This window comes from Cupressus sempervirens, chromosome 2 (assembly GCF_028749045.1).
Source record: "Cupressus sempervirens isolate cs-2001-9-10 chromosome 2, ASM2874904v1, whole genome shotgun sequence".
Lineage (NCBI taxonomy): Eukaryota > Viridiplantae > Streptophyta > Pinopsida > Cupressales > Cupressaceae > Cupressus > Cupressus sempervirens.
In genome coordinates, this window is record NC_143119.1 from 480,974,865 (window position 1) to 481,046,953 (window position 72,089).

The window sequence follows — 72,089 nt, forward strand, 5'->3', positions numbered from 1 at the left end:
AAGTGGATGTTCAGGACAATAGGGGGCTTCATAAGGTTTTTCTTGGGGAACAGGGGGAGCAACTAGCTAAGGAAATACACTTCCCACACCTAGAGAGGGTTTCGACCCAGTAAGAGGATTCAATAATGATTGAAAAACAACCCCTTTTGGAAACAAAGGAAGATTTTTGTGCAACACCCAGGGAAGGAGATAAGACAGGGCAAGTAGATGAAGTTTTCAAAGATATCGAAATTTCCCCTAGCAGAAATTTAAGTGAATCCTTTGAGGAAGCTCTGGATAGCTACAGCGGTATGGATGGCAAGGAGAACCAAGATAGGGAGGAGCCTATGAATGATCTAGGCTTGTCAGAGTTACCAAGTATCTGGGCAGAGAGATCTCTTGAACAAACCAGCTCAAAAAAGAAGAAGCCTAGTGTGGGAAGCCAAAGGAAAAGAGGTCGTAAACCCATCAAAGTGAAGCTGCAAATAGCAGGAACATATGCAAATTAGTCCAAAATTTTGAGATTGGGAAAAGGCTTAGCCTTTTCCCGAGAGCCATGAAAATCTTATCATGGAATGTCAGGGGCAGCAATGCCCCTGACAAGATTTGATTGATCAAAAGGTGCCTTGATCAATAAAACCATATCTTGTTTTCCTTCAAGAGACCAAGATCAAAGAGGAAGATTTTGCTAGCTTTAAAAATAAATTCAGGAGATGGGAGTGTCTTTTGACTGGTGCTCAAAGAGCTTTTGGGGGCATGGCAATCTTATGGAAGCCTGAATCAGTTCACATTTTAGATTATGTTTTAAACTCTAATTGGCAATGGGCAAGAGTATATGTTAAACATCTTCATATTTCTTTCTCAATGATAAATGTCTATGGCCCCAACAACAATGCACTTAAAAGATTGCTTTGGAAGTCAATAGCTAAAAAAGTGCAGGATCTTCGAGAGGAAGTGACCATTGTGGGGGGGGATTTTAATGCTATTTTAAATCTGGAGGATAAGAAATGGGGAAAAGGGTGGCTCTCTGAATGCCAAAAAGATTTCAACAATTTTATTAATGAAAATGGATTGGTAAATATAAATTTCAAGAAAGGCGATTTCACATGGACAAATCGCAAAGAAGGTTTTGTGCACATAGCTGAAAAGATAGATAGGTTTTTAGTGGCAGGCAATTGGGCAAAAGCTAATTGGTCTTGTGAGGCTGAAATCCTCCCTCACACAGGTTCAGATCATTTTCCCATAAGTTTAAGGATATAGGATGAAAGGACTCCGGAAAGATGCCCCTTCAAATTCGAAGCAATGTGGATGAAAGCAGATGGTTTCTCTAAATTGATTGCTGACTGGTGGTACAACGCTCCGCTAAGGAAAGGTAATAAAGCTTTTATTTTCTTTAAAAAGTTGCAATTTTTAAAGGAGCAATTAAAAATTTGGAATAGAGATCACTTTGGGAACATCTTTGATATAAAAAAGGATCTTAAAGAAAAGCTAAAAACTCTCAGCCTCAAAGTAATAGAAAATGGAATGTTTGAGGAAGACTTCAAAATGGAGAAATCCCTGAGAAAGGATCTAGAAGACTATCTTAACAAAGAAGAGACTTACTGGAGGCAGAAATCTAGAGAAGTTTGGCTAAAAGACGGTGACAGAAACACTACTTTTTTTCATAACTCAGTTAAAGTTAGGCAGGCTGCGAATAAAATCTTTGAAATCCATAATATGGTAGGTGAACTCAAAACTGAAAAAGATGACATTAATGCAGAAGCCATAATTTTTTTCTCTCAAAATGGGCAGCAGGATGTTAGGGACAAAGCTGAGATAGCAGAGGTTCTAAACATTATTCTGAAAATGTTAACGGAAGCCCAAAATAAAGCTCTTATGGAACCAATCAAGGAAAAGGAAGTTGATCAAGCCTTAAAAAACCTAGGAGGGGACAAGGCTCCTAGGCCAGATGGGTTTCTTGCAATGTTTTTTCAAACATTGAGCTATATATTTTTGAAGGACCTATGGGAAGTAGTAGAGGAATCAAGGCAGGGTGGCTTTATTCTTAAAGATATCAATAACACTTTTATTGCTTTAGTGCCGAAGAAGGAAGAACAGCGAACTTTTGAAGATTTTAGGCCAATTTCTTTATGCAATACTGTTTACAAAATTATCTCAAAAGTAATGGCAAACAGACTCAAAAAGGTGCTGAATTTAATTATATCTCCATAACAGAGTGGTTTTATTCAAGGGAGATCGATCTTTGAAGGTGTCATTGTGGCTCACGAGGTAGTGCATTCCATCAGGGCGTCAAAATCCCAAAACATGATGGTTAAATTAGACATTAAACGAGCCTACGATGAAGTAGATAGGAGCTTTTTACTGGAGGTTCTAGCAAGATTTGGCTTTAGCAAGGAATGGATCCAGTGGGTGAAAAGTTGCATTTGCTCTCCATGTTTTTCAGTTCTGATTAATGGGAGCCCTCAAGGTTTCTTTGAACAAGAAAAAGGGATAAGACAAGGTGACCCTCTATCTCCTTTTCTCTTCATTATTATGGCAGCAGTTTTGGGTCGACTGATTCACAAATAGCGAGAGGATGGCCTTTGGAAGACGATTAAAATCACAGAAACAGTGGAGGCTCTTACTCATTTACAATTTGTGGATAATACTTTTTTAGCAGGGGTTGCCAGTATAGAGAAAGCAAAGGTGATGAAAAGAACATTAGACCTATATGGCAGGGTATCGAGTCAGTTTATCAATTGGAAGAAGTCTGAAATATTTTTCTTTAATACCCCACAGAGTGTGAAAAGTAGAATTTGTCGAATTCTGGATATAAAGATGGGGCTAATGCCAAACCAATATTTGGGTATCCCATTTTTTGAAGGAAGAAACAAAGTAGACCTATGGGATAAACTCATTGAAAAATGCCAAAAGAAAATGGAGGGTTGGAAAGGTAAATGGTTATCTTTGGCTGGTAGAATTCTGATGCTTCAAACAGTTGTTTCTGCTATACCAGTTTTTGCTATGATGTGTCTTGACATTCCAAAAAAAGTGACACATATTCTGGAATGTAAAATGAAAAAATTTTTGTGGAATGAAGCAAATGAAGACAACAAAATCCCTCTTCTAGCATGGGAGAATATATGTCATCCAAGGGCAGAAGGGGGAGCTGGATTAAGAGATTGGAATCTTATGAACAAAGCCTTAGGAGCAAAATTAATTTGGGCAATATATGAAAATCCACATTTATATTGGGTTAGAATTCTAAAAGGTAAATATCTAGATTCTGAAGAAGAGCAGAGAATTCTAACAATACGAGACCCTCCAAAAGGCTCAGCTGTATGGAACTTTTTATTATCATGTAGAGAGGTGATCACGAAACATATTTCATGGCAGATAGGTGATGGGAAGGAGGCAAAATTTTGGGATGATTCATGGAATGGGCTGGCAGTTTTAGGTGAAGCAAGAGAAAACTGTGAACTGAAATCTTATTTCAAAGATAAATGGGGAAGTTATGTAAGAGATTACATGATTGAAAAAGATGGTTTGTTTGGGAAAGAATGGAGTTGGAGGGATGTGCCCAGGGAAGAGTTACCAGTAGAGCAAATAGATAGGATGGTTAATATCTTCAAAGAAAGGAATGTGATGCTTAGTAATAGGAAGGATAAAGTCATTTGGTGCGGGTCCTTATCGAGTAATTATTTAGTCAAATTAGGATTTTTTTATTAACAGAATCAGATAAGGAAGTATTCCTTTCTAAGGATTTGTGTTGGGATAAGGATGTTCTACCCAAAGATGGAGCCTTTGTGTGGCTAGCCTATAAAGGAAGGATTCTGACTACAGAAAGATTAAGGAAAATAGGTATTGTAGGCCCATCTAAATGTTCTTTATGTGAAAGGCAAGAAGAAACCATAGATCATCGTTTAATCCAATGTTGTTATGCAAAGAAATGCTGGGATATAGTTCAATTTAAATTGGGATGGCAAGGCCCCCGAGCCCAAACACTACGGGAGGTGTTTGATGGTTGGCCAAGGACGAAAAAGAAGTCAACTTTATCAAGTATATGGATTATTGCACCTTTGATTATATGGGAGTTGTGGAAGGAAAGGAATAGGAGGATATTTAGGAGGGAAAAGGAATGTCTAAGGAGATGTTTATTCAAAATTATTAATCCCATAGAAGAAACAGTAAGTGTGGCGGCAACAAGAAAGCAAGCAATGAAGATCCCTTTCACAAAAGAAGATAGTTTAATGCAAATGTCCTGGCCAAGGATTCGTTTTAAATCTCCTTCAGGAGTGTTAGTAACGAACAATAGCAAAGGAAATGTTGGGGAGACAATTTGGGAAGTACCACAGGATGGATGGGTTAAAGTTAATTTTGATGGAGCTGCTAAAGGCAAATCCTGGGAACTCAAGTATCGGGATAGTTTTCAAAGATAGCAAAGGTCACATCTTCTTGGCAGGAGCAAAAAAACTCAATAAAGGAACGAACAATATAGCTGAATGCCAAGCTGCCTTGCTAGCAGTTTGATTGGCTAATAAGGAGGGGATTAAAAAGCTCCATTTAGAGGGGGATTCACTGATCACAGTGCAAGCTATAGAAAATTTGAGTATCAATGCATGGCAACTGCAACCAATTTTGAACCTCATTGAACAAGAACTATTGAAATTTGAAGATTTCAAAATTGCTCATATTAAGAGGGAGGGTAACGAAGAGGCAGACGTGTTATCGAAGTGGGCTTTATCGATGAATGATGACCAAGTCAGAACTGAAAAAGATGATCAACAAGGTGTACTCTTCAATTTATTAAACACAGATGCCAATAAGATTAACAAAGCCAATTAATATTTAATGGAAGAAAGGATGTGCGGCGATATGATTTACATTCTGGTGAAGCGTGTGTAATCTTCATAAAGTTGTGATCGTAGTTTTTAATCAATGTCATTGTAAGGCATGGCAATTATGTATGAATAAGTTGTAAGGCGGAGGTTTATTAAGGGGTAAATCGCCTTTAGTAGGGGTAGTTTAACCTTGGCTTTAACTAATAGCAGTAAGCGCAAATGGAGCTGACTTTCACATTCAAAACCCATAGACAGCAGAAAGCCCTTTTTGGCTGGGTAGCGGATCAGAGGCTAAAGAAAATGTTAATATGTCCATCGGATGCGGTGGTGGAAGCTCTGCAAGATACCTTAGGTCTGCTTTTCCATGAAGCCGAGCACAGATGGAAAACGCAGGTGGACATTGCTGCCATGACAATGGCGTGGGGCTTAAAGGTGGGAGAACATGAGCAAATCGTCGGTTGGGTGATGAAACAAATTTATGAGGAGGCGCTTATCCCAAATATGGAGACAATGCTGGAGTGGGCACACCCAAGTTGGGCATTTGACTTCAGTGAGGGCTATGAAGATGAAGCGGAAGGCAGAGAGAAGGGTGTTTTTCCGTTCATGAATTGGCCTCGAGGTTTTAAGGATCAAGAGGCTTATATCAATGACCGACGCGAAGCTTGGAATGCTCTTAAAGTAGCAATTTTGGATCACAACATGAAGAAACAGGGCGCAACTTTGAATATGATCATCCCCAGGAAGAAGTGCTCGGAGAGAAGAATGCGCAGAGGATGAGTAAGTCTTTTCTAGCTGGTTTTGCATTTTTGGTTTTGGTTGAGACTGGTGGCTAGGGGTTTTTGAAGACGAGTCTTATTTTTTGTTCTGAAGGGCCATTTTTGTTAAAATGGAGGGATCAGTTAGTATTAGTTAATCCAAATCGAGAAGGCTCTGTTCTATTTAAGGTTGACACGTTGTTTCATTTGAAAGCATTTTGAGTGTGATGTGAACGTTACGTTTATTATTGTAAAAGCAGTCTATGTTCATAGAGCATTGTGAAGGGCTATAGGTGTGTAGATATCATTTTAGTTGATGATGGATGTAAAAGCTAGGTGTATAGGGGGTCTCGAGGATACTGTTATTATATTATCTCTGCATATGTAACTCTCTTTCATTATTAATAAATATATCTTATTACCGATCAAAAAAAAAAAAAAACAATTACAAAACTATTCCTTAAAAAATATGATTTAAAAATCAATCAATACACACACACACATGTATGTATATGATTTCATATATATTTATTATTTCTTTGGTTTCTATTTAATTACTCATTTTTATTTTTTATTATATATTTATTTGTTAGTTTATGTTTTTACTCAATATGCTTATTCCTATCAAAGTTGTTGAAATCATCTGATTTTCCAATGAGGTCAAACATTGGGCAGAAAAGAATGGCATCGAAAAAAGAAGTTGGTTGTCTACAACAGTTTGTGGTAACTACAAGATTTTTTTCAAAAGCATCATTATCATTAGTTTTAATGTTGAACAGACATTTGCCTATGATTGGTTAATGGCTTTGGTTGTCACTAAATTTGTTGAGGGTCCTCTTCTATAATTCTTCTCCAAAAGAAATTCAAAAGTCTTGATGCGCAAGAGATATTCTACTAGGGTACGCCTCAATTCTGCACCACAAGTGACAAAAAAGGATTCAAAACATGAAATATAACAATAAATTTGCTTTAATAATATAAAGATTTAGAAGCAAATAAGATACAATTAATAATATATAAAAATATTTTAACCATTAAGGAGCACTCATACTAAATAAGCTTTCAAAAATTTCATATAGAATTTAAGTATAATCCTTTGTGACGAGGCAAGTTTCTATATTTTGGCGTATAGTTACACTGAAAAAATTTAAAAATGTTACCATGTAATACGGGTAGCATCATTTTTTGGTAGGCCTATTTTTACGATTTGTTTGGCTAAAGGTGTTCATGTATCATCATTCATGGGGCTACAAAGGAAAGTAACATTTCTTACCCTCAATCATAGTCAATCAAATAAAATATTTACAAATCTATATCAAGAAATTAAAAATCAATAATTGAATGATAAATTGAATAAAGTATTATGCGTTTTAAGAAATTAATCTGCTAGGATGTATAGTTCAAGAATTAAAATCTAAATTTTATTAGGATAGTAAAAAAAACATTAGATAATTTGAATTTAACTTTTTTAAGAATTAATATAGAATTATAATTGTTTCTAGATGGAAATTTAGATTTAGATTATTTCTATAGGTATCCAAATATCTTGAAATTTTCCCTCTTCCGTAGCTCTATAAATAGTCAACTAGAGTGAATTGGATATGATTTCTTAAAATTGTACCTACTTAATTAAACAAATTATGTTCATTTCAATGGTCATAATTGATCTTAAAGATCTATGAATCACACTGAGTTTTTTAACTAAGATATCAAACTTGATTGGCCTTTTCTCTTAAAATAAAGTTATAAGGGTAGGCTAGTTATCTTATTTATATTGTGAAAAGATAATGTATTTTTTAATTTAGAAATCATATACAATTTTTAAATAGGTTTTTATTATAGTTGAATATAATTAATTTTTAGTATAGATATAAATAATTTTCATAAGAATAATTACAATAGATAGTTTTACATTTTTTATTAGATTCACTCTATTAAATAGGAAACCTAATTATATGATGTATCAATATTTAGTTATATTTTGGAAGAGAAAAAAAAGTTAAGGAACTGATTGAAAAAAAAAATTACATATTTATTTTACATTTTTCATATTGTCGACAAATAATTAGAAACAAAAACAAATCAATAAGATGATCATTTAACTCTTTTTATGAGTGAATCAATATCTTACATAAACTTCAATAAAAAGACCCCTAGATACATTTTTTAAATGAAAATTCTATATATAGATTCTATTAGAAAACAAATGTGTAAAACTTTTCTCCATCAATGTTTCAAATTACACTCTAAAAAACATTTACACACTCATTTTTCAAAAGTTTCTAATTACTACGAAAAGTCTTTATTGATAGATCTTTTTGAAACATATCAATATTTAAGTATATTTATTTCAATATTAAATTAAAGATAATGTTGGTGCAAGTATTGAATTAAAATTGGCAAATGTTGATAGATTTAACTTAAATGGATCATAAACTTTGAAACGTGAAATTTATCTCATGAAAGGATGACTTTTTAGGTAAAAATTGGTTAATCGAGTGTGAAGCTGACAAGATGTGGTACAAAATTATTTATTATGTAGAATGTTCATAATAAGAACATAATTCATAGAGATCTTAGGGCTTCGCATGGCAATCCATGGAAAGAAGGGTTGGACTATATCATATCCTCAAATGCGGGAGAATGGATTCTCAAGAGAGCAAAAACTCTGAAACAAGTAATAAACAATATAGTAGAAATTGAAGCATTAATAGAAGGATTAAAATTGAGTTTAGGATTGCGGATTATAATTTTTGATAATTTCAAAAGACACTCAACTAATCTTAAATGCAATCCACACTAACTGGAAAATCAATTTAAAATTAGAATGTGCTCTCACTCTCTTAGATAAATTTGAGGAAACAAGTATACAACACATATATAGGGAAGGAAATAAATTAGTTGCCTCCCTAGCAGATTTGTGAGATGTGAAGAACGAGTAATTAGGAGAAATAATGAAAGGATTCCCCAACTCAAACTTATAAAGGTATACTTTCTAAGAACATCTATGTACAAGCAAATACTACCCTATAAGGGTAAAGGCTTGGAAATTTCAAATAAGGAGTTAATGCCCTACCTGAGGGTATAGGGGAATACAAAAACAAGAGGACCGCAAGAAACCAAAGACATTTTAAACCATTATTACCAAATTTTCAATCTTCTTGATATAACCACTGACTTTAATGACTAAGACGAATTAAAAATTGACTCCTTATAATAATTCAAAATAAAATGAGTTTAGAGTTCTTGATTAAAACATGATTTTAAGAACTATGGCAAGTTAGATCACAAAGGGAAGAGAAAAATGAAACATGCTAAGCGTGCCAAGATCCAATAAAGCTCAACATCAAATAGCATTCACAAATGTAATACCCTATAATCAAACATGTAAACTGGAATGTGCCCTTTTATTTTATGTAATAAAGAAGTGTCTTGAGCTAGACTACCAATGCCTAATTGAACAGAGATACTAAACTTCATTTTATTTTTACTCTTATATATAGAAGGCATTGGTCATTTACCAATCAAATAATAATAACTAGTAGAGATCTAATTCATAATAATATTAAAAATAAAATGTAGGTCACAAATTTAAATTGTTGATATTCTACCCTTTTGAAATCTAATTTGAGGTTGTGTCAGGTTATGAAACTTGCATAAGACTTCTTCATTGTCACATGTAAATGAATGCATTAAAAACTTGATAGATTACAATGATTAACACAATAAATAGGTAAGAGACTTTGTATAACAAATTTGTCTTCACCTTAGTACCAATGAGAAGGATTAAGAATATGTTAGGTACAAATATCATCACATTTGGAGGGGATTGTCAAATAGAGAGATGTGAATAGAATTAAGATGGATCGTGGCTAGAGGAGATAGTGAGAAATATGAGGAATAGAATTAGTTGCTAGAGTTGAATTAGATTAAGAGAGAATAAGGAAATGCACAATGGATTAGAAGTCATTTATGTGGTGTAATTATAAGGGAATAATGCTATATAGGGTAATTGTGGATTGAATAAACACTTACAATTACAAGGAAGTAATTGAATAAATAGGTAAGAGACTTTGTATAACAAATTTGTCTTCACCTTAGTACCAATGAGAAGGATTAAGAATATGTTAGGTACAAATATCATCAAATTTGGAGGGGATTGTCAAATAGAGAGATGTGAATAGAATTAAGATGGATCGTGGCTAGAGGAGATAGTGAGAAATATGAGGAATAGAATTAGTTGCTAGAGTTGAATTAGATTAAGAGAGAATAATGAAATGCACAATGGATTAGAAGTCATTTATGTGGTGTAATTATAAGGGAATAATGCTATATAGGGTAATTGTGGATTGAATAAACACTTACAATTACAAGGAAGTAATTGAATAAATAGGTAAGAGACTTTGTATGACAAATTTGTCTTCACCTTAGTACCAATGAGAAGGATTAAGAATATGTTAGGTACAAATATCATCAAATTTGGAGGGGATTGTCAAATAGAGAGATGTGAATAGAATTAAGATGGATCGTGGCTAGAGGAGATAGTGAGAAATATGAGGAATAGAATTAGTTGCTAGAGTTGAATTAGATTAAGAGAGAATAATGAAATGCACAATGGATTAGAAGTCATTTATGTGGTGTAATTATAAGGGAATAATGCTATATAGGGTAATTGTGGATTGAATAAACACTTACAATTACAAGGAAGTAATTGAACTCGAATGGGCTTGGATGGATTACATATTGACTATAATTACAAGGAAGTAATTGAACTCGAATGGGCTTGGATGGATTACATATTGACTATAATTACAAGGAAGTAATTGAACATGGTATGGCCTTTGATGGATTAAATATTTGACATTGTGTGGTAAGGTACATAAAGTGTGTTGTTCAGCTCCAATTTATTCATTTTCTTTGTTAACACATCTTAAACGCAAAATAAATCGGAATCCAGAAACTTGTCAACATTAACTCAAAACCACACAAGTTTCACTCAAAATATAATTGCATTCCTAAACATCCGGAAGAAAAACGATCGTAACGACAAGCATCCATCTTTGAGGGAAACCGACCACGTTGACATCTACCGACGACCGTACATTCTACCTGACCGTACATCAAAAGCTTTACTTCTACAGAAGTCCTCGCCGCTGATAACCTACCGCTCTATTGCGCTTCTATCAAATATTTCTAACATCAAATACCAAACTTAGATCGCATATCTTTTCCCTTGGATACTGGGTTAGCCTCAAACATGTTTAACGTATTAATCACAGTGATGAGTGCCCATCAGTTGCAACTACAGCAACTTTTGGATACACTACCTGTACTTATATACGACAACAAAACAGGTGACCACGCTCTAAATTGTGAAAGCAAACAAGCAAAGAAAGCCTTTTTTCCTAACACAAGGAGGTTCAAAACCAAACTTATGTAAACCATTTCTCAAATGATTGATCAAATTTTAACAGTTCTCTTAAAAGGACTTAGGGAAATGGGATAGCTCCTAAAGATTGCAAAAACCCCAAATAGGACAACGATAACCCAAAGAAAGACATGCTACTTGCTGACTTCCAGTTTAGGGTACTAATCATATCTAAAACCAGAGACTACAATCCTAGAAATGCAAGACGTATTGGTGCACAATAGCAACCTGGTAACAGACATGCTGGTTGTTTGTTTTCAACCTATGCTAGATTGAACGTGCTTCAGAGTATGTTACTGCATTAGCTCACGGTACTACCACTAATTCTAATTTCAAACAGAATATAATTAAACAAATAAAGGACATGCCTAATAGAGTTTGTACTATAAAATATAAAAGATAATCTCATCTCGAATTGATGTCCCAAACTACGAATGATGGGGAATAAAACCGGACTCAAACTCAAACTTCACCATCTGTAACAGGCTTAGTTTTAGCTTGCATATGGATGTCACCAGGCTTAACTAAGGTCTAACCTTGGGGCATCTTACGCCACTGCTTGCAGCTCTTTCGTTGATCAATATGCCCATCTTATGCAACAATGCAAGTTGGCACACAGCTGTAGACTGCAAATCTTTATTTAGCTCCTTGGTAGTATTTTGTGAACAAAACGCATCAAGCTCGAGTTCATAGAATCTGAGGCATCAAGGACAAGTATCAAGATATGACGATTCATGGTTCTAATTCTCCCAACACATTCCCCTGAGACGGATACCTTTCAAACACATTTCCAGGAATACAGGATTTGATACTATCTGATAACTCAGAATTTCTTGCACAACAATTGCACAACCCCAAACTTCTGATGTAGTTCTAAGCCTTAATCAAATAGGTCCAAAACCCTTTTCCTGAAAACAGACTTCCACTGAAATTAGAGAAGCTTCAAGACATCCCAGAGTTAACAGTGTCTTGTTTTGATCTGATAGATTTCACAACACAAAACATGATTGACTGCTTTTGGAAAATAGTATTTTTCAGATCTTTATATAGAACTGGAAAACTGCAGGCTTTGACCTTGGTTGTTTCAGTTTTAATCTCTTGCTGGCCAGCGTACATTTTATTCTTACTACTTTTTATGTTCAAGACAGAAACAACTCATGCACAACACCAATAAAGAGTTTTACGGGGCAAACATCCAGATCTGATCATCACAAGTAATTTTATTTTAAAGCTTGTGAAGTTATATAAGCTTGTGAAGTTATATATTGTAACACCATCACAGTAACTGCTTTGATAAATTTATCGTTAGGCAACCAACAGAGAGTTACTAGGAGTCACTGCTTCAGGAAAGGTTTAAAGTACGGCCTAACATAAGGCGCCTTAAACAACTGCCTGTATCCCTTTCGCTGATCATTCAGACCATTCCAAACTGGCCAACACGAATTGTAATCTGCCAGCAGCCTGCAATTTTATGCTCCTGAGAAAGCAAATACATCAAGAAGTTTTCTATTCACTTAACAGGGAGTAAAGGCTAAAGTAAACAATAAGTTGTTATAATCAATCATCTCCTTCTCATGATGTGTACGTATCATCAAGTTGACTTGCTTAGGTATAGGGAAATGGTATTACTGGAAATCGGAACTTCTTATGCAGGCATCACACAATCCCAACCTTATGGAGCAGCTCTCCCAGTCAGATTGGAAATTTTTTTTCTGGAAAACAAGGTCTGTCTCTGAAACTACAGACAGATATATCTCAAAGTTGCAGTAGCTTCTTTCAATCTGATGGATCTCAAACTGCAAAACATGGGAGATCTCGGAAATGGGTGTGGAAAAATTTGAAACTGTAATACAGACTGGAAGGCCTCAGGCTTCAACCTTGACTGTTTCAGTACTGAACTCTCAATGGTGGGTGTCAAGCTTAAAGTTTTTTATGTTATTGGATGGGTTAACTCATGCAGAAAACAAATCAACAGTTCTGCAGCAAGCATCCATCTCTGACCGTCACAAGTCATTTAATCCTCCACTTGTTAACTTGCAAATGGTGCCACGATCCGAAGGCATACCTGTCCTGATGGTTTACATTCTACTTTCTGAACGTCAACTTGTAGAGGGGCAAACATATTGAGTAATTCTGCTGATTAATCGGATTGAAGACAGTCTGGGTTGCTAAGTTTGATATGTTTGTAGACCTAGGCTGACTAGAGATCTCATTATAATACACCACTTGTTCTACAGTATTACTATTGTTAAGGCAATCTGATAACCAGAAACCTCTTGGGTTTTGTAGTCAATTTACCAATCTTGTCATTCACACTGATCTCACCAATTTTTTGAAGCAGGATACGAAACAGAAACCCATCAGGGGACCAAATCAGCAGAGTCAAGTTTAGTGTGAAAAAAATCAGATGTGCAAAAATTTACTGATCAGATATCAAGTATAGTGTCTCAAGCAGCAGCCAAGCCTCTACTGCAGCCTCTGTGACTTAGCACATAATACTTTCTGTTTTTTAAAGCTTAAGGATAATGTCTCATCTCAAACCAAACTGTTGCCAAACAAATTCAATAAACCACTAACATGTTGCTGATTTCTGCCATTTCTAATATTACAGGAAACTGTAAAAGCACTGCATAATATGACGATTATCATAGGCACTGTCAATCTCTCCTAAACAGAAATGCACTTTGAAACAAGTTGAGAACCATGCTCATGTGTGTTCTGTACCAACTTCTGCTGAAATAAAATCCTATCAACATGAAAACATCTGATCGTGATCATTTAGTACAACTGCAATATCTATCGTGGCCACAATCAATCACAGATCTTTCATTTGAAATAACTAAGTGACCTGCAAGTATCATTCATCAGTGAGATCCACAAAAACACATAAATACCATTCAGTCCTTAATAGCGATCATCATAAGCTGGACGTCCACGACTTGGGCGGTCATAAGGTGCTGGTCTTTCTCTGTAGCTTCCTTCATAACGTGCAGGGCCACCACTTACATAACGGTCACTTCCCCTACCAATAGGAGCATCACGATCATATCCCCGTTCCTTTCCATATCCACTCGGTGCATAACGATCACTCCCATATCGATCCCGACTGCCATATCTGTCCCTACTATCAGCACCACGGTCTCTTTCACCATATCGACCACCACTATAGCGGTCATCATAGCGGTCTCCATAACGATCCCCTCCAAGACGATCTCCACGACCTGCACCAGCATACCTGGAGCGTGATGAAAACCGACCGCCGCCACCACCACCCACAGTGCATTCTCTAGCCCAATGCCCAGGACGACCACACTTGAAGCAATCAGATCGTCCTGGTGCTTTGTCACCATAGTCCCCTCTTCCAGAATTGTAGCCAGAACCAAAACCATAATCAGAATCTGGCCCTGCCTTAGGTTGAGCTTTGTTAACAGAAATGTTCCTCCCATTTAATTCTCGTCCATGTAACTCTTCAATAGCATCGTCCATGGCTCGCAGATCAGAAAATGTTACAAAGCCAAAGCCACGAGGGCGACCAGTCTCTCTGTCTAACATCACCTGCAAATACCATAGACATTTTATCTATTATTATAGATGGATACAAATATTAAAAATAAATTAAATGTATACATTATAAATTTATTCACATTACAATTTATAGAAGAGGACATGAAGAGAGCTTGGGTCATATTGAAGCCATGATTTAAAAATTAAAACAGATGCATCTACAGCTTCAACACTCTTTTTTACCATTTCAAGCTTTAATAAAATGCCATTGTTGACCCGTTAGTCTCCTACATTGGAATTACAAGCAAGTCTCTTAAAATGAATGGTAAGAACTGAAAAGCAGAGTCTCAATTGAACAGAGACAGTCTCAATTGAGCAGCAAATTGAAGTTTAGGGATACAAACTACACAGCATTATCAATACATATATGGATGTATATTAACATAGAATAGCTCTAGGCCCTAAAATATATATTCTCTGTTAATAGTCCATGATGGTTTTCAAATAAAAGAACACTTTGCATCATTAGAGAGTACATAATAATGTCCCATTTAAATATTTTGTCAACGCCAGAGGAAATAATCAAATAAAAGGGGATAAACACTCAATACAGGGTATGAATTGAATGCTTCAAAGATGGACACACGTAGTATTATTAAATTTTTGAATTGTGGGGGAGAGGTAAATGTAAAAAAATAGCAACTAAAAAGCTATTACCCGTAAATATCAGAACATAGAATATAAAAATAATAAGCAGTGCACAGCAGAAAAAAAATCAGTAAACTAAAAATACATTAAAAGAATATACAATTAAATATTCTGTGTGCCAGGCCTGTTGAGACATCACAAGTCTGTAATTCAGTGGACTGAGTTACTAACCAGAAGTAAACTAGGCTAATTCTTGGTATAAAATGTCTATACAAGAAGAAAATTGAGCCTGTAAGTATTTCGATAAAGATAAATGTTAAATATATATCCTCTGTTAATAGTCCATGATGGTTTCCAAATAAAAGAACAATTGCATCATTAGAGAGTACATAATACTCGATAAAGGGTATGAATTGAATGCTTCAAAGATGGACACACATAGTATTATTAGTTTTTTGAATTGGGGGGGGGGGGTAAAACCGTAAATGTGAAAAAAATAGCAACTAAAAAGCTATTACCCATAAAAATAAGAACATATATATATAAATAATAAGCAGTGCACAGCAGAAAAAAAATCAGTAAACTAAAAATACATTAAAAGAATATACAGTTAAATATATTGTGTGCCAGGCCTGTTGAGACATCACAAGTCTGTAATTCAGTGGACTGAGTTACTAACCAGGAGTAAACTAGGCCAATTCTTGGTATAAAATGTCTATACAAGAAGAAAATTGAGCCTGTAAGTATTTTGATAAAGATAAATGTTATTATTTAATTGTATAAGAAAATATCTTATAATATTCATCCTAGGTCAGGAATATTTTAATACCAAGGCAATGTTTTAGTATTTTAAAAGAATCATGGCACAGAAGCTATGGGAGGTGTAGAGACCTTAGAGTCTGTATGATCTGGCTACCTTTTTTTATCCTTAAGAGTCTGTATGATCTGACTACTTTTTTTTAACTATAAAATTCAAAAACTACTTTTTATACAAATATAGAATCAAGAAAATAACATTCACTTATACTGAACCCGAAATTTCTCACGGATCATTCAAACATTTGACAGTGCTTACGAAGATTCACTAGAAGCTCCAAATTCTGAAGCTAATTTATTCATTGAAAACTGGCATAAATTCTCTTAACAGCAGCAATTGAGCTTACAGTTTGCAGAAAACTCAGTATTAAGCTTGAATGACAACAACAAAAGTGATGTGGGGGTTTCATCCCTTTATCCAAACAGTGATGATCCTTGGTGATTTTGTCCCTTCAGCCAGTGAGCAGAGGTGATATGCAGGCGTTTCATCCCTTCCCCCAGATGTGCTCAATATCAACAATAACATTCAACACCCGAAAAAATATTGAAGACTCTTCTATATATACCTACTCAAGGTCATTCGTAAAAAATCTGAATTTTGCCTGTTTCTAGAAGTTGGTAGAAGATGCAAAACATAAATAAAATAAAACAAAACAAAAACCTGATTCCCTGCAATAAGACAAATTTGCATAATTAGCAGCACTTTCATTTTTCTCTGATCTAATTTTCGTCTGATCTGTCTACAAGAAGAGAAAATTACACAATTAACAGCCAGCACTGCCATCCAGGCCAAGTGGCCTGAAGCATGCACAGTTACAGCCAGCACTGCCATCCAGGCCAGGTGTGATCAAATTCACGGTGCTCATCGCAGGAGGGCAACTTGGAATCACATTAAAGGAGTTCCAAGAAAACAGGTCATAGAGATCATAATGAAAGAAATGCAAGAACTCTCTCCCACTGTTCCACAATACAAAGGGAAGTTACAAGGAGGAGTTAAGCCTTCTCATCCTGAGTGTCCAAAATCATAGATAGCTTCTGAAAGTCTGTTCCCAGCCAAATGTAGTGTCAACACTTCCTTTTTATTGGACATGGCTATCCTGCAAACAAAATGCACCTTTGACCAAAATTCAGAGAATGAAAAACACAACATATTTTTCTGAAATTTTCAGCATTTGTTCTTCACGATCTGCTCTAAAACAGGAAAAAAATGGGAAAAAAAAAATCACTATATTCTCAGAGATCTGGAAAAAAAAAATGTTTTGACTTTTGGTGCATTCTGTCTGGATAATAGCCGGCGCCCTTTTTATCAAGCCTGCCTGAATTGGCAATAAAAAATTGCTGAAAAGTCTCTTGTCTGTCTCAATTGTACATTTTAAGTTTTGATAATGGTAAAGATCTTGTTGTTCTCTTAAGTTTTAACATTTCGCTAGTCAATAGATTTCCTCTGTTCATGCTCTTCAGTTTCAGTTCTAAAAGTGTCAATCAAGTTAATTTTCAAATGCTTGACATTAACAATTGGAGGAAAAAACGTTCTGCAACTTGGCGCAAGACCCTGGATTGCCTGTACTGAAGTGAACATGTGGTCCTGGTGGTGCAATCCCCAAAAAGTTCTCTTCTTTTGGGGGTTTGCACCAAGTGTTTCTATGTCCTTGGTGTTTCTCTAGTTCTCTTTCACTTTACAGTTGGATTGAATGCACTTGTGTACCCTCTCATTGTTCTTTATTCTATCCTCTCTTTTTTTTGTGGTTTTTCTTTGTTCTGCCCACCATCGTACTTGGCTTGTTTTAGTACGATTCCGGCCATTTAGGCCTTTTTCATTTATGTTAATCAAGTACGATGGCCTTGGATGACCCTGGAGGCACTCAGGAAGTTACAGTTGATGAGACAACCGCTACTAATACAAATAACACTGCCATAAATGGAAATAAATGTTTGGAATCACTTAGTGGGAAAGGTAAAAACGTTTCTTCAAATTCCTCCAACGGTTTGTCCACCCTCTGCAGAGTTTGATGGAAATTTTGTGGTGCCAGCAATGCAAGGCGGAGGAATATTGGGGGGAGCCTCCAAATGAAGTGGAGAACATGGCAGGGTCGCCACTGCAAACATTGGAGACAGAGGCGACAGTAAGATCCCTCCCTTAGTAATGAGAACAAGATTTAAAAATGTTGCTATTTTCTTCGCTGCTATTGACTCTGATTTTTTACCTTCAAGACGGTTTTTTGATAAATGGTTTAATAATGTTTACGGTTCAAAGTTAGGCATTGAAATTAGTTTTTGTGGAATGTTTCAGAAAGGATTCTTTGTTATATTTTTAAAAATCATGCCTATGCAGGAGAAAGTTTTGAAGAGTAACTTTTAAAATGTGGGTAAAACCACATTGAGGGCCTTACCCTAGTCCACTGATGGCAAACTTGAACAAGCCATGGCAAGGTCCCCTCCGCACAGTTAGAGATTATTAATCTCCAACCTGAACTCTAGCCCTTTTTACCTCATACACCTCAGAAATCAGGTCCATCTGCAAGTTGAGGAATCCAAGATTACCTTGCTGCACCTTAATGCTATGGTTCTCATAGCCTTGTCTCCTGAAGTGGACGTGCCTAAAAGGCTGGTATTAAAGCTTGACGAATGTGTTTGAATGGGAACTTAATCTTGTAGGCAATCTTAATGCTTGTTTTTTCTATAAGAAGAATGGGCATAGTAAGCAGAATTGCCCTAATCTCAATCCCTCTTCTGGCAACTCTAAGCCCTCCGTTGTAGTGCCATTGTTGTTGATCCTCCTGCTGAACCCTCCGGTAACCCTGTTCGTGTTGATGCTCTCCCTGGGAAACAGCCACCTTGTCAAAATAACCCTAATATACCTATCAATAATGCTTTTATTTCGCTTTCTAATCTTTTGTTTGAAGAAGACTATGAAGTCACTGCTCCATCCGATTCTGCTAATGCAGAGCCTAATACGCTGATTAATAACCAAGGGTTGATTCCCATGAATACCCCCAACAATTCAGGCAGGAAAAATGCCCAACAGTTGGCTTTGGAATCTATTAATGGCAGAGCAGAAGGAATGAATAAAGAAACAAAATCACCTTCTATACATAGCAATCTTTCTAAAGATCTAACTATTGAGAAAGGAAAGGATAATTTGAAGGAACCTATGGAAAATGTTACAATAGTTAATTCTCAAAACAATAGGGGTGATATTAAAATAGTACAGGTCCCCAAGAAGAATGTGATAACAATAGAGAGGAGGCTAATATTTCCAACATTGAACGTGACACTGAACTGGATAAGACTGAGGACTTAAATCTACACACAAATAATTCTAATGATGAAGGCTTTACCCTAGTTGGGGGGAAAAAAGAAAGAGAAGAAAAGAAAATTCTTGGATAGGAATTCAATATCCAAGAGCAATCGTATGAATAGCAGGGCTAAGAGACCCGAGATCCCTGTAATTTATTTAAGGGGTCTACAAATGCCTGACAGAAGGTATGTAGTTAGGGATTAGAGAAATAAATTACAGCACATTGATTTTGTGTTTTTACAAAAAATTAATATGGTAAATGTCAAGCCTATATTATTATGTAATTTATCTGGAATGAAGCCTAACATTTTTATTCTTCTCATGAGAGAGGTAAAGGAGGGTTAGGCATCCTATGCCACCCTTAACAGGAAGATCTCATTGTGGATCATGGAATCTCCCCTTGCAACAGAGCAATCTGGATAACTTTATCCCTGCAAAGCAAAATTGTTGGTATCTGCAATCTTTATGCTGCAAATGATTATAGAGATAAGAACAAAACTTTGGGATTGGATGGCAATGACCTTACCTAAGGCTCACTAGATAATTGCAGGGGATTTTAATATGGTGGAATATGGAGAGGACAAATCTGGAGGTGTTAAAAATACTTAGAAAGGTAAATGAGTCCTTCTTCTGGAACAAAGCAAAGAGGAGGCTCAATCTATCTGATCCTATTGGTAATAGGAAAAGCTTTCCCTTTGATATTTCCGATTTCGTATACTTGGACTAATAATCAGACTGACAGAAACAGAGTGTATTGTAGGCTTGATAACGTTTATGCAGATACCTCTCTCTTTTATTTCCCTTCTAACCTTGGAACTTCTCCGTTTCAAGTGTCTCCAACTTCTATTTCAGATCATTCCCTCATTTATTTTTACAGTTGAAACGGGAAAGTTTGACTAAGAATTCTGACATTAGTGCAAAGGGTTCCTTCAAATCAAGTATTTCTCTTCTTAATGATTCAGATACTACTGAAGCTATCCAAATGGCTACTCATATATCTAAATTGTGTAATGAGAACATTAGTTTCATTGATCAACGGAACTGCTCTATTAGCAATTGGATGAAATTATTCCAAGCTATAGGAAAAAGGAAGGCCAAGGGTAGAAATAAGAATCAACTCTCAAAAACAGGCTTAATAACTTAGAACTTAATCTCGAATATCAGAAGGAAGATTGCAGCATTACTCAGCAGCTTGCCAACCCAAAAATGGAACTCTGAAAAATCAGAATTATAGATTTCAAGGGCAAAAAAGCAGGGCCAGCACTGACTCGATTCATGAGGGTGATAGGGGATCCAAGTATTTTTTAACCTGATTAGATCCAAGTAAAAAAGAGACTCATTGAGAGCTTTGAAAGTGATATGGGCTATACTAGTGACCCCTCTGAGATTACTCAAGTTTTTATTAAATACTATCAAAACCTGTTTACCTCATAGTTTAATAGCAAGTAGGAGGAAGATCTTGCTAAATGCATGAAACTTATTCCAAATAAAGTTTCAGAGAAATGGAAAGAAGCTCTGAATAAAGTCATTACTATTGATGAGATTAAAGTAGCTATCAAGGAAATGGCCAATGATAAATCACATGGGGATGACAGCATTTGAGCTGAATTTTATAAGAACTTAGATTCGATTTCTTTGAAACTTTTCAATCTGTATAATAAAGCCTACTCTAAGGATTTTCGGTAAAGATATCAATAGAGGAGTCATTAAACTAATCCCCACGAAAAAAGACAAAACTCAAATTGCCAATTGGAGGCCTATTACACTCCTTAATCTAATCTTATACATCATTGCTAAACTGCATGCTAGAAGAATATCTGCACTTCAAAGAAGTGGTAACTGAGACTCAGACATTATTTATCAAAGGGAGTTGAAATCTTGAGAATTTGACAAGAAGTTGGGAAGCCTTGCATTGGGCTAAAGAGAGTGGACAAAAGGCTTTTATTGTTCTCTTGGATTTTGAAAAGGCTTGTGACAGACTTGAGTGGCCATTTGTGCTGAGGATGCTCACAGCTTTTGGTTTCCATGCATACTTTTGCAACGAAATTAAAGTTTGACATCAATGAAAACCTCTCTGAACCTATTACCCTACAAAGATCCATCAAACAAGGTTATTCCATTGCACCTTCAAATTATGTTCTGGCTACTGATGCACTTTTTTATATACTCAAATCATCTACTCTCGGACCTCCCCTTAAGGTATTAACCAAGATACTCTGCTTAATACCCAATTTGCAAACGATACAACACTTACATTATTATTAATGAAGGTTATAATATGGTTATCAGACTCCAATTCTTCTGTTCAGCTTCTAGTGCCAAGATTTCCTCCCATAAATCTACTGTCATGGGATGGAGTGACTCAAGTCCTATTTGGTTTGATCAAAAAGGCTGGTCTTGGGCTGGTCCAAATTGCATAGTTAGATACTTGGGTACCCCCTTCGCTGTCTCCCCTTCAACCAAAGATTTGTGGAATTGCATCTATGCTAAGATTGAAAAGATATACGAAAGGTGGCAATCTCATTTGCTATCATTAGCAGGAAGGGCACAGATTGTTCAAAAAGTACTGTCATCTCACTCATTATATTTTTGCTTCAGCCTGGCTTTTCAATGGTTATCAAGTTGAGAAACTGGATAGAATTCTGAAAGATTTTCTTTGGTCTGATGGTAAAGGATATAAGAAAAGACATGTTGTTATCTGGAAATGGTGTTGTATGCCTAGATCTTGGGGAGGTCTTGGGATGAGAGACCTTAAGAGTCTAAGACTCATGGCATAGCTCTTGCTTCTAAATGGATTCTTGAATCCATTTATGGAAATGAACCTTGGAAGGTGCTAGTTAGAAATAATACAGAGAGATATGTGATCCAAAAAGGTAAAAGATGGAATGACATCTCCTTTGCTGATATTATTCTTGGTAACTTTGAGCTAAAAATCTTTGGCTCTAATGTTTTGATTCCATTTGCAAAGCCTGGACACAAGTTAGAAGATTGCTATGTTTCAAAGGTGCAATGAGTGGTCCTCCTTGCTCCTCTGTTATCAATAGATCTATTTGGCAGAGTATTGAACTCAATGGGAAACCCTCCGCTCTGACTCGGAGTTGCTCTGCAAAAATTTGGTATGATAAAAGCATCAAAGTTATTGGTGATATTTCATAGATTGGGAATTTGGGAAGAACTTAAAGATAACTTTGATGTCTTGGCCACTCATAAAAGAACATATTCTATTCTTAAGAAAGTTGTAGGTGCTTTTTCTCCAGGCAAATTGATTGAAGTACTGAGGCTTATAAAGAGGTTAAATGGCAAGATGGCTCTGTTTTTTCGGATATCACTATCAAGAAGATTTACAATATGGTTAAAGAGGACCCATCTATTCTTGAAACACTAAATAAAAATTGGTCCATAAACTAGACAAAATCCAACTGGCATTTTATTCTTGATTTTTTTTGGCATCAAGCCACAGAACTAAAAGAAGTTTGTTTTCATTAGGATGTTGTTATTAAAAGACTTGCTATTGCTGATAATCTCAAACACTATAATGTCCCTTCTGTTAACTGTATGCTCTGCTCTGTCACAGAGACCTTTGAGCATGTTTTTTAGTGCAAATTTGCTATATGCTGATTTGGTCTTTCTTTTGGCAAACCTACCGATTGGAATAAGCCTTGCAACTTCTCTTGGATAGAAATCTCGGGTGGTTTTGTGAATTCTATTGATCTTAAACTCAATTAGTTTTGGTCTGTCTTTACTAATGAAGTCTTATGGTTCATTTGGAAGAGTAGGAACAAGGAAGTTTTTCAAGAATCTAAGAGCGACCTTACAGGGTTTTCTATAAAACTCACCTATCTTCTTATCATGTCTCAGGTCTCAGCTATCTTTGATTTTGCAGGTTCATGATTTTGCTACAAGAAGGTGCATTGCTGGTTTACATAGCAGATATCAAATATGCCCATTAATTCAATACCTATAATGAAATGTTGGATGAAAAGGAGTGCGAGGCACTGAAACAATTTGTGGCTAAAGAGAAGATTAAAGTTGCTGAGAAGAATAAAGAGATCCTTGCAAATTAACCTCCAGATGCACATGATTGGGAAGCTATTGTCACACAACCTCCCCTTGAACTACTAGTATAAGATGGAGATGCAAAATGCTGCAATAACATTATTGGAGCCTGGGATTGAAGATGATACTTGCTAGTTTCATATCAATTAACTTAAAACTTCGACAATTTTTTGTATTGTATAAGGAGACTTCTATAAGTTACTGTCTACTTGTAATTTATGATGCAACAGCACAAATACTTTCCGAGATCTTTTGCTGAACTTGAAGTTATACTGTAGTTTTTTTTCTCAATCTTTAATAAAAACAAAAAAGACATCAATCAAGTTGCATTTTTATTCCAGGTTTCATCTAATTTTCAATTTTGCTAATTCAGATTCCAGCATTTAGAGTGGCATGCACTTTGATATCTTTCATGTACCTTGCAGACTACAGCATTGAATTCAGATTTTTCCAGCTGCGGACATTGAAGGGGTTATATTTTTCAAGATAAGAGAAACTTCTCAATCAAACGTCCAGATATTCATAACAATATTCCATTCAAACAAAATCTCAAGAATCAACTTTTTCCTGACAAACCACCACTCGGCTTACCACTTTTACCAAAGCCTACACTCTATAAATAGAGGCCCAAAGATACCTTAACCGAAAAAGGTATCTTATCAAGTATAGGTGGCTACGTGAAGGTTGCCCTTATGGGATACGTGCAGATTCTCTCAAGTAAATTACAAAACAAATGGTTAAAGCATAATAGCTTATCCTCTAAATAACTGACCAAAGGTTTTGCACTACGTACAAGACAAATGGATCAAAAACATGATAAATAATATGAATATTAAAAAAAAATTAACATTTCCTTTCACATATGTACCTAAAATGACAAAATCAAAGAACATCTTTGAGCTCCCAGAAAAGAGCACATTTATCAGAGTGTCCCCTCAACAGAATGAACCCAATAACCAACACAAATGAGAAAACAATTCCATTTTCCCATCATTAGTAACTATAAATATGATTAGCTTCAAAGGAAAAATAAATAATAGCAAATAATCATAGGCAAAAGGAATGGTTGATGTTATTTACACACTGAAACTAGGCATTGTCATTAAAATTGTTATGTATTAAGCATTTGTTGAGAATCGTATATTGTGTGGCTAGCTAAGTTGTATAACACATAACACTTGATCCTAACCCAAAGACAACAAGTTTTATAATTAAGAAAAGGTAAAAAAGTGGCAAAAGGACACCTATACTAAAACCTTGGAAGCCAAAGTAGGCATTCTGGGCTTGGTGGCGGAAGCAAATGCTTGTGGAGGCCACCCGAATGCACCTCTCAGGCATCCACATGTGAGTGGAAGTAGGCTAGGAGGTGCTTCCGAGTGGGGCTTCCACAGGCATATGTTTCAACTATTTGGTTAAGATTTATATCCTGGTTAAGGCTTACACAAAAGAAAGAGTGCAGAATTGCCAAATTTGGAATTAACTAATATTAGTGATTCTGTGTATGGATGGCATTTGCAGAGCATTGTCTTGTGTTACAAGCAAAAAATGTGTCTATAAGTTTGTGGCGACAGATTTAAATCCAGAAATCAATTTTACTATGTTAATTATTCAATACTTAGTATCTTCCATCACAAATGTTAAGAAGATAACAGATAACACTAAACATGTGATCCTATCTAATTTTGCTTCCACTTTGGGAGATCTGTGGTTTTTGACTGAGGAATTTGGCAATATATGTGATTTTGTGATCCTAGAACAATCGATTTATTCAATATTTGAGGTTAATATAAGTGCATATCTTTGAGTATACATAATATACATACATCGAAGAACCAAAACTTGAAATCAGCTCGGAATTGGCAAGGACTACCCAAGTCGTGAATTGGCTATGAATCGCCCATGCATCAATCAACTATGAATCGGCAAAATGAAAAACCCTCAAAATTTAGAGATTTTAACGATTTGAAACTTATTTCATGCACCCTTTACTATATATAATTCAAACACACTATAACATCATCAAATAGAAGCTAATATACATAAACAAGGAACATATTGATAAATCCATCACATATGAAAAATATAAATTGCGGTTGAAGGAAATAGAAAACATAATCATTTGACATAGATATATAGAATTATAAATGTTGTCAAACCATAAATGTATGTAAAATCGATGAAAGTTTGAAACCAATGACCTCAACTCAGTGTTACAGGACTCGGACTCGCCTCTGACTCAGAAATTCAAAATTGGGCTCGGACTCAAACTCAATGATTGCACTAGGCAAGGACTTAGAAAATTGGAGAACTCATGAAATTCAAAAATTTCTATGAATTTAAAGATTTTGTAATGCCTACCCCTAGTTTACATTTTGTTATCATTGTCGAACTCTTTTAGGCCAATTTTATGCTTGAAGATTAGTTAGCATTATTTTTGAGATTATCAAATATTGTTTCATATTCAATTGATTTTATGATGAGACTACTTGGTACTTTATACTTCATGTATGCATGATGATTATTACAATGATTTCAGTTATTGATGATGATTAGTTAGATGGATTATCATGTGTTTTCTTATGGATACTTACCCCATACTACATGTGTATGGTATGCGTGTATATTTTCTTTATGAATGACGTTTCTAATGTGGTTAAGGAAGAGAGTCGTAGTCACCTGCTAGTCGAGATCTACACAATGCACCACTTCCTGCCATTGCCTATTTAGCTTAGTATATATGTGTGTTTGTACATGCATGAATTTTATGCAAATTGCAGCTACCAAGTATCGACTTCCCTGAATTGCCAAGATGAGCGTACCCTATCACATTATCTCAATGGTAAGAGAGGGGGGATAAATTTTTGAGTCCAAATCCTAACCTTTAAACCCATTTGTCCTAGAAAATTAAGACAAGTGACTGAGAGGTTTACCTTCCGAGTGTATCGTATGACGTAAATTCGTATTATAGCCCTTTAGTTCGATCTTGTATGTGTTTTTCTATGATGAGTTTTCGTATTTCACCCTATAGGTCTTTGGTGATATTTCTATTAATTAAGTCAGATTAAAAGAGTAAATTAATTATTTAATTCAAAGGAAATTATTATAATATTTTTAATATTTAATTAATTGGGAAATTAATTAAATAAAAAGAATTAAATTTAAAGATAAAATTATAAGTTTAATTTTAGAGCGTAATAATATTTATTTTATTTAATAATAATATATTTAGGAGATCATTTTTAAATAAACGCTAAATATTATTATTACTGAAGTTAATAAATATTTTATCAATTAACGCTTCGAAAATAAATTAAAGCATGGAAAAGATATTAATTTATTAAAGAATTTTAAGATTACATAAAGTATGCATGAGAATAAAATTTAATAAATTTATTAAAAAACAAGTCAAGTGAATTTAATTAAGATATTTTATATTGCAATAAAGGTGCATGAAAACATTAAAATAAAGATATAAAGAGTTAAAGACTGATTGCACAATTAGTGCGCCGAATTTAGGAAAGAACTCCTTATTAAAAATCGAGGGTTCATTTTCGAAGGATTGTGAATTTTGGAGAAGGGAATTTTTGAGAGAAGGTTTTTGACAGAAGAAATTTCTCTCACAAATCTTTTTGGTGTGTGATTTTAGCATCAGAACCCAAGTAGATTTTTGTAATTAATCCACACAGTTAATTACGTTATTTCTTTTCCTATCTTTTTAGTGACTGTGAAATAGTTATCTCAATATTTCTTTGTGACGAATATTTCAATTTGGAATTACTAGTATGCATTTTTTCCCTTCTGCATATGTAGAAATTAAAACATCTTAGATTCCTTATTCAGTAATTATGCAAATTAGATTTAAACCAGGAAGGGTTTTGAAATTTTACAAAAAAAATTTAAGAGAAAATTTGACTAGTTGGTTGCATTTTCCCTATCAAATTAATGCTAGAACTGTTATTAAAAAATGTATATATTTTAAATGGAGAAAAGTATTTGTTTTCTTTAAAATTTATATTTATAATTTTTTTATTAAACAAATTTTTAAAAATAATAATAATAATAAATTTTAAAAATTAATATTGGAAGGGGTGGGGAAACCCCACACCCCCCCTCCTTTTTTCCTATCAGCGACAGCCGTAGACTGTTGTCATAGTACTGTAGTATAGAGTACCACTACTGCCACAGGCCCTGCGGCAACAAGGTAGCAGTTTTTAAAAAGGTCGACGGACCTTGTAAAAATAAAGGCTTTCCCCTTTTTTTAAGTTATAAAATTTAATTTATTATTATTTTTAATTAAGAAAAATTATTAATAAGTTAATTTAAATATTAATAAATTTATATATATTTAAATTTAGTTCATTTTAATTACTGAGTTTATTATTAAATTTGTTAATTATTAATAAAACTGTTAGGTTTGCATAATAATTGTTTGTGGGTATCTTACCATTCGAGAGGGTGTTGTAAATAAAATTGAAATTAGTGGGGTTGGCGATGGAAATAGTAGCAGCAGTAGCAATTTGAAGGCGAGCGGTACCCTGATATGAACGTTGAACAGTAGAAGCACCGACATATGAACTTTGAAAAGGATGAAATCCTAGCGCTAATCCCATCATTGAAAAGAGAGTATTTCTACTCTTCCAATTTGCTGAAGCCGAGGTTCTAGACCTACATTTACAAAGACACGTCATGGCGAACGAGCGGGAACAAGGGAGCTTTGGACGCGGGAGGCAATGGCTACTTGCAAATGGATGGGGAAACCACAAAAGAAATGCAGAAGCCCATTTTGGTTTTCGTCGACTAGAGGGGAGGTTTTATGGGCAGCAAGCCAGTCACAAATGGCCCTTTAACCGTTATCACAACTTCCAAAAGACGATGCCCTACCACCAACGAAGTGATCAATTCCATCCTCCACAACGAAGACAAGCCAGATGGAATGAGAGGAGATGGGGAAACCAATCACAAGGAGAACAGCTGGTCTATAGAAAGCTTGATAGATATGATTTCACAAAGATTGCACACAAGTTTTATCGACCCAAATAGCAGCAACAAACCAAGGAGATGGAGAAAGCAACAGAAAAAGACACGGCCCAAAGCCCAGCCGACCATACCACCTACGAGGTAATGTCCACTATCCACATAGAGAATGAAAAATGGCAAGAAACAATAGGGGTTTTAAAAGAAAAAGCATTATTTTTCAAATGGTTAGGCCCTTGGCCCTCGGTTAGAACGATAAGGATAGGATACAAAGCCATATGGGGTAAGGAGTGTAGACTAAAAACCCTAACAAATGGCTTTTACATGGAGTTGGCACCAAGTAAAGCAGATAAATGGGAAATTTTAAATAACGGCACTTACCTATTAGAAGGAAAAGGCATTTTTATGAAGGACTGGGAACCAAATTTTGACCCAGGGAAAGAAAAGTTGTTGACATTTCCTATATATATAAATCTCTACAACCTACCAATGGAGTATTGAGTAGAGGAGGTATTTGCAGTAATAAGGAACACGATTGGATCTTATGTAAGAGCAGAAGAAGTTCTAAATATTAAGGACTCCTCCTCTCACCCAAGGTTTCTTATCAATATGAAGGAAGGGAACCCATGCCCAGACTTCATCACTCCAAGCACAGAGAATGGAGTGTGGAAATAGCCAATAGAAGTATGGGAAGGGGAAGAAAATAAAATCCCTGAAGAAGCCTTACAGGACAGAAACTTTATGAAAGGGAAAGGGTTAGAAGTGGATAAACTTCCAAAGATTTTGGAATGAAAGGAAGATTAGCTGGTGAAAGAAAACTGCTCACATTTAAAGGTTCATGGTAACAATCACTGTGAAAACCAAGAGCTACAAACCACAAAAGAGTCAACAACGACGGAGAAATTTAATTTGGAAAATGATGTTAGAGAGTAGGAGGATAAAAGTTCTCAACTCAAGTGGTGACAGAAACCCCTTTGGAATAGTGGGCAGTAAACAGAGAAGAGGCTTTAAACATAGAAAATCACGAGCAAGACAAAGAGGTAAATGAATTGGTTAATGTCACTCACGCAAAGCTTATGATGCACGAAAAGAACAGAGAGATTGCCCAGCCTGTATTTTCAGAAGGTGGTGTAGGTCACATTATGGAAACTCCATTGGGAATACAAGTTCACAATGGTAAGATTATGATGGAAGAGGAAACCAAATCTTCAAAGATATAGAAGCATCTCCTAACAGGAATTTACGTGAATCCTTTGAGGAAACTATGGAGAGTGGCAGTATGAAGGAAGGTGAAGATTCATTACAGGAGACTCCAGAAGAAGAAGATAACATAAATGATCTTGGCCTATTTGAGTGCCCAGGCATTCAAGAGGAAAGAACAATAGAGCAAACAAGTTCAAAGAAGAAGAAGCCAAATGGAGGGAGCAAAAAGAAAAGGGGCCCTAAATCTATCAAATTAAAGTTGGAGGTGGCAGGAAAGGATGCAAGCCAATCAAAAATTTTGAGATTGGGAAAAGTTTAGCCTTTTCCCGGGTTCAATGAAAACCTTATCATGGAATGTCAAGGGCTACAATGCCTCTGACAAGATTTGATTGATCAAAAGATCTCTTGATCAATCGAAACTGGACTTAGTGTTGCTTCAAGAAACAAAGGTAAAGGAGGAGGATTTTTCTTTTTTCAGAAACACATTCAAAAGATGAGAATGTTTGCTCTCAGGCGTTCAAAGGGCTTTAGGAGGTATGGCCATTTTATGGAGAGCAGATGCTTTAGAAATAACTGATTTTTTCTTGGATAGTAATTGGCAATGGGCTAGAGTTAATGTTAAACAATTACACTAGTCTTTTTCACTTTTCAATGTTTATGGCCCAAATAATAATGCTCAAAAAAGAATCTTATGACAAACTCTAGCCACAAAAGTGCAAGTTTTGGTTAATGAAGTAGCAATCCTTGGAGTGGATTTTAATGCAATTCTAAACCCAAGCGACAAAAAGGGTGGGAAAGGATGGATTTCAGAAAGCCAAAAGGATTTTAGCAATTTTGTTAATGATAGTGGTCTAGTGGAAATTCAATTTAGAAAAGGAGATTTCACATGGACAAATAGGAATATAGCAAAAAAGCTGGACAGATTACTTGTGGCAGGTATCTGAGCAAAAGCAGATTGGTCATGTACAACAGAAATCCTCCCTTATCAAGGCTCATATCACTTCCCTATATGTTTGAGGATCCAAGATGAAAACACTCCAGACAAGTGTCCTTTTAAATTCGAGGCCATGTGGATGAAAACAAAAGGTTTTGCAGACCTCATTGCTGAATGGTCGAAAAATGCCCCAACAAGGAAAGGTAATAAAGCTTTCATTTTTTTCAAGAAATTACAATTTCTCAAGGAAAAGCTGAAGATTTGGAATAGAGAGCATTTTGGTAATATCTTTGATAAAAAAATGGGATGTACAGGAGAAACTGAGAATTTTAAGTCTTAAAGTCATAGAAAGTGGAATGTTTGAGGAGGACTATAAGGAGGAGAAACTACTTAGGAAGGAATTAGAAGCATGTCTAAGTAAAGAAGAAGTCTACTGGAGACAAAAATCAAGAGAAGTATGGCTATCAGAGGGGGACAAAAACACTAAATTCTTTCATAATTCAATTAAAATACGAAAGGCAAATAATAAAATCTATAAGATTCAAAATGCTGAAGGGACTCTTATTCAGGATGAAGATGCAATAAATTTGGAAGCAGTTAATTTTTTCTCTCATAGAGGGCAGCAAGAAGCTAAGAATCAAACTGAAGTGGATGAAGTGTTGAATGTTATCCTAAGTAAGATTACAGCTACCCAAAATAAAGCATTAATGGACCCAATTAAAGAGAGTGAAATGGTGGAAGCTTCAAAAGGTTTAGAGGCCCCAGGCCCAGATGGTTTTCTGGCAATGTTCTTATAAAAATTGAGTTTTATATTTCAAAAAGACTTATGGGATGTGGTTGAGGAATCTAGGCAAGGTGGTTTCATCCAAAAAGACTTAAACAATACCTTTATAGCTCTAGTGCCAAAGAAAGCTACACAAATAACTATTGAAGATTTCAAAGCAATTTCCTTATGCAATACAGTCTACAAGATTATTCCGAAGGTAATGGCAAACAAGTTGAAACAAGTTCTTCGCTCAATCATTTCAGAAGAACAGAGTGGTTTCTTACTTGAGAGATCTATTTTTGAAGGGGTGGTGGTAGCACATGAGGCAGTTCACACTATCTAAACCTCAAAAACACAAAACATGATAGTAAAATTACACATAAAGCGGGTTTATGATAAGGTGGACAAAGGTATTTTGTTGAATGTACTAAGGAGGCTTAGGTTTGGACAGGAATGGTTACAATGGGTAGAAAGTTCCCTATTCACGCCACGCTTCTCAGTGCTAATTAATGGAAGCCCTCGAGGCTTTTTTGAACAAGAGAAAGGCATTAGACAAGGGGACCCCTTATCCCCCTTTCTTTTCATCATAATGGTGGAAGTGTTAGGGAGGCTTATACATAGACAACGGGCGCAAGGTAAATGGAAAGGAATCAAAATTACAGAGACAGTGTTAGCCCTAACTCACCTATAATTTGTAGATGATACTTCTAGCAAGGGCGGCAAAGCATTGATGAAGCCAGGATTATGAAGGATACTTTAGAGCTTCATGGAAGAGTCTCAGAACAATTTATTAACTGGAACAAATCAGAGATTTTTTTCGTCAACACCCCACATAATATCAAATTAAGAATATGCAAGATTATGAATATTAAAGCAGGGATGTTGCCAAACAAATCTCTAGGAATACCCTTTTTTGCAGGTAGAAATAAAGCAGAGTTATGGGATAAATTGATTGAAAAATGTCAAAAAAAATGGAAGGCTAGAGAGGGAGATGGTTATTTTCAACAGGCTGAATTCTAATGCTTCAAACAGTAATCTCAGCCATGCATGTGTTTGCAATGATGTGCCTTGATCTACCCAAAAAGGTGATCCATATTTTGAAGCAGAAGATGAGAAAAAAAATTTGGAATGGCTCTAATGAAGGTGACAAAATTCCCTTACTAGCATGGGAAAAGTTATGTAGACCCAAGAAAGAAGGGGGAGCTGGAATAAAGAATTGGCAACTAACGAATAAAGCACTGGGAGCCAAGTTAATATGGGCAATGTTTGAGAATTCACAGAATTTTGTAAGGTAAATATTTAGATTCTAATGAGACTCATAGAATCTTAATAATTCGAAACCCACCAAAAGGCTCAATAATATGGAACTGTATGCTCTCATGTAGACAACTAATAGTTAAACACATCTCTTGGCATATTGGGGATGGAAAGCAAACGAAATTCAAGGAAGACTCTTGGAATGGATACAAAGTTTTGGGGGACAAGAATAGTAATATGGATTTAAAAACATATTTCAATGATAAGTGGGGTTTTTCGGTGGCAGACTATATGACAGTAAAGGTTGAGCTTTTAGGGAAAGAATGGTGTTGGAAAGAGGTTTCAAATGAGGAATTAACTGAGTCACAAAAGTAGAGAATGCAGAACATCTTCAAAGAGAGAAATCTCATGGTGAGTCTTAAGAAGGATAAAATAATTTGGTGTGGCTCCTTATTAGGTAAATACTCAGTTAAATTAGGATATAATATTTTGGCTGAAACAAATAAGGAGACCTTCACTTCAAAAGATCTTTGTTGGAATTAGGAAATTTTGCCTAAGGAAGGGGCCTTTGCATGGCTAGCCTATAATGGGAGAATTTTAACAACAGAAAGACTTAGAAGATTAGGCACCATAGGTCCATCAAGATGTCCTCTATGTGAGAAGAATGCGGAGACGACAAACCATCTTTTAATTCAATGTCAATATGCGAGGATATGTTGGGATATGGTGCAATTTAAATTAAGATAGCAAGGCCCAAGAGCTCAAAGTGTCAAAGGTGTTATGGCTGGATGGCCTAGAGAACAGGAGAAAACAACACTCTCGAGCATATGGCAAATTGTTCCATCTATTATAATGTGGGAACTACGGAAGGAGCGTAATAGAAGAATTTTTAAAGGAGTAAAAGAAAATCTAAGAAAATGCATAAATCAAATTGTTAATGCTATTGAAGAGACAGTGTATCAACAACAAAAAAACAAGCCATGCAGATCCTTTACACTTAAGAGAATAGTGTGTTACAAACTTCATGGCTAGGGATAAGATTCAAATCTCCCTCAGGGGCTCTAGTAATTAAAAAGAAACAAGACAAGTCAGGCAAAGTTGAATGGAAAGTTCCTCAAGAAGGTTGGGTGAAGGCAAATTTTGATGGAGCTGCAAATGGCAACCCAGGGATTTCAGAGGTTGGAGTTATTCTGAGAGATAGTAAAGGACATCCTTTTGAAAGGTGATAAAAAACTACCTATAGGAACTAACAATATAGCAAAGTGTCAAGCAACATTGCTAGCAATAAGATTAGCAAGAAAGGAGGGGATTAAAAAATTGCATTTGGAAAGAGATTTGCTTATAGTTGTGCAAGCAATAGCAAAAATGCAAACCATAATTTGACATCTTGAAATGATTATCAATCAAATTGTGGAAGTTTTAAATTACTTTGAAGATTTCAAAATAACGCATATCAAACTAGAAGGAAATTCAGAAGCTGACATCTTGTCAAAATGGACATTATCTTTAAGTGATGAAGCAATTCGAGATGAAGCAATTCGAGTTAAGCATTCAAATAAAGAGAAAAATATTAATTTTAATCATAATGATGAAAGTATGTAGATAACCTCCAAACGAGCCTATGCAAGGACGGGATAATAAGAAAGGCAGATTTGGAAAGATTTAATAGAGATTTTATATCTTTAAGAAGTGTGCAAACTAAACATTAAGCGTGCGGCAAGAGGACTGAATTTAAAAAGGATGTTAATAATATTAATGAAGTGATAGAGCCGACATCAAAAGGAGTGTGAGACTTTAGAATAAGGAAGGAAGCATTATTCAATTCATCAGTTTGCATAAAGAAGGCATTCAGTTGTAGGTCTAATGGAGCCAACTTTCACTTTTAAAACTATAAAACAACAAAAAGCATTGTTTGGAAGTGTGGCGGATCATCGATTGAAGAAAATGGTGAAATGTCCTTCGAAAGTAATGATTAAAGCCATGCAAGAGACATTAGGGTCGTTTTTCCATGAAGCAGACCACCATTGGAAGGTCCAAGTTGATATAGCTACAATGATAATGACGTGGGGTTTGGAGGCTGGTGAACATGAGCAAATTGTGGCATGGGTAATGAGAGAGCTTTTTGAAGAAGCTCTAATTCCAAATATGGATGCGCTATTGGAATGGGCGCATCCAAGATGGTCTTTTGATTTTAGTGAAGGATCTGCAAATGAGGAGGACGGTGTTGAAAAAGGAATTTTCCCCTTTATAAACTGGTCGAGTGGGCAAATGGATAAAGAGGCCTACACCAATGAGCATCAACACACATAGAATGCGCTCAAAGATGCACTCTTGGCCCACAATGAACAAAAGAAAGGGATCACCTTTCCACAAAATTTTCCCAAAGGAAAACAGTCAGCAAGGAATGTTTGTCATGCATAAAGTATAGAAAGGTGATGTTAAATTTTGAAAAGGCACTGAACTCAGTGGTTTTAATGGAAGACATCAAAGAAGACAACATAAGGGCACTGGTTTGAAGTGATAGCGATATGATGTTTTTGGCCACCAATAGACTTGAAGTAAGTTCAGGCAACATAGGTCATTTTGACTCTGAATTAGCAATTTTTGAAGATAGCTACAGAACATGAATGTCGTGGCAAAACGACTCAATGTCTGTGTTTTTGGGGACATCATGGACTATCTGGATGATGACCTGGGAGATGTTTTTTAAGAAAAGAATGAAGGCTTTCAAGCATATCAACCTAGTAGAGGCTTTTTGTATTTAGAATGTATAGGAGATATATCATTATATAACGAATGGTCCTATAGAATTAGGGACTTTATCATCTTGATGTAACTATTATTATAATATCAATAAAATCAAACCTATTAACGACAAAGAAAAAAAAATGTTAATATAGTTATTTTGTTAATATATTTATTAATTAATTTAATTAAATGAAATTTAATTAAGTTTAATTAATAAATGGGAGTATTTAATAGATTTAGATTTTTTATTTTTGGTCGGTAATAAGTTTGATTTTATTAATATTATAATAATAATTACATCAAGATTATAAGGTCCTTAGTTCTATCTATAGGACCATCCTTTACAATATGATAGATCTCTTTTACATTCTAAATACAAAAAGCCTCTGCTAGGCCAATTTGCTTCAAAGCAATTCTTCCTTTCTAAAAAAAAGCATCTCCTAGGTCATCGTCCAAATTATCCTCAATGCTCCCAAAAACATAATCATTAAGTCGCTCTGCTCAAAGCATCCTTGTTCTGTAGTTACCTGTTCGTCTTCAAAACTTCCACTTCAGAGCCAAATCGGCCTATGTTGCATGAACTTCCTTCCTTCGGCCCTCCTACTCGCCAAAACCAGCATATCTTTATCGCTTCAAACCAGCAACATTCTGCTATCTTCTTCGAATGTCTTCCATCAAAACCACGGATGTCATTGCCCTTTCAAAAATTAACACTGCCCTCCTACAATTCACGCACGGCAAACCTTCCTTGTTGATTGCTTTCTTTTAGGGAAGTCTTGTGGGAAAGTAGCCCCCTTCTTCTGTTCATTGTGGGCCAAAATTGCACATTTGAGCGCATTCCATGCATGGCATCGCTCATTTGTGTATGCTTCTTTATCTATCTGCCCGACGCCCAATTTACACAGGGAAAAATCCCTTTTTCAACACCTTCCTCATTTGCGTAACACTCACTAAAATCAAAATGCCCATCTTGGATGCACTCATTCCAGTAACACCTCCATATTTTAAATTAGAGCTTCTTCAAAGAGCTACCTCATTACCCATGCCACCACTTGCTCATGCTCTCCGACATGCAAACCCCATGCCATTATTATTGCTGCTATATCCACCTGAACCTTCCAATGATGGTCAGCATCATGGAAAAACGGCCCTAACGTCTCTTGCATAGCTTGAATCACTACCTCCGAAGGACACATTTCACCATTTTCTTCAACTGGTGATCCACCACACTCCCAAACAACGCTTTTTGTTGCTTCAAAGTTTTGAAAGTGAAGGTCGGCTCCATTAGACCTGCACTAGAATGTCGTCCTTATGCAAATTTATGGATTAAAGATAATGCTTCCTTCCTTGTTTTAAAGAGTCTCCCACACTCTTGCTTACGTCAACTCTGTCACTTTATCATTGCTATTAACAACCTCTTTTATATTAGTCCTGTTGCCACACAAAAATAATAAGCTTGCACACTTCTTAAAGATTTAAAATCTCTAATAAATCTTTCCAAATCTACCATTCTTACTACCCCATCCTTGCATAGGCTCGCTTGGTGGTTATTTACATTCCTTCATTATTTGGGTTAAAATTTATATTTTTTCCTCTATTTGAATGTTTAACTCGAATTGCTTCATTACTTATAGATAAAGCCCATTTTGACAAGATGTCTGCTTTTGTATTTCCTTCTCATTTGATATGCGTTATTTTGAAATCTTCAAAATAATTTAATTCTTCCACAATTTGATTGATTATCATTTCAAGATGCCGAGCATTGGTTTGCATTTTTGCTATTGCCTGCACAACTACAAGAGAATCTTCTTCCGAGTGCAATTTCTTAATCCCCTCCTTTCTTGCTAACCTTACTGCTAGCAATGTTGCTTAACATTCTACTATATTGTTAGTCCCTGTAGGTAGTTTTTTAGCACCTTTCGAAAGGATATGACCTTTACTATCTCTCAAAATAACCCCAACCCCTGAGATCCCTGGGTTGCCACTTGTAGCTCCATCAAAATTCGCCTTCACCCAACCTTCCTGAGAAACTTTCCATTCAATTTTCCCTGGTTTATCCTTTTTCTTTTTGGTTACTAAAGCCCCTGAGGGAGATTTGAATCTTATCCCTGACCATGAAGTTTGTAACACACTATCATCTTTGGTGTAAGAGATCTGCATTGCTTGTCTTTTTGTGGCTGAGACACTATCTCTTCAATAGCATTTATAATTCTATTTAAGCATCTTAGATTTTCTTTTACCCCTTTAAAAATTATTTTGTTACGTTCCTTCCATAGTTCCCACATTATAAGAGATGGGGTAACTTGCCAAATGCTCGAGAGTGTTGTTTTCCTCTGCTCCCTTGGCCATCCATCCATAACCCCTTTGATACTTTGCGCTCTAGAGTTTTGCCACCTTAATTTAAATTGCACCATATCCCAGCATTTCCTCGCATGCTGACATTGCACTAAAAGATGATCTATAGTCTCCTCATTCTTCTCACACAGAAGTCATCTTGATGGGCCTATGATTCCTATTCTTCTAAGTCTTTCCACTATTAAAATTCTCTCATTATAGGCTAGCCATGCAAAGGCCCTTGCCTTACGTAAAATGTCCTTGTTCCAGCAAATATCTTTTGAAGTGAAGATCTCCTCATTTGTTTCAGCCAGAATATTATATCCTAATTTAACAGAGTAATTACCTAATAAAGAACTGCAACAAATTATTTTATCCCTCTTGAGACTCACCATGAGATTTCTCTCTTTGAAAATGTTTTGTATTCGCTGCTTCTATGACTCAGTTAATTCCTCATTTGAAACATTTTTCCAACACCATTCTTTCCCTAAAAGCCCAACCTTTTCTGTCATATAGTCTGCTATTGAATTTCCCCACTTATCTTTGAAATATGTTTTTAGATCCATATTACCATCCTCCCCCAAAACTTTGTGCCCATTCCAATAGTCTTCCCAGAATTTTGCTTGCTTTCCATCCCCAATACGCCAAGAGATGTGTTTAACAATTAAGTTGTCTGCATGAGAGCATAAAGTTCCATATGCCTAAACCTTTTGGTGGGTCTCGAATCGTTAAGATCCTATGAACCTCATCAGAATTTAAGTATTTACCTTTCAAAATTATTACCCTATAGAGCTGTAAATTCTCAAACATTGCCCATATTAATTTGGCTCCCAGTGCTTTATTCATTAGTTGCCAATTCCTTATTCCAGCTCCCCCTTCTTCCTTGGGTCTACATATCTTTTCACATGCTAATAAGGGAATTTTGTCACCTTCATTAGAACCATTCAAAAAAAAAAATCTCATCTTTTGTTCCAAAATACGGACCACCATCTTGGATAGATCAAGAACATCATTGCAAAAACAGGCATGGTTGAGATTACTGTTTGAAGCATTAGGATTTGGCTTGCTGAGGATAACCATTTCCCTCTCCAACCTTCCATCTTTTTTTGACATTTATCTATCAATTTATCCCATAACTCTGCTTAGTTTCTACTTGCAAAAAAGAGGATCCCTAGATATTTGTTTGGCAACAACCCTACTTTTATGTTCATAATCTTTGCATATCCTTAATCTGATATTATGTGGAGTATTGAAGAAAAAGATCTCTGATTTGTTCTAGTTAATAAACTGTCCTAAGATTCTGCCATAAAGTTTTAAAGTGTCCTTCATAGTCCTAGCTTCTTCTAAACTTGTTGCTCCTACTAAAAAAGTATCATCTACAAATTGTAGGTGAGTTAGGTCTTCCACTGTCTCTATAATTTTGAGACCTCTCCATATACCATGTGCCCATTGTCTATGTATAAGCCTCCCTAACACTTCCGCCATTATGATGAAAAGAAAGGGGGATAAAGGGTCCCCTTGTCTAATGTCTTTCTCTTGTTCAAAAAAGCCTTGAAAGCTTCCATTAATTAGCACTGAAAAGCGTGGTGTAAATAAGCAGCTTCCTACCCATTGTAACCATTCTGGACCAAACCCAAACCTCCTTAGTACATTCAGTAAAAATCCTCTCAACCTTATCATAAGCCCGCTTTATATCTAATTTAACCATCATATTTTGAGTTCATGAGGTTCGAAAAGTGTGAACTACCTCATGTGCTACCACCACCCCTTCAAAAATAAATCTCCCAGGTAAGAAACCACTCTATTCTGCTGAAATGATAGAGCTAAGAACTTGTTTAACCCTGTTTGTCATGACCTTCAAAATAATCTTGTAGATTGTATTAAATAAGGAAATTGGTCTGAAATTTTTAAAAATTAATTGTGTTTCTATCTTTGGCACTAAAGCTATAAAGGTATTGTTGAAATCTTTAAGGATGAAGCCTCCTTGCCTAGATTCCTCAACAACTTTCCATAAATTCTTTTGAAAAATAAAAATCAGTTTTTGAAAGAACATAGCAGGAAAGCCATCTGGGCCTAGGGCTTTGTCCCCTCCTAAACCTTTTAGAGCTTCCACCACTTCACTCTCTTTGACTGGGTCCATTAATGCTTTGTTTTGGGAGGCTGTAATCTTTTCTGGGATAACATCCTTAAAAAATGGATCTCCCAGGTAGGAAACCACTCTATTTTGCTGAAATGATAAGGCTAAGAACTTGTTTAAACCTGTTTGTCATGACCTTCAAAATAATCTTGTAGACTGTATTACATAAGGAAATTGGTCTAAAATCTTCAAAAATTAATTGTGTTTCTATCTTTGGCACTAAAGCTATAAAAGTATTGTTGAAATTTTTAAGGATGAAGCCTCTTTGCCTAGATTCCTCAACAACTTCCCATAAATCCTTTTGAAAAATAAAACTCAGTTTTTGAAAGAACATAGCAGGAAAGCCCTCTGGGCCTAAGGCTTTGTCCCCTCCTAAACCTTTTAGAGCTTCCACCACTTCACTCTCTTTGACTGGGTCCATTAATGCTTTGTTTTGGGAGGCTGTAAACTTTTCTAGGATAACATCCTTCAAAAATGGATCTCCCAAGTAGGAAACCACTCTATTCTGCTGAGATGATAGAGCTAAGAACTTGTTTAAACCTGTTTGTCATGACCTTCAAAATAATCTTGTAGACTGTATTACATAAGGAAATTGGTCTAAAATCTTCAAAAATTAATTGTGTTTCTATCTTTGGCACTAAAGCTATAAAAGTATTGTTGAAATTTTTAAGGATGAAGCCTCTTTGCCTAGATTCCTCAACAACTTCCCATAAATCCTTTTGAAAAATAAAACTCAGTTTTTGAAAGAACATAGCAAGAAAGCCATCTGGGCCTAGGGCTTTGTCCCCTCCTAAACCTTTTAGAGCTTCCACCACTTCACTCTCTTTGACTGGGTCCATTAATGCTTTGTTTTGGGAGGTTGTAAACTTTTCTGGGATAACATCCTTCAAAAATGGATCTCCCAAGTAGGAAACCACTCTATTCTGCTGAGATGATAGAGCTAAGAACTTGTTTAAACCTGTTTGTCATGACCTTCAAAATAATCTTGTAGACTGTATTACATAAGGAAATTGGTTTGAAATCTTCAAAAATTAATTGTGTTTCTATCTTTGGCACTAAAGCTATAAAGGTATTGTTGAAATTTGTAAGGATGAAGCCTCTTTCCCTAGATTCCTCAACAACTTCCCATAAATCCTTTTGAAAAATAAAACTCAATTTTTGAAAGAACATAGCAAGAAAGCCATTTGGGCCTAGGGCTTTGTCCCCTCCTAAACCTTTTAGAGCTTCCACCACTTCACTCTCTTTGACTGGGTCCATTAATGCTTTGTTTTGGGAGGCTGTAATCTTTTCTAGGATAACATTCAGCACTTCATCCACCTCATTCTGATTCTTAACTATCTGCTGACCTCTATGAGAGAAAAAATTTAATGCTTCCAAATTAATTGCTTCTTTATCCTGGATGAGAGCCCCTTCAGCATTTGCCCTTCATATTTTAACTAAACTATGAAAGAATTTAGTATTCCTATCCCCCTTCTTTAACCATACTTCTCTTGATTTCTGTCTCCAGTAAACTATGGAGGAAACTCTGTAGTTAAGCGCGCTCAGGCTGGAGTAGTACTGGGATGGGTGACCTCCCGAGAAGTCCCGGTGCTTCACCCCTATGAGCATCACCTAGATCCAATGAGTGCTAAGTGTTCCATTTATTCTCATGAGAGATGGATTCATGTTGAATCACTACTCATGAAACATGGGTCATCGAGTTTGACTCAAAATCACACAGTTAAATCCTGATATTCATATCACAACTTCTTCTTTACTTAGACATGCTTCTAATTCCTTCCTACGTAATTTTTCCTCCTTATAGTCCTCCTCAAACATTCCATTTTCTATGACTTTAAGACTTAAAATTTAAGTTTCTCCTCTAAATCTCGTTTTTCATCAAAAATATTGCCAAAATGTTCTCTATTCCAAATCTTCAATTGTACCTTGAGAAATTGTAATTTTTTGAAAAAAATGAAGGCTTTATTTACCTTTCCTTATTGAGGCATTTTTCCACTATTCAGCAATGAGCTTTGCAAATCCTTCTGTTTTCACCCACATAGCCTCAAATTTAAAAGGACACCCGTCTTGAGTATTTTCATCTTGGATCCTCAAACATATTGGAAAGGGATCCAAACCTTGATATGGGAGAATTTCCACTGAACATGACCAATTTGCTTCTGCCCAATTACCCGCCACAAGAAATCTGTCCAACTTTTTCGATATATGCACAAAAACCTCTTGTTTATTTGTCCATGTGAAATCTCCTTTTCTAAACTGAATTTCCACTAGACCACTGTCATTAACAAAATTACTAAACTTTTTGACTTTCTGAAATCCATCCTTTCCCACCCTTTTTGTCGCCCAGGTTCAGAATTGCATTAAAATCCCCTCCAAGGATAGCCACATCATTAACTAGATCTTGCACTTTTGTGGATAGGGTTTGCCATAAGATCCTTTTTTGAGCATTATTATTTGGGTCATAAACATTGAAAACCAAAAAAGAACAGTGCAATTGTTTAACATTAACTCTAACCCATTGCCAATTACTATCCAAGAAAAAATCAGTGATTTCTAAAGTATCTGATCTCCATAAAATAGCCATACCTCTTGAGGCCCCTTGACCTCCTGACAGCAAGCACTCCCATCTTCTGAATTTGTTTTTGAAAAAAAGAAAAATCCTCCTTTATCTTTGTTTCCTGTAGCAACACCAAGTCCGGTTTCGATTAATCAAGACATCTTTTGATCAATTGAATCTCGTCAAAGACATTGCAGCCCCTGACATTCCATGATAAGGTTTTCATGACGCCCGAGAAAAGGCTAAACCTTTTCCCGATCTCAATATTTTTGATTGGCTTGCATCATTGCCTGCCACCTCCAACTTTAATTTGATAGATTTGGGGCCCCTTTTCTTTTTGCTCCCTACATCTGGCTTCTTCTTTTCTAAACTTGTTTGCTCTATTGATCTTTCCTCCTGAATGCCTGGGCATTCAAATATCGAAGATCATTTAAGTTATCTTCCTCTTCTGGAGTCTCCTGAGATGAATCTTCTCCTTCCTTCATGCTGCCACTTTCCATAGTTTCCTCAAAGGATTCACTTAAATTCCTGTTAGGAGATACTTCTATATCCTTGAAAATTTGGTTTTCCTCTTCCAGTATAATCTTCCCACTGTGATCTTGCATTTGTACGAGTGTTTCCATAATATATCCTTCACAGCCTTCTGATATTAAAATTTCAAGCTGGGCAATCTCTCTGTTCTTTTCAGGCAACAATAGCATTGAGGGGGTGGCATTTACCAGTTCATGTGACTCTTTCTCTTGCTCCCGATTTCTCATTTTTAATTCCTCTTCCTTGTTTGCTTCCCATTGTTCCAGAGGGGTTTCTATTACCACTTGAGTTGAAACCTCTTTATCCTCATGCTCCCTAGCATCTTTTTCCATAATAACTTTCTCCGTCACTGCTGACTTTTTTGTAGTTGGTAGCTCTTGATTTTCGCAATGATTGTTTAAATGAGCTTTTAAATGTGAGCAGTTTTCTTTCTCCAACTGACCTTCCCTCCATTCCAAAATCTCTAAGAGTCTATCCACCTCTAACGCTTTCCCTTTCATAAAGTTGTTGTCCCATAAGGCTTCTTCTGGGATTAGATTTTCTTCCCCTTCCCATACCTCTATAGGTTGTTTCCACACTCCATTTTCTGTGCTGAGAGTGATAAAGTCTAGGCATCGATTCCCTTCCTTCATATTGACTAGAATCCTTAGGTGGGAGGAAGAGTCCTTAATGCTTAGAACTTTTGCTCTAACATAAGATCCAATCGTGTTCCCAATCTCCACCAAAACCTCCTCCCCCCAATATTCTGCTGGTAAGTTGTAGAGATTAATCCATAAAGGGAATGTCTGCAGCTTTTCTTTACCTAGGTCAAAATTTGGTTCTCAATCCTTCATAAAAATGCCTTTTCCCTCTACAAGGTAAGGGCCATTATTTAAAATTTTCCATTTGTCAAATTTACTCGGAGCCAACCCCATGTAAAAGTTGTTTATTAAGGTTTTCAGTCTATAGTCTTTACCCCATATGGCTTTGCATTCGAACCTTATAGTTCTTACAAAGGGCCATGGGCCTAACCATTTGAAAAAGAAGGCTTTTTCTTTTAAAACCCCTATTGTTTCTTGCCATTTCTCATTATCAATATGAACAGTGGACATTACCTCATAGGTGATATGCTCGTCTAGGCTTTGGGACGAGTCTTTAACTGCCTCTTTCTCCGTCTCCCAGGTTTGTTGCTGCAGTTCAGGCCAATAAAACTTGTGGGCAATCTTTGTGAAATCAAATCTGTCAAACTTTTTGTAGAGCGGTTGTTTTCCTTGGGTCTGGTTTCCCCATTTCCTCTCATTCCACCTGGCTTGTCTTCTTTGTGGAGGATGGAACTGATCATTACGTTGGTTATAGGGCATCGACCTCTGGACATTATTATATCGATTAAAAGGCCATTTGTAATTGGCTTGTTGCCCATAAAACCATCCCTCATGTCAACAGAAACCAAATCAAACATCTACATTCCCTATATGGTTTCCCCTGCCATTTACACGTAGCCTTTGCCTCCAACGTCCAAAGCTCTCCTCTTCTCGCTCTCTCACCATTAATATTGTTTACGGATTTAGATTTATTTTATTAATAATGATATCGACTTTAATAAAATTGAAATTATTTTAATGGAAGATCAATAGTTATTATTTTAATAGTTTAAATAAATAATTACCCTTGAATTATTTTAGAAAATTGACTTAAAATCTAATAGGGGTAATTCTATATTTTATTCGAATATAAGAATGGGTTAATTTGTAAGGGTAAACTATGAATCTCATTTACTTGAAACATGCATTGAAACAAAAACTGAAACCTCACATTTAAACTCAACAATATGTTTTCAAAATCTAACCAAGCTATGAAACCTACACTATGTTATTTGTATGTTGTTTATGTTTTGGGTTTGGGTTGAGTAGAGTGTTGACCAATTTTAGGACGTCTACCAGAGGCTTGGGAGTTCTATGATTGTGATAATTATGTTGATTTGATCTTCAGCTTTTAAACTCAATCATGGTAATGTGTCGGTAGCTCTATAATGAGTTTGATTATATTGTTGGTTATTGCTTTCAGTGTCATTGTGGGATAGCGAGATGAATGCTATGATATATTTGACTTAACCATTTTGAGTCTTCGATCGGTATTTTTGGGACACTTTCTAGTTGCTTGTAAAGAACTCATGGGTTAGTGTGATTTATCTTTTGATGCTTTCCAATCACTTGTATAGGACTGAGGTGATATTATATGATTATTTGATTTGTGTTTTTATGAGCTTAGGGTAGGTTATCTATATGTAATGTTGGGAAGTGGCTTACAATGGAGGTCAAGGCCCTCAGTGGTTGCCAAGGTAACCCATTGTAAGTTGTTTAATAAGTGAAAACACTATACTAAATGAGAGTAAAATGAACCTAATAAGAGTCTTTGTATGTTCTCGCCCATGCCTCTAGTGCTAGTACACACTAGGATGGAGTAGAGAGAACGCTTGGTTGCGACCATGCATCATTAGTATGCCTTGTCAATACAAGAGGATACTAGTGTTGCATGGAGTCTCTAGGGGGCCGGGTCAAGTTAGACTGACAGGGTAACTCTAGCATTGATTCATGCGATGACACTTGCCCGCTTACATAGTAGAATTCTTATGTGTCTTTGTGTGCCTCTGGGTCTAGATATCAATTTATCTTGGAACCTTCAAGTTAGATTACTTTTAGGGTTTTTTGGACTTAGAGAGTACTTTTGATATTTGGATTGATACCCTATTTAAGACTTGAGACTATCTCCTTAGCACGGTGGGAGTGCGCCTTTTTGGGTTACCACGCAGTTAGGTGGTAGTGCTTTTTACTCTTACCATTGAGATTCGTCCGTTGATGCCATGGTTGGAGTTTTTTGTCTGCATTTTCTTTCATTCTATCTTGTGCATTGTGATGGATGGTTATATCTTTATGATGGATGATTTAACTTATTGTATTGTACTTTGTTTCATGGATCCAAAAGGGATGATGTATCTATTTTTATAAATGTATATTCTTTTCACCTTTCATACCCTGTGACATGTACAGTGGATGATTGAGCATTCCGAATTTTATTGTCAAGTGGCATTCGGAACAAATGTATATTATTTAAATGGAATTGGACTTATAATTATTCTTTCATGTGGATGTGGTATTTATTAGACTTAGTATTAATTAAACTTAAATGTAATTCAACCTCTTGGGATCCTTAAGGAATGTAATCTGTTATGTTTGCTTTTGTATGATTGTATGTTATTGCTTCCGCTACTTCATGTTTCATGTGTCTGTAATTCTTTTTTTGAAAAACAAATGTTTGGCAAACTTAGTAAAACTTTAGGTTAATTCTTTTGGATCCCTTGGCGAGGTGTTACAAATTCTTTCATGCATCTTTTAGACAATTAACATCAAATACACAATCACTGAGATAAATAGAAGCTACCTAACACACATACAAAATTTTGAATAGATCACATAAGTATAAAAACAAATTTTTAAAGGAAAAGAATTGAACATACTATAAAGTTAAACATAGTGGTCACTGTCAAATGTCTATAATATTCATGGATTATGAAATCCATAAAATCAAAAGTACAAAATATATATCAAGATAAGAGCTAGAGTGTAGAAGACTAAGGTTCATGGTAGCCTGTGTCCTACGAATACGCCTTAAGATAAGTCATGCAAGACACTAGAGCCATCCTCTCTCCCTATGTTTGAGGTTGAATCTCAGGGGCATCCTCGTCCTCGTCCTCATCCTCGCCCACATAATTCTCATCATCAGACTCATCCATCATTCCTAGCCTCAAACACCTACACTCGGTCTCCTCGCACTCTAGCCTCCTCGACTACCATCGCTACTACCTTTGCCTCCCAATCCACCTGATCAGCCCACTCCCCATCTTCATCACTAAAGACAAGATTAGCGATCTCTGTGTTTCACTTTCCATGTGGATCAACAATCTCTAATAAAATTAGCGATGTATCGATGCCTTGGATTTGTCTATGGCAAAGGAAAATGTTGTAGTTAACAAAGACAAGTTCATTCAATTCTCGCACAAACAATGGGGAATGCAAGTAAATTTGTACTTCGTAGAAGCCTCCTCCAAATGCTTACTTTAACTCCTCTCAATGCTTAAGTGCAAGCTATAAAGTTGCACAAACAATCAACAATCGATATGGGAAACCCCAATACTCTTCTCTAACTATTTTCTCTCTATCACAAGCATTAGCAAAGGATTGAATGACCTTTTTAGGTCAAATAGATGTTATAAAAAGCACAAACAATTCACTTAACTCTTTTATTTTATTATTTTTGGCACTTTATGAGTCTCATTGTGAGTCTCGTTGTTGGGAGAGTCCAAAGCTCGAGACTCTGAGAGTTAGGAGAGTCCTTGGACTGTGGACTAGCGAGTCCATGGTGACTCTGCCAAGACTGTCAATTCAGAGTCCAGAAACTATTTGCCTCAAAAATGTGGACTTGAGCTCGAACTCACAGTCCCATATCTATGCCTCAAATGTTCCATTAGAGTTTGAAACACGTATTTGTAACAGTAAAGTGTAAAATTGTAAATAGTAACATTGTAACTGTGACTCAAAGGAGATTGATATCTTTACTTTTATTCGTTGGAGAATTTTAATTCTTTGGATTTTGTTAGTGCATTGAATTATCTCTCCATTGGTTTTGATCTCATGTTAAGTGGCTTTGTTTCTATTCGAGGATAAATGGCGAGTCCTAGCGCAAGAATTCATTGAAATTTAATGACTATAATTTTTATTGCTTTGATAATACAACATACCATATATCTAATCTAATGAAAGGTTTAAAATGCCACATATGATTGAAAGAGGTTAAGGAGGATCTAATTAGTCTTCTATAACTGTTGCAATCCATGGTGTGTTCAATCAAAGGAAGGTATTCTCGAAATTATTTGCAACTTTACATCTTATGTGTTTCCAAAACACCAATATCTGTCGATCGAACAAAAAAAAAAATTAATAATCATAAATCATAATTGAGATGCAACCAAAAAGAAGGAAACCAACAAGAAAATAAAAAATTATCGAGCCCTAAGGCACATCATTCGACAATTTAGGCAAAAATCATCAAACTTCATGTTTCGTGTCAATTTTTGTCAAAAAATCACCAAGCCAATTCAGCGAGTCAAAAAAAATTGGCCGGCTCAAGCCGAATGGCTGAATTGGATGAATCATAGTGATTCTCATTTCTTTGACATACATATATATATACATATACAAGCATCCAAACAAACAGCATCGCCCCAAAACAAATCACACATCTGCCACATCCATGTTCGGATCCACACCCAAATCAAGTGACTTAGTCCAAAACAGATAGAGAAGCTTTATATAGGTTCTAAAAGACACCAAAAATATAAATAAAGGAATTGAATAACAAAAAAAAATAGAAAATCATGTTATCAGCTCAAATTTACAAAACTCAATGTAAAGTAGCTCACTTATCAATGGCCTCAAAGAAGCTGACGAACAAATAAATAAAAACTCCTGTTGTCAACTGAAATTTACATAACTCATAGCTCACATATCAATGATTCATGTGACTTAACAATAAAAAGCAGTGTAGTTCTGAAATCAACTGTAGTTTAGGATTCTAACTTGATTTTTTCAAAATCCTAATTTTTAAGAGCAGTTTCTTCAACATGTAGCTCAATTATAACTAATGTTGACGTCATGGAATATGTTGTCATTTCAGCATTTTTTTGTCAAAGTGTCTTAAAAAGGGTCAAAATATGATGTCATTTCAGCATTTTTTTTGTCAATGTGAAGATGTCATATCGGCATTTTTTTGTCAAGGTACCTGAAAAGGTCATACTTCAGCACTCAATCATGATCATAACTGCAGCATCACATGATTTGTCACTGTCTAGATCTAAGAAATATATTCCATTCAAATATGGATAGTCATATAGCATCACATGATATATCATTAAATTAAACATTAAATCAAGTACTATAACAACTAAAAATGCATTCAAGTCTAGGATTCTAACCCAATGTTGACAGAGATAACAAGGAAAAATCTTCTTAACATTCATCCACTACAACTGAACATAAAACAGCTAAGAACTCTGCCGAAACAAAGCAAGAAACGCTAGAAAATTCCTCCCTACATTTAAAACAAATTGACGAAGAAGACTCTGAAATAGCAATCTGAAGTAGCTATAAATGATGTGAAATAAACTTCTTAACATTCATCCACTACAACTGAACATAAAACAGCTAAGAACTCTGCCGAAACAAAGCATGAAACGCTAGAAAATTCCTCCCTACATTTAAAACAAATTGACGAAGAAGACTCTGAAATAGCAATCTGAAGTAGCTATAAATGATGTGAAATAAACTAAGTCATAAAGCAAAACCAAGATATCTGTTACATGGTTCACAAATGAAGAAAAATAAAACCGCCGCCATTTCCACTTAGGGTTCCAAGACCAGATGATTGTAGAATGTGAAATCAGAATGACACAAACTCTGAATAAATGGGAGGGCGACTTGTAAGATTTCGAGTTTGGGTTAAATATTAACAGACCTGGGCTTCCAAAACTTTGCCGAAGCGGCTGAAGGTGCTCTCCAGCTCTCTATCAGTGGTGTCCCACGACAGACCCCCAACAAACACGCGGTAATCCTCCTTCCCAGACATTGCTTCTCTGATACCAGAAAGACAAACTTAAAAAAGAAAATACAATATACCAAACAGAGAAAAAATACAAGTAAAACCCTAGGCCAAATCCAGCAAAAAGCCGAACAATTTAACAGCACACAAATTTTACTTACAGTACCCTGAACACAAGTAACAAAAGAAAACAGCCTCTCTGTTGAAACACGACTCAACCAACGTAAAAAATGAAGAGAGTCGAAACAAGAGGCGCTGTATGAGTTACGAACTTTTTAGGGTAAAAGAACAATGGAAAACCTAAAAAGTTCGGGATACTCCTTTATTCGAGTGATTTACGTTTGCTCTCGGTTGAACATCCTCTTTCCATTCTTAAATATCTCAAAGCAACATAATTTAAGTAGGCATTTATCTAAACTAGCTTATATATACCTCTATATATATTACGCCAAGAGTACTCGTTCTCGAGGCGCCTATTTTCATTTAATCTCGAGATTATTTCACTCACAATTGGGATTTATGAAAATGAAAATAGGCGCCTCGAGAACGATTACTCTCGACGTAATATGTATAGAAGTATATATAAGCTAGTGACAATCGCGGCGCAACACGAAAAGTATTTTTAAAATTTTTTCTATTTTTTAAAGGTTAGTGCTGAATTATTTATTTCTTTTTAAATACAATTGTATAAACTTACTATAAAAATGTAATAGTGTAAACTTACTATAAAATTATTTTTAAATATTTTATTTTTTAATTCTATATATGGTGTTTATTTGCATCACTTTAATTCAGTTTTATTTTAAGCATATTGTTACGTAAAATGGTATATTGAAGAGTAGAGTTATACTTAGGGTTAGGGTTAGTGTTAGGGTTGGGGCTATTGTTAAGGTTTGAGTTATGGATAGGGTTTGAGTTATGGTCAGGAATAGAGTTACAATTAGAGTCAAGATTAGCATTAGGGTTAGGGATAGGGCTATTTTTAGGATTATGAGTCTTGTTAGGGTTATAGTTAGGGTTAGGTTTAGAATTAGAGTTAGAGTTAATGTTAGGATTAGGGTAAGAATTTGGGTTACAAATATAGTTAGGGTTAGGGTTAAGGTAAGGGCGAGGGTAAGAATAAGGGTTTAGGTTACAAATATAGTTAGGGTTAGGATTAGAATTAGAGTTAGGGTTTGAGTTAGAGGTAGAGTTAAAATTGGAGCTCGAATAAGGGCTAGAGTTAGAGTTGAAATTAGGGTTATAATTAGGATTAAAATTAGGATTAGGGTTAGGGTTAAAATTAGATTTACGATTAGAGTTAGAGAAAGGGGTAGAGAAAGGGTTAGTTTTAGGGTGATGGTTAAGGTTGGGTTTATATTTAGAGTTAGGGTTGTATATAGAGTTACATTAGGGTTAAGGTTAGGGTAAGGGTTTGAGTCGGGGTTAAGGTTAGGGTTAGGGTTAGGGCTATGGTTTTCGTCTAGATTAAAGTAAGGGTTAAGGTTAGAGTTAGAGTTTTGAGTCAGGGTTAAGGTTAGAGTTAGGGTTAGGTTATGGTTTTAGTGAAGGTTAAACTAAGGATTAGGGTTAGGATTAGAGTCTAATTATAGTAGAGTTAGATTTACAGTTAGGGTTATATTTAGGGTTAGAGTTAGGGGTAGGATTATGGTTTTAAAAAAGTAATTTTCTTTTTGGCATATTGTAATGTAAAATGTTATAGTCAAACATAGATATATGGTTAGGGACAAAGTTACCATTACAGTTAATGTTAACCTTATTGATAGAATAAGAGTTAGGGTTAGCATTAGGGTTAGGGATGGAGTTAGGGTTAGGGTTTGAGTTATGGTTAAGGTTAGGGTTAGAGTTATGGTTATGGTTATTGTTAGAGTTATGGTTATGGTTATTGTTAGAGTTATGTTTATGGTTAAGGTTAGGGTTAGAGTTATGGTTATGATTAAGGTTCGGATTAGAGTTATGTTTATGATTAAGGTTAGGGTTAGAGTTATGGTCATAGTTAAGGTTAGGGTTAGAGTTATGGTTATGGTTAGGGTTAGTGTTATAGTAAGGCTAGGGTTAGGGTTTGAGTTGGGGTTAAGGTTAGAGTCAAGGTTAGGGTTTGAGGTAGGATTAAAGTAAGGGTTAGGATTAGGGTTAGGGTTCGATTATGGTAGAATTGGATTTAGGGTTAGAGTTAAGGGTTAGATTTATGCTCATGGTTAAGGTTAGGGTTAGAGTTATGGTTATGGTTAGGGTTAGGGTTATTATAGGGCTCGAGTTAGGGTTATTGTAGGGATAGGGTTAGGGTTTGAGTCAGGGTTAAGGTTAGATTTAGGATTAGGGTTAAGGTTAGAGTTTAATTATGGTAGAGTTAGATTTAGGGTTAGAGTTAGGGATAGAGTTATGTTTATGGTTAAGTTTAGGGTTAGAGTTTTGCTCATGGTTAAGGTTAGGGTTAGATTTATTGTTATGGTTAGGGTTAGGGTTATAGTAGGGCCAAGGTTAGGGTTAGGGTTAGGGTTAGGGCTTGAGTAAGGGTTAAGGTTCTAGAGTTATGGTTAGGGAAAAGTTTTGAGCCATGATTAAAGTTAGGGTTAGGGTTATGGTTAGAGTCCAATTATGGTAGAGTTAGATTTAGGGTTAGAGTTAGGGACAACTTAATGTTTATGGTTAAGGTTAGTGTTAAGGTGAGGGTTAGGGTTAGAGTTAGAGTTAAGGTTAGGGTTGAGGTCAGAATTAAGGTTAGGGTTAGTGTTAAGGTTAGGGTTAGGGTTAGAGTTAGAGTTAGGGTTAGCATTAGGATGAAAATTAGGGTAAGGGATAGGGTTTGAATTAGAGTTAGGGTTCTTGTTAGGGTTAGGTTTACAATTAGAGCTAGAGTTGGGATCAGGGTTAGAGTTACAGTCAGGGTTGGAGTTAGAGTCAGGGTTAGGGTTAGGTTTAAAATTAGAGCTAAAGTTGGGATTAGGGTTAGGGTTAGAAATATAGTTAGGATTAGAGATAGAATTAGGGTTAGGGTAAGGGTAAGAAGTAGGGTGAGGGTTAGAATTAGGGTTACAAATATAGTTAGGGTTAGTGTTAGGGTTAGAATAAGAGTTAGGGTTAGGGTTATAGATAGAGTTAGAATTAGAGTTAGAATAAGGGTTGGAGTTAGAGTTAGAGTTAGAGTTAGAGTTAGAGTTAGAGTTAGGGTTATATTTAGGGTTAGAATTAAGGTTAGGATTATTATTAGTTTTAGAGTTAGGGTTAGGGTTAGTGTTAGGGTTAGGGTTAGGGTTAGCATTAGGGTTAGTGTTAGGGTTAGGGTTAGGATTAGCATTAGGGTTAGGGTTACAATTAGAGTTAGAGTTAAAATTAGAGGTAGTGTTAGTGTTAGTGTTAGTGTTAGTGTTAGTGTTAGTGTTAGTATAAGAGTTAGAGTTAGAATTAGAGTTAGAGTTAGGGTTCAAGTTAGAGTTAGAGTTAAAGTTAGAGATAGAGTTGTGGTCAGGGTTAGATTAGGGTTAGGTTAAAGTTACCTGATTAGATTTAGGGTTAGGGTAAGAGTTAAGGCTAGGTTTAGGATTAGAATTAGGGTTAGTGTTAGAGTTAGAGTTATATATAGTGTTAGGGTTAGGATTAGGGGTAGGTTTATAGTCAAAGTTAGGGTTAGGGTTACAAAAAGAGTCAAAGTTAGAGTTAGGGATAGAATTAGGGGTAGGGTTAGAATTAGAGATAAAGTTAAAGTTGGAATTAGCGTTAGAGTTAGAGTTATAGTTAGATCCAGGGTAAGAATCAAGGTTAGAATTAGGGTTAGGATTAGAATTAGCATTAGAGTTAGAGTTAGGGTTAGAATTAGGGTTACGGTAAGAATTAGAGTTAGAGTTATAGTTAGGGTTAGAGTTAGGAACAGAGTTATAGTCAGGGTTAGAATTAGGTTAGGGTTAGAGCTAGAATTGGGGTTAGGGTTAGAATTAGGGTTATATAGGTTCGGGTTAGGATTAGGGGTAGAATTAGAGTTAGAATTAGGGTTAGAGTTAGAATTAGGGTTACAAATATAATTAGGGTTACAGATTGAGTTAGAGCTAGAGTTAGGGTAAGGGTAACAATTAGGGTTAGGGCTAGAATTAGGGTTACAAATAAAGTTAGGGTTAGAATTAGGGTTAGGGTTAGGGTTAGATTTAGAGGTAGGATTTGAGCTAGAGTTAGAGTTAGAATTAGAATTAGAACAAGAGTTGGAGTTAGAGGTGGGGTTAGAATTAGGGCTAGGATTATGATTAACATAAGGGTTATGGTTAGAGTTAGGGTTAGCATTAGGGTTAGGGTTATAATTAGTGTTAGTGTTAGTGTTAGTGTTAGTGTTAGTGTTAGTGTTAGTGTTAGTGTTAGTGTTAGTGTTAGTGTTAGTGTTAGTGTTAGTGTTAGGGTTAGAGTTGGGGCTAGAATTGAGGCTAGGGTTAGGGTTAGGGATCAATTTAGAGTTAAAGTTGGAGATAGAGTTGGGGTTAGGGTTAGGGCTGGAGTTAGGGTTAGATTTAGGTTAAGAGTTAGAGTTAGGGTTAGAATTAGGATTGGGTTTATAATTAGAATTAGGGTTAGGATTAGAGTTAGAGTTACATATAGTGTTAGGGTTAGATTAGGGTTAGAGTTATGGATACAATTAGAGTTAGAGTTATAATTATAGTTAGGGTTAGAGTTAGAGTTAGAGTTAGAGTTAGAGTTAGAGTTAGAGTTAGAGTTATAGTTAGAGTTAGGGTTAGAATTAGGGGTAGGGGTAGGGTTAGGGTTAGAGATAGAGTTGGAGTTAGAGTTAGGGTTAGAGTTAGAATATGGGTCAAAATTAGGGTTAGATTTAGCGTTAGAATTAGCATTAGAGTTAGAATTAGAGTTAGGACTAGAGTTATAGTGAGGCTTAGGGTTAGGGCTAGAATTAGGGTTAGGGTTAGAATTAGCATTAGATTTAGGATTATAAAGGATTAAGGTTAGGGTTAGGGGGAGAATTAAAGTTAGAGATAGAGTTAGAGTTAGAGTTAGAGTTAGGGTTAGGGTTAAAATTAGAATTATCTAGTTAGAGTTAGAGTTAGAGTTAGAGTTAGGGTTTATGTTATTATTACGGTTAAGATAATTTTTGGTTTACTAATCATATTATAGCTGATGTTAGTGTTATTATTACACTTTACCTTGGTGTTAGGATAACTGACATGTTAGATTTTAATATGGGTTAGTTCTATTATAGTGCCCATGATTAGTGCTATTGTGATATAAGTTATTAACCTTTTTAATAATGTAATCCCTCCCCCCCTCTCTCTCTCTCTAACTACACCCATTAATATCTCCCCCCACTATCTAAATATACCCTCTCTCTCTGTAGTCTCTAGTAATGCCCTCTAATCTGTCTCTTTAATCTCTAGATACACCCACTTATCTCTCCCACCCTACTTTCTAGATACTCCTCCTAATCTCTCTCTCCCTTTATGCTCTCTCTCTCTCTCTCTCTCTCTCTCTCTCTCTCTCTCTCTCTCTCTCTCTCTCTCTCTCTCTCTCTCTCTCTCTCTCTCTCTCTCTCTCTCTCTCTCTAGATACACCTCATAATCTATTTTTCTCTCTCTCCCTCTCTACATAAAACATGCCTCTATAAGAAACATAATATGAGCTCCTTTTCTACAGGTATGCTCTCTCTCTCTCTCTCTCTCTCTCTCTCTCTCTCTCTCTCTCTCTCTCTCTCTCTCTATAGGTGTGTGTATATACATATTATCACTTATAAAAAATATAATATTATTTCTAGTTACTTGTGCATATAGGGTTAGGCTAAGGTATATAATTTACTAAATGATTAGTACAATCATATATAGAGTAAGAGTTAAAGTTAGGATCCAAGGTTTACAATTTCATTTATATGACACTCAGTGTTATGGTTAGGGTTAATAAGTGGTTAAATGTTACACTAAAATAAGGGACAGGGTTAAGGGAAGTATGAGATTTAGGTGTAGTGTTGGAGTATTTGGAGTACAACTATGGTCAAATTTGGGATATATGCTATACAAATGACTTGAATAGTGGAAAAATTAATTCATGAAAGGGAAGTTATAAGTCCCAACACAACAATTCAGATGATGTTAAAAGTGTGAAAGAATATATAAGAGTCAATTTTATGAAAATTATTTCTCCATGATGATGTGAGAACATTATATATTGTTGAATTTTTAATAATTGATTAAGAATTGTAATCAATAAATCTCCCTATCATTAAGGAATCTATTTAGACTTATGATTTTCTTTCTTAATTAATATATTTAGTAGCCACATCCATTGAATAAATTTTTCGTACAACAATAAATTTATTTTGTCTTGTTCTCTTCTCCATGAAAGTTACATTGAACAATGGAGAAATAATATTGCCAATACAACTAATTAGAAGTAAAAATTTGAAAACGGAGACAAGAATGAACTATATACAAAAAATATATCTGTGATGGTCTAAATACATGTCACATTCTTCAATGATTAGGATTCTTTTGTGACCTTTATTTGAACAATGATTGTGAAATACTTCTTTCATCATTGAGGGAAACCCATCCACTTTTGTAGATGTGTCACACGGAAATTTTTATGCATCTTCCATATGCATTTCTTCCATTTCCTCAACATAGTCAATTGGAAATATTGCTTCTCTACAACTTTAATTATAGTTGTGTGCGCCTCTTTAATTATTTGTAGGCATTTGTCAAACTCAATCTTGAAGAAATCATTTGATATCATTGAAGTAGTTAGGCTCTAGTATCCAATAATGTTTGATTCTCTATTCGAGGTATCCATAACTGAAATAGTAACCTGCAAACTTATAAACAAAAATCAACATATGGAAATAATCATAATGAAAAAGTATTAATAGTTAACATAAATTCTTTCAAATGAATAATGTTCAAAATAACATAAATAAAAATCAAAACTATTTCAAATGAAATAGTTAGATTGTAATGTCTAAAATATGGTGGCATTGTCTTCCACTTTTCAAACATTACAAACATAAATGTAAAACTAAATTGAAACATACACATTAAAAATCTACAAAAGAAATGTATTATCAAATATCTAAATCAAATAGTTTTTGAATCCTAAATCTACATCAAACATACAAGGCTAAACTATATGGAACTTTAATCTACTCCTATTCAAATACTCTAATTGCTCCAATAATCTCCATCTCTTCCTCCCTGCAAAAACACAAAATGAAAATGAAACGAGGAGACTTTGTTTTATAATTTATGAGAGAACCCTCATATCCCCCAATAGATGTCTTTTGACATTCCATGAATTTGTTTCAAATTCCCCCACTCCTCACAAAAAATAAGCATGAATGTGCACGCAAAAAATATATTTAACAAAAAGAAAATGTTTTATATTTAAAATTTTAATTAAGTTATTTCAGCCCTATTTTCTTGGGTTCTATTTTTTTGGCCTTATTTTTTCAGGTCCTATTATTTCGGCATCCATTTGGCTTAATATTATTTTGGCTAGCTATTATTTCAAGAATTTTATTTTATTTTATAATTCAATAATGATAAAATATATACTAAATATATGATTTATCTACTTTAAATAAATCATAAACTTTAATAAAATATAAATTGTATTGATATGGTGGCATTCTCATCCAAATTAATGATAAAATTATGCTTTGAAACATGAAAATATAAATACTTAGAAACATGCAAATGTAAAACTATTGTGAAACATTCAAATCTAAAACATGCAAACCAAAACTATTTTGAAATATGCAAATCTAAAACTAATATGAAACATGCAAATATAAAACTAATTTGAAACATGTACTTTTAAAATATGTAAATGAAAAGTATTATAAAATATATAAATCAAATAGATTTTGAATACAAATCTAAATCTAAATCAAACATGCAAGACTAAACTATTAAATGCAAGCCTAAATAGTTATGAATAGAATTCTAAATCTAAATGAAATTAATTAAAATTGAAATCTAAATCAAATTAGAATATTATAACTAATTTTGAATTTCAATTTATATCTACATCTAAATCTAAATGAAAATGTAAATAAAAAATAGAAATCTCACCTGCAAAAATGTTACTCCAAAACTTCAATATACTCCTATTCAAAAACTCCAATCTAATCCTCCAATAACCTCCACCTCTTCCTTCCTGCAAAAACATAAAATGAAAATGAAATGAGGAGCCCTGGTTTTATAACTTCTGAGAGACTCCTCATATCCCCCAACAAACGTCTCTTCACATTCCACGAATTTGTTTCAAATTCCCTCACTCCCTGCAAAAATTAAGCATGAATGTGCATGCAAAATTATATTTAACAAAAAAAAATCATATTGAAATTATTTCACCCCTATTTTTTCGAGCCCTACTTTTTCGGGCCCTATTATTTCGGGTCTATTATTTCGGCCTCCATTTGGCTTCCTATTATTTCGGCCAGCTATTATTTCAAGAATTCTTTTTTAATATTTAATTTGGAAGTTTGTAACCGCTCCCAATTCTTTTTTATTGACGGAGAATCTTTTTTGGCATATTCTCGTGTTGGGTATTTGTGTTGTGATTGTATAGAATGCCTCTCGGCGTAATTATTAAGTGGCACGAGTTAAAGGAAGCAACTATTTAGGCATCAAAATTTTTAATCTCACCGAGAAGGAAAATTGGTATTTTTTAAACTAGATTATGATAGTTGGATATACATTGGTAAGAGTTTAATTAAAATGATTTAAATATGTCGCTTTTGTATCAATTATTATTATTTGTGTTTATTGTTTTCAATCAATTAATTAGCACTTGTATCACGAGGTGTAATAGTTACATTGATAGTAAGATATAACTTGTTTTATATACTAAGAAATTGAAAGGAGAGAAACTTTTTGTATTTCTCTTTCTCTTTCTTCTCATTCTCCTCCTCCATCTTCCCTTTTCTCCGTACTTATTTTTTCCTTTCTTGTTTTGTATTTCTCTTTCTCTTTCTTCTCATTCTCCTCCTCTATATTCTCTTTTCTCCGTACTTATTTTTTCCTTTCTTGTTTTGTATTTCCTTTTTCATCTTCTTCATTCCCTCTTTTTCTTCTTCTTCTTAGAATGTTTGGAATAACGGAGGGGGGGTGAATCAGTTATCCAAGGTCCAAATGTACAAATAAAACTTTTTACTACTTCAACTTATACTTATGCATGCATTGATCATTCAATATCTTAAACTTTTGCATATTGATGTCCTAGGTCAAAATAACTTTGTAGAAATGTAAACATGAAATACCACAAAATCAACCACACATTTTGACACGAGGATTTTAAGTGGAAACCCTATTTGGAAAAAACCACCAGTAACATGCTACTAATTTTCACTCTTCCGAAGTGAACCATGTGATGAGCCAACCCTATTAAAGGTTACAATGCACACTGTTAAATGTAACCTTGATTAAAGGATTTCTATCACTTTGTTAGGAGTGAACCTTGTTAGAGGACTTTAAAACATTCTATTAGAATGTCACCATGTTAAAGGATTTACTTATGACTGTTAGGTCAACCTTAGTCCAAAGGATTTATCTAGATTAATATAGTTGTTAAAAAGTAACAGCAGGAGTTGATCTGATAATAAAATAACTCACTTGCAGATTACATATCTCACATTCAGTCCTCCATTCTTTTTGGCATTCATCCTCTTCGTCTCTAATAGCTTGTTCACCCTTCAAGCCTTCATCTCCTTACGCCTTCTTGCTTAGTATGCCAACTACAAACTCTTTCATTCAACCACCATACGAAGCAACACTACAAGACTTCTTGTCTTTCTCTGGTTCACACTATGACAAATTGCTTCTGGCCTGGTATCTCCTTATATAGAGAATTTAGATCTTTTGTTGTTTAACCACAATTGTTCATTTTAGGGTTACGTCAAATTCATTGAATTTTTTCATATTTTCCATTTTATACCCTCTGGAAACTTCTCTTACAATCCTCTTTTAATTTGTCTCAAAATGGTTTATCTTGAATTTTGTGCCAACAACTCATCATACTTATCTCCCACCCGCTTCACATAATTCAAGAAATCAACTTTGTTAGCTCAAATTTGTCAAATCTTTAATCAAACTTCGTTTACTATCACTTACTGATAACAATATGTTTGCTTGGCAAACACTGTCTTTTGATGCTCGGTCAAGACTAGGTTGCTCGACATACATTAAGTTTCACTCGATTACTACTGTCATCTTCTCATGCTCGGCACATACTAAGGTTTCTTCACTTGACACCTACTAGATTTCTCTTTGCTCAACACATACTGAACTTACTCCGCTCAGCTTCAACTAACTTGCTACTTGACTTCAATTGTTTGCTCAGTCAGGCTTAGCAGACACATTTCTTTGCATAGCCATATTCTAGTCTTTGCTCAAGTATCATTTCATTATAGCCTTAAGCAGATAAACAATACACTATACCATCAGAGTCTTGCTTGGTCTTAGTGCTCCTTTTATAACCCATATAACTCAACCTTTCTCTAGGTTCTCTTGTTATCCTTTCTTTTCAAATCCTCTTCATCAATCAATCAAATGATAGCATTCAAACCAAAGTAAGCAATTGTCTCACCAACAAGTAGTAGGTTTGACATTAGTGGAAAAATAATGATTGTTCCATGATAGATTTCGTCAATCTTCTTTTCAACACTTCTACTCTTCCTCCATTCTATTATCTTCGTTTAATTGCACTTCTCCTTTTAATTTCTTCTTCATTTTCTTCTTTTTTTAGTTTCACTTTATTCCCTCTTTATCTTCCTCTTGACCTCATCCTTTGTCACCTTCTCCTTCCCTCTCTTCTTCATCCTTTCCTCATTTTTATACTTCTTGTTCTTCTCATTGTTCTTGTTCTTGTTCTTCTCCTTCTCTTTCACCTCTCCTCCTCCATTGTCTCCTTCTTTTAACCCCCCTCCCCCTCCTCATCCTTCTCCTTTTTTTTCTTTTCATTTTCTTCTTCTCATTTTTTTCTCCTTTTGTACAACTTTTTCTTCATATTTTATTTCTTCTTCTTCTCCTCCTTTTTTTCTCCTTTTTCTCCTTCTCAATCTTCCCCTTCTCCTTTTTTTAATTGGTCTTCTCCTCATCCAAATCATTGTGTTTTCCCTTATATTTCCTTCTCCTTCTTTCCCTTCTTCTCCTTTTGAATATTCTACTTCTCCATCTTCTTCTCATTTTTATTATTCTACTTCTCCTTTCATCATCTTCTTCCCTTTCTTTTGTTGTTCTTTGTAAGAGAGAGTGTCCTAGATTATTTTTTCATTATTCTCCTTCAATTTCTTCTTCCCCTTCTTTTGTTGTGCAAGGGAGAGTGTCCTATATAATTTTTTCTAATGACTTTCCTGACTATGTTTAAAATCTATTATACAATTTTTTTAATAAAAAATATATATTTCAAAAAATAATAATAATAACTTTGGCTATATTGGATGGGATTATCTAGATGTGTGTGTTTTTACAATATTTCTAGTGATCAGTCTACAACCAATACTACATCTCGATATGATAAGTTATATTCTACTAAATCTCATACAAAATATAACTAAAGTACTTCAACAAAAGCATAAAATGTGAGTTATTGTTAGTATCACCACACCACATTTCTTTTGGGCATTTTGTTCAACAACATCTAACTCAAAAATTCCCTAGTGATTTTAGTAATGGCATCACCTGTCAACAATATTTTTTTTTAATTTATTTATTTGTTTGTTTATTTTTATCAATAAATAGCTGAAGCCTTTTATTATATTGAATAAATTAAATTAAATTTATAAAATTCTTCATTAAAGTGGGCACTAGTAGGAAAGAATAGAGCAAGAAAACATCCAATCTTGCCCGAGATCGAAGTCCTATATTATATAGTATAAAAGGGGCATACCCCAGTTTATATGAAGCTTCATACATGTAATACAAAATTTGATGAAGCAAGTAATAACATATAGACATCCTTTGGAAAGGGGACATAAAACTAGAGAGAGGCAAGGTTCTGAACAAAATTTAGCAAGGATCATGCCATGAAGAATTAATCCATCTGCCTTCTGCATGAAAAAATACAACTATCTTCCAATATGGGATTAGTACCAATTCAATGTGATCATAAAAATGGGAGGAGCAAAGAGACCGATCAACATACTGAGAGACTTTTCATACAATAAGAATCCTAAATTGTACCAATAGAGTTAATTAGAAGATTTTATAAAATGCATCGTGTGAATCTTTATCTAGAATCTCATCTTATTACCTAATCAATTTACAATTTATACTTAGAGTGGATTAGAAGTTCAGGGTCCTTATCTAGTTTGAATAAATAGATTAATCAAAATTATATTAAATAAATTCAATAATTTTAGATGTTCATTTATTCTTCTTATTCTTATCATATACTTATGAGTTTAAGAGGAAAATAATTAAACAACCTCTCTCTGATTGCCCAAGAGACTGCAAACCTAGAAACATCATCTACCAGGTTAAGGATCCTATTCCACCTCTCTTATTTGACAACCCCTCTGAACGCCATTGTCCTCACTTCCATAGCGTGAAAGAGGGCAACAGTAGACTCCATGCTCACAAATAAACAATGGGGTTTGATAAGAATGAAGAGTTGTAGAAAAATTTAATATTCTGAGCCTTAAATAACAGATGGTGACTCACGGGTTGTTAAGCATTGATTGATGCCTACTCATATATGTGTGGAATTATTGAGATACACTAAAAGAGACTATACTTAATGTTTCATGATTGTTTCTTAGATGTCTTATAAATGTAAGGATATTTTCTTGCTACGAATATCTGTCTAATAATTACTTCTAATAAAGGTGCGTCATATTTCTACTAAATTGTCCTTTGCTGTAATCTTAGTATTCTACTTAACTTAATTTTGTTTTGCTGAATATATAAAGTCTTCTCCCTCCACTCCTTTATTTGCCAATTTATCAGCTTCTAAATTCCCTTCATAATAAATATGTTGTATTTTAATTTCCTCAAATTGATCTATTAGATTTAGTACACTTTCTATTTTAACATTTAATATCCAATTCGGCGTTTGTCGCTTTCTAATTGCATTTAGGATAATTTGTGAATCACCTTCAATAATTAACTTTTTAATATTCTTTTTTATGCTTAATTTTAATCCTTCTTTTAATGCTTCCAATTCAACTATATTATTAGTTACATTACATAATGGTTTAGCTCGTTTTAATATCCAATCTTCGTTTTCTAATCTAACTGTATAGCCCAATCCCGCTCTCCTAGGGTTCCCTCTAGAAGCTCCATCAAAGTTTAATTTTTTCCATCCTATCGGAGGTGCTACCTATTTACATTCTTTCCTTGCTATATTATCCTTTTTAGGATAAACAAAGGGAGAATTAATCAAATGAAGCCAAATTTTCCTCATATTCTCATCCCATGCTAAGAATGTACCTTCCACCTTAGGTGTTTTTCGGGGATGGCAATTCATAACTTCTCTGATGGTTGCCTCCATTTTATTGAAAAAAGTTATCTTACTAAGTTCTAAAGTCAGAAATATTTGTCTACTTCTTTCCTTCCATATTTCCCACATAATGATTGCAAGTGTAATATTCCATAATTTCTCATTGACGCTTATCCTATTTTTAATTGGCCAAACCTTAAGAAATCCATTGATATCCTAAGGTAAAGAGGAGGTCCAATTCAATTTATTCTTAACCCAATACCAACAGTCTTGTGCAAAGGGGCACTTAAGCAAAATATGCTCCATATCTTCAAAATTATTGTTGCATAGACTGCATCTAGATGCTCATTCAAATCTCATTTTAGAGAATCTATCGGCTATAAGAATTCGATTCTGAATTGTTGCCCAAAGAAAGATACCAGCCTTAGGTAGGCATGCTAAATCCCAACATAGATCCAAGGGTATAGCAATATTATCCCATCTTTGTGAGTTAATTATAAGATCATATCCAAGCTTAACTTTATATATTCCATCATTAGATGCTTCCCAGATGAGTTTATCTACTTGATTATTGTAAGTCAGAGACCTACCCTTAAGAATATTTTCAAGGATAGTTTTATCTATACTCAGAATATTAATATTATCCAAAGATTTCCATACCCAAGTCTCGGTCTCATCAATCCTGATAAGTGTTTTGGCATCAGAAACCTTGGGTCCCTAAATATCAGTAATGACATTGAGATTGTTTCTGGATATTTTGGAATTAATAATCAGGGGTTGACCACCCCATGAATCATCTCAAAATAATGCCTCATCACCTCTACCTAAATCCCAAGTAAGATATTTGCTAACCAGAGGCCTACACTTCATCATAAAATTCTAATTTTCTGAACCTCTTGGTGGATTTCTGATTCTAAAGAGAGAGGAAGGATCTAATGGATTAAGATATTTATTATAAAGTATTTTTACCCTTTTTTTTAATATCTTTTTCCTTATATAAGCACCATACTAGCTTCGCTCCTAATGCCTCATTCTGCTAACTAAGATTTTTTATGCCTAATCCTCCTTTATTCTTAAGCCTACATATCTTATCCCATTTTATTAGTGCTTGTTTTTTTTCTCTTTTGTACCACTCCAGAAAAAAATTAAAAATAAAAAAAAAATCCAATTTTCCTTCCAGTTTTTTATTAACATCAATAACAGAAGGCAAGATGGAAGATAAGTAGGAATAGCTGACAAAACAGATTTAATTTTTGTTACTCTCCCAACTTTAGTTAGCCATTTTCCTTTCCATTATTCTGTTTGTTTTTCTACTCTTTCTAATATATTGTCCCAACCTTTTGACTCCTAAGTCCTTTTTCTAAGTATATTCCTAAATATTTACATGGAAAGTTACTCTTTCTGTATCCCATATAATTGCATATATATTCCTCCATGTTCCTTGGTATGTTTAAAAAGAAAGTTTCCAAATTTTCTATTGGTCTTAGATTGGTTTTGACAAGTGAGTGTCAACACACTTAAGTTATTTACTTAGTTCATGTCGAACAAGTGGTACATGCTGAGCACAACATGTATATATTACAATGCATGCTGAGTCAATAGTGACTGTCGAGCCATTCACGTGTCGAGCCACTCAAGTGTCGAACAAATAGTGTATGCTAAGTAACACAGGAGCCAAGTAAATAGTGGATGCTGAGTCACAATATAGAGAATAGTATATGTTGAGCGTTCGAGACTCTAGATGCCAAGTGACACAATTTTGACATATTTGTTTGTAATGGCACAAACAACTATGTAAACCATTTTTGAGCCAACTTAAAGATGAATTATGATATTTTGGAGACAAGCACAAATCTTAAGTTGGATTCCCAATGCAATTATATGCAACCAATAAGAAAAAGGGAGGGTTTAAGCGGCAAAATGGATGAATCACAGTCATGGATTCATACCTAACCCTAAGTCACCAAAATATTTTTAAGGAGGACAAACCCTAAGCTATCTATGATGAGAAGAAGAGTAGTTTACATGCACAAACAAAGCATTCATGGTGACCAAGGAGTTATAAAGTTAGATTGCATTGCTAAATCAGTTAAAACAGAATAGAGGAAAGGAAAAGGATACAACAAAGAGACATTTGATCAAGAAAGATTGAGAATACATTAGTTTAGAGGTGATCTGTCATCAAGCAATCAAGTGTTGATCGTTGGATCAATGCTGAGACATTTTAACAAGTGATTTCAATTAAAGTCTAGCTGTATTAAAATCCTTTAATAAGGTGCTTACTTAATTGTAAGTTAAAGTCCTTTAACCAGGCACACTTCTAATAGGATGTTGAAATCCTTTAACAGGGTAAGACCTAACAGTCTTTGTAAGCCTTTAATAGGGAAAACATTTCATAGGGTAGATCATGTTTCATGGTCAAAACATTGCAACCTTCATTGAATATACTTTATTACTGCAGTAGTGAAGATTTGTGGCTGTCATCCCCACCCCAGTTTTACGTTCTCATTGGAGGGTTTCTGGGTAATCATATCCAGTGTTAAATGTGTGAATGTTTACTTGCTTACATGCTTTAGATATACATGCTTTACATGGTATTTAGTTTACTTGCTAAATGTAAAAGATGGATGTGTGGTGAAAGTTTTATGGGTCCTAGTGTAAACTACTGATTCACACCCCCCACCCCCACAAGAAGTTTACCCTTCCTATTGTAATTCCAACAAATGGTATCAGAGCCTGTCCTCTAAAATTGAAGCTTTGCAACTTTGAGGAAAGATCTTGAAATGGAAGTCTACAAGTTGGGAAAGATTATTAAGAATCAGGGAGTTGAAATACAACTCATTCTACATCAACTGGATGAAGCAAGAGAAGAACTAAAGAAATCTTTGAAGAGAAGGAAAGAAAATGCTATTGCAAAGAATGACACATAATACAAAGAGATAAATTCTACTAAGCTATTTGATAATGGAGACTCTAATGAATTTGATGCAACAATTGCAAATCTAATGGAAAAGAATAGAGTCCAGGATGAGGAAATTAGAAATCTCAAGTTAGAGCAAGAATCACAATGCATACTGCTGTGTGAGGTGATTGAATAAAAGAAGAAAGCTATGGAAGATAAAACCATGATTGAAGAAGACAAAAGAATTTTAAGCAACAGACTGGAAGAGAAGTCAACAGAGCTAACCAAGATTTCTAACATGCAATTGGATACTCTAAGTCAAATGATGAATGCCAACTATGAATTAAATGTCAAGGATATTGAGATAACAACATTGAAACTGCAGAATGAGCAATTACAGAATGATCTAAGAAGAGAAAAGGAATCCGTTGAAACTTTCAACAAACCATATGAAGCCATCAAATACTTTGAGAAATTATTGAGATCTCCTAGATCTAATAATGATACAGCTGGATTGAGATACAGAAGTATTGAAGAAGGAGATTCATCCAAAAATGCTGAAGAAAGGAACAACAAAGGTAAGAACTCTAAACCTACTTGTCATAATTATGGTAAGAAAGGACATACTGCTAATATGTGTAGGAGTAAGACTGTAAATCAGAATGCCAAATATAAGAACATGGTTCAGTGCCAAAAGTGCATCAAGCAAGGGCATTAGGCACATAGATGCAAAACCAGGACCATGCAGACGCACAAAATTGAAGGATATTGCTATAACTGTCAGAAGTATAGACATATAGCTTTTGAATGTAGATCCAAACTCATGTGGTCATCAAACAAACAAACAAAGGTAAGAAGCAATGACAACTCTTATAATTGGGATTATAATAAAAGCTATATCTATCATTATTGTCAAGAATATGGACATGTTCTTAAGAATTGTATTAGGGCACACTTCAGAGGTGACTACAAAAGATGGTTAAGTCAAACCACATGTTTTAGTTCTTTGAAGACTCGTCACATCAGTCGATATTGTCCAACAAGTTCAAAGGTACCAAGCTATGAGTTTGATAAAGGCAAAAGTAAGGTAGATGTTAAATACATCAAAGATGAGATGAACATGACATGGAAGAAAAAGGATGGTTGTAGCACATTAAAAGGAGAATAAATCACTTTACCCAATGGGTCAAGTGATCACACCCCATCAAACTAAGCAATCAAGACGTATGTGGGCTTGATATTTAAGGGTTATATCATACATCAGTTCCAAAGAAATTTAGTACTGAAAATATCATATAAGCATGAACAAAGATGCAAGATGTTGTTAGGAATTCAAGAAAAATCTTTAAGTTTTTTATGTCTCTGCTGAGTATGAAACACTTCCTACGTGTGCCAAGCAAAGTACTAGAAGATGCTGAGCTAACAAGACTGGCTAGTTGATGTCGAGCTCGTAGTGGTTACCAATTGATTGAAATGTTAATGGATGTTGAGTAAGTCTAAAATTAATTGATGTCGAGCTTACAGTTGTGTAAGAACTCAACATTTATTGCAAGGTTTTCAAAGGGTATTTGATTTATTTTTGACTCATCCTTCATCATTTCAAAATCAAGAAAGAGAAAGGAGAGTAGAAGGTGATCTGAAAATTCATCCAAAGTAGTTGCAGAAGATTTGAGCAGTGATTCTACATCACTTCGTCAGATCTTATAAAGGTATTTATCAAGAGTCAAGCTTCACAGTTTACATTTTTGTAAACCCTAGTTTCACGAAATGACATCTAGTTCAAAGAATGTAGAGGGTAAGGAGGCTTTAAATGTTCAACTGGTTAGTAATGAAGTTAAGCAACCCATTTTCAAGGCCATTCCTAACATTGCTTACAAGTAAGACCCCTTTGGTGTGTTATACATGATACCACCAAATATTTTAATGGTAAAAGATGTTAGAAAATGTTATAACTACAAAATTGGTAGCATTGGTGATGTGGAGATTAGGGAAGCATATAACAAACTCTGTGATAATGGTTTTTTGAAAGAAGAATGCAAAATTGTCAAGAAGAAAGGGTTAACACGAGCCCTAGATTTTCCAAATGTATTGAAAACTGAATGGATTAGGATAGTCCTAAGCAGAATACATGATAGTTAATTATGGTTGGATAATGGACCTATCAAAATAACCAAGATGATAATTCACAGGGTTACTGGTTATCCAACCCTAGATTGGCCTGAGATATTGAGGAGTGATTCAAAAGAGTTCATTGAGAAGAACATTGGAGTTGTGTGGAACAAGAGAGGCATAACAATTGACACAATTACTGATCCATTGATAGATTTTGTTGTCAGGATCATTCCACACAAGTTTTACCAATCTAGTAAATTAAACAGTGTGCCTTATATAACAGTAGATGTGGGATATAAAATTGTCAAGAAAGATCATACATATGATCTAGCAGAGCTACAACTACAAGCAACTAGTTGAGAACCTTGGAGCAATCAGAAAAACAAAGAGTGCACAATGTAAATTTGGTTCTATATTGATATGCATATTCTTTTATGTGCAAAACACTTTTCCTACTTTTGGAACAATTGCTTGGAAAACAAATAGATCAGTGGCAGTATAGATTGGTGAATGCATTGAGCAATTAGGAGAAAATTTTGAATATGTGATGACAAACTATTTTGAGGACTTCAAACAATCAATGAAGAAGAGAATGAGAATACCAGTATCTCTAGTAAAAAAGCATTATGATGATGTTTTTTTTCTAGTAGATGCTAATTATACATATGTCCAAGCTAGTACACCAAGGGTGAGATGGTTGAGACCCTTGAGATATGAAATCAATGTGGATGAAACTTCTACAACTATAACATCTTTACTAGCATAAGAGGTTGACAAAAATGCATTTAGGCATTTGGAAACTACGAGATAGCAAAGTCCAAAATCTCAATGTAACAAAAAACTACGTTTGTAATTAAGAACAATGATAAATTGGTGAAGAAGTTGAAAGTAAAATTTGGAGAGGGTGCCGAGCAGAAAGAAGAATAAGAAGAAGATTCTCAAACCCAAGCACCACTTGCACTTACACAAGGTGTGCGAGAAGACTAGAGAGAAGAGGAGACCGAAGTTACTGAAGGTGCTAAGGAAGAAGAAGTTGAGGAAGCACCAACACCTACTGAACAAAAGCAAAGGAAGGCCAAGGTTCAACTTGTAGCAAGGGCTAAGAAAACTGTCAAACTGAGCCAAGCCAAGCCTACTACACCTACTACAAGAGCTACAACATGTGCAACCACACAAAAGGTTGAGTAAAAGACCAAACTAGTATAACAAGGAGGTCAAGTGTAGAAAAGGCCAAGAGAGAAATATGTGGCACAAGCAGATTCTGATGAAGAGAAAACAAAGTCAGATGACAACAACCAATTCAAAGTGGCGAGTCACAATCCTTTATTAGATCTTGAGAACCTTTGTGAAAATGTTAAGAATAATGTAGATCTATTAGGTTTTTCTTGTGTAGATTTTGACAATCTTGGTAAAGTGGAGAAAAATCAAGTGGAGGAGGCTATATATGCCATGATGGAAAAATTCAAGACTACCCCACTTGAGATTGCTGACTTAATGCCTAAGAGCTTGTATGATAGAGTTGAGCAGAAATGACACTATTGTCTAAACTTGGAGAGACAAATTAGAGAGACATCTCTTGCAGAAGTGATGCTTGAACTAAGTAAGGGTCAAATTTCTAAGGCCATGAAGAAATATGTAGTTTGGTTTGTACCTTAATATAGAGCCTTTAGCATTTTGCAAAATAACATTGAGGATGTAGTTAAGAAGACCACACAGATGTGGAAGCTTACATATGGGTTAACTACAGTAAAGGAAGATGAGGAAGAGCCCATAGAGGTAAAGGATGATGATGAAGAATATGCTCACAATGACACTATTGAGGGAGGAATTGAAATACATACAGGTGACAAGACAACAGCTGAGCCAAAGCAGCAAGAACAATAGAGTGTTCAAGACACACAATTGCCTAGTGTCAGCCCCTAACATGAAACAAATGAGAATACTGAAACAATAACTGTTAAGGATGTTTCTGATGACAACTCATAACATCAATCTCCTTTCAGAAGAAGATCTCAAAAAGATACTAGATCAGTCCACACTATAGGAAAAACTATGTGATAATCATGTATTGGTGAGTGTGGAAGAACTACAGAAGACAGTGACTGATACAACAAGGGAAAATGTGAATACACAAGAACCACATACAATGCCCCCTTAAGTCACTCATGTACAACCTTTGGACAAATTACTTGAAGTTACATTAGAGAAGGTTAATACACTTGAAAAAGATACAGTTGAAACACAAGTCACTACTAGAGAACAACAAGAAACAGGTCAGGTAGACTTATCTATACCTATAGCACAAGATTAAGGTGCATCAAAAGTCATTATGGAAGTCAAGGGCAAGCCTGAAGAGACAAAGCTAACACCTAGAATGAAGGAGCAAGAATCTATACAAGCATTGATAACCTTACCAACATCTAGCACTCCTTCTACTCAAACTCTTCATAATTCGAGCACAGATGCAACTCCATTACAGATCTTAGTGTCGAGCCTGAGTACATCAAAGGTAGAGGAAGTAATCCAATATGGAGATGTGAGCCTTGATGAAGAAATTGTTCTACCATAGAATGATTATGATACAATGACTGTAGAATGAATGGGTGTACTCCAACAAGTCCTAGCAAGGAAGAAGCATCAAGAAATGCTTAGAAGGGAGCAAAGGCAGAAGCAGACACTACAGGATATTAAAGACATCTTTTTAGATGCATTTAGTCTACTAACTCTAGATGAGACCAAGCCACTCATTAAACAACTGAGAAACACAGTGGAAAAGGTCAATGATGCTAACCTAGACACAAATGCAAAAATATTAGAATGGTCATAAAAGAGATTTCTAAGCAAAGTGAATGAAAAAATATTAGGTGATATAACACTAACACAAGTTGCATTGGCAACTAAGGTTGAGGGTCTGAAGAAGGTACTTGAGAATATCTTCTCATCGTACACAAATTATGCAATCCAACACTCTTCACCCAAGAAATTAGAAGTCACATTTTGAGTCTAGAAAGTCAAATAAGTTCATTAGGTGCACAACTACTAAAGACACCAACTCAGAGTGAAAGGCACTTTAGAACACTGCTACAAACCCAAAGTCAATTAGTTGCATTGATAGCAAATGAGGCCAACATAAGGACCAAATTGATTAGCATTCAGACAACTTCAACCCCCCATTTGGAAATTTTGCAGAAGGAACTAGGTTATGTTGAAACTCTCATGAAGAAAGACCCCAATCTTTCAACATTAGATGGTCTAGTCCACCTCGTTGCCAAGCTTGCTAATCAAGTCTTTGGATGTCACATGTGAAAACTAGAATGTAGCTCTCAAGATAATCTTAGATGTCCATAAATCTTTTTTGGACAAACACACTATAAGTGTATAACCCATTGACATAATTGTCAAGAGGGGGAGAATAAACCAAAGGGGGAGAGCAAAAGATAAGGGAGAGGTAGAATAAAGGGGGAGAAATGATATAAATAAATAAATAAAGAAGATGGGAGAAAAAGAAATGGGGGAGAATAAGCAAGCAAAAGAGGAATAAAGAGAAGAGAAACAAGAGGGAAAGTAAGAAAAAGGGATAGAGAAAGGACAGATTAAGCTAAGTCAGAGCAAGCACAAAACAACATGAAGTCTAAAAGTATCAGTTAAGGCATATCTACTTAGCAGGAGGACAAAATTTTGGATATAGAATAGACTTATCAACTCAGGGGGAGTTATCAAAATTTTGAGGTATCTAAGTTGTTACAAAATTTTGAAATTTTGAAGTTTTGTACATAAGTCGAGTTAGAGATATGTTATGCTTGTAAGATTAAGCATATTATTTCATACTCAAGTGTTCTTGACACTCATGTCAAAGGGGGAGATTGTTGATCTCAAATTGGTTTTGATAAGTAAGTGTCAACACACTTAAGTTATTTACTTAGTTCATGTCGAACAAGTAGTACATGTCGAGCACAACATGTATATATTATAGTGCATGCCAAGTCAATAGTGAGTGTCAAGCTATTCATGTGCTGAGCCATTCAAGTGTCGAGAAAATAGTGTATTCCGAGTAAACAGTGGATGTTGAGTGATACAGATGTCGAATTACAACATAGAGCACAATATATGCCAAGCATCAGAGACTTCAAATGCTGAGTGATATAGTTTTGACATATTTGTTTGTAATGGCACAAACTACTATGTAAACCATTTTTTAGCCAACTTAAAGATGAATTATGATATTTTGGAGATAAGGATGAATCTTAAGTTGGATTCCCAATGCAATTACATGCAACCAAT

The 72,089-nt window shown here is 35.1% G+C and overlaps 2 protein-coding genes across 3 annotated transcripts; one reads left to right on the plus strand and one right to left on the minus strand.

Moving 5' to 3' along the window:
• Positions 1-735: 735 nt before the first annotated feature.
• LOC149573122 (uncharacterized) lies at positions 736-1,239 on the plus strand. The gene has a single exon (XM_089815911.1). The coding sequence runs from the start codon at positions 736-738 to the stop codon at positions 1,237-1,239; it is 504 nt and encodes a 167-aa protein (XP_089672037.1).
• Positions 1,240-13,542: 12,303 nt separating this feature from the next.
• On the minus strand, positions 13,543-49,668 carry LOC149573123 (glycine-rich RNA-binding protein RZ1C-like). Of its 2 annotated transcripts, none has more exons than XM_089814302.1 (3): positions 49,542-49,668; positions 49,292-49,409; positions 13,543-14,537 (listed from the first exon to the last, which is right to left on the minus strand). In XM_089814302.1, the coding sequence occupies exons 2-3, from the start codon at positions 49,400-49,402 to the stop codon at positions 13,887-13,889; spliced, it is 762 nt and encodes a 253-aa protein (XP_089670428.1). In that variant the 5' UTR covers positions 49,403-49,409; positions 49,542-49,668; the 3' UTR covers positions 13,543-13,886. The 2 variants fall into 2 exon arrangements, with proteins under 2 accessions (XP_089670428.1, XP_089670427.1); XM_089814301.1 differs by having other exon boundaries at positions 49,537-49,668.
• Between the last annotated feature and the right edge of the window lie 22,421 nt (positions 49,669-72,089).

Excerpts from the sequence above, each read along its gene's own strand:
- LOC149573122 (XM_089815911.1), top strand. The coding sequence starts at position 736 with ATGGCAATCTTATGGAAGCCTGAATCAGTTCACATTTTAGATTATGTT.
- LOC149573123 (XM_089814302.1), bottom strand. The coding sequence starts at position 49,402 with ATGTCTGGGAAGGAGGATTACCGCGTGTTTGTTGGGGGTCTGTCGTGG. Across the intron at positions 14,538-49,291 it reads GCAAAGTTTTGGAAGCCCAG|GTGATGTTAGACAGAGAGAC; the intron begins GTCTGTTAATAT and ends TGGTATTTGCAG.